General features: G+C 44.7%; 2 protein-coding genes across 3 annotated transcripts in view; one reads left to right on the top strand and one right to left on the bottom strand.

The window, feature by feature from the left end:
- METTL21C (methyltransferase like 21C) overlaps positions 1–7,208 on the top strand; it is an 11,224-nt gene extending 4,016 nt beyond the window's left edge. For both annotated transcript variants that reach the window (XM_027557929.1, XM_027557928.1), the window contains 3 exons: positions 2,453–2,604; positions 4,853–4,970; positions 6,552–7,208. In XM_027557929.1, coding sequence (XP_027413730.1) covers positions 2,453–2,604; positions 4,853–4,970; positions 6,552–6,946 — 665 coding nt within the window. In that variant the 3' untranslated portion in view covers positions 6,947–7,208. The remainder of the gene's footprint in view (positions 1–2,452; positions 2,605–4,852; positions 4,971–6,551) is intronic.
- A 4,386-nt stretch (positions 7,209–11,594) lies between these two features.
- Positions 11,595–70,160, bottom strand: TPP2 (tripeptidyl peptidase 2). Its single transcript, XM_027557927.1, is given in 31 exon segments — positions 11,595–12,534; positions 14,841–14,960; positions 16,688–16,895; positions 20,073–20,203; positions 21,122–21,218; positions 22,298–22,449; positions 27,512–27,550; positions 29,410–29,488; positions 29,745–29,989; positions 31,287–31,424; positions 32,256–32,352; positions 32,927–33,027; positions 33,266–33,382; positions 36,339–36,493; positions 37,204–37,260; positions 37,263–37,309; positions 39,238–39,314; positions 39,601–39,758; positions 40,464–40,632; positions 41,149–41,264; positions 42,945–43,093; positions 43,365–43,464; positions 45,887–46,014; positions 48,554–48,630; positions 49,287–49,441; positions 51,153–51,316; positions 52,010–52,134; positions 55,097–55,201; positions 56,764–56,859; positions 62,515–62,643; positions 69,875–70,160. Coding segments are annotated over 31 exon segments (3,786 nt in total). The 5' UTR covers positions 70,040–70,160; the 3' UTR covers positions 11,595–12,444.
- Between the last annotated feature and the right edge of the window lie 1,929 nt (positions 70,161–72,089).

Raw genomic sequence — 72,089 nt, 5'->3', positions numbered from 1 at the left:
CGCACCTGTGGTAGAAATGCCCATGATACTCAGCAGCTGCGTCTCTTCCCGGGGGACGGCCATTTTGGGAGCATTGTCACCATGGTGATGGCCAAACCCTACAAATCAGTGGTTCCTCATGCTCCCAGCCTGGTTGTTGCATGCTCCTGGGCACCACATGATCTGTTCCTCTGCCTTCTTGCTGCCTCTGAAACCAGAACTCAGAGTCAGCTGCTCAGCCTATGGGAGAAGATGGGTCCTCTTTGCTGTGTGATAAATTTGAGGTTCATGTTGTTAGATGTCAATAGCTTCCCTTATAAGAAGTTGGTGAGAATCATAGGCCCCCTTCTCTCCCCAGGGTCTCTCCAGGGCACATGGCAGGAAAAGATGATGTCTCAGGACTGACTTGGCCACTGTGCCTCAGAAGGTTCTTACAGGCTTCAATGAAGTCTGCGTTTCTTGTCTTTGTGGTCAGGACAGAGAATTCTCCTTCCGGGGCTGGAATAGTCTAGATCAGAACCCACGGCTGAGAGCTACAGGTGTCATTCTGTTAATTCACAAACCGGTCACTTGGCTCACAGAGAAGGCACTGGCACCCCACTCCAGTACTCTTGCCTGGAAAATACCATGGATGGAGGAGCCTGGTAGGCTGCAGTCCCTGGGGTCGCTACACGTCAGACACGACTGAACGACTTCACTTGCACTTTTCACGTTCATGCATTAGAGAAAGAAATGGCAAGCCACTCCAGTGTTCTTGCCTGGAGAATCCCAGGGACGGGGGAGCCTGGTGGGCTGCCGTCTATGGGGTCGCACAGAGTCGGACACAACTGAAGTGACTTAGCAGCGGCAGCAGCACTTGGCTCACACGACAATCAAAGACCATTTGAACACTTTTTTATAAAATGCAACACAAATGAATTTCTGGAAAAACAAGATGAAAAAACGTACAAAGGCATAATACCCAGTACAAGCTTCAGTTTCTCATAATCAGATTCAGTAGGCATGGTCAAGTTTTCGTAAATGTTTGTAAGTGTTTACTCCACATGTCTAGACTCTTCTGACTGTGACCCTCTTACAGGGATTTGCAGAGAAAGCTGCAACAGAGAACTGCTCTAGTGCAGGCGGAATTCAGTGAAATGTGAACTCCGAGGGGTGGACCCCTGATTTGGCTTCTTCAAAGGCCCCCTACCCTTCACCCTGCACTCAGCCTCGTCTTCCTTCCTGAACATTTATTTCTGACTAGAGCCCTACACAAGCTCACTGACAGCTCCCTTCTGCTATTCCATCCCTGGTTACCTCTCCCCAGGCACAGCTCAGGCAACAAAGGCTGGTCTCATGCACCGTCCCCCACCCAAACTCCTCGCTACCCATGCCTCTCCCTGGGGACACCAGCAGTGCCCCCCTCTTCTGTACATGACCCCTCCATGTGATTAGCATCCTCATTCTGACCTTTTCACTCTTTTTTTTTATTAAATGCTGAAACCCTCTGGGAAACCTGTGACTTCTGGGCTTCCATGATATCATCCCTGATCAGGTGCTCGTTTCCTCTCATCTTATATGATATCTGAGCACCGCTCGAGTGGGTCATGAGTGTAAAGGAGTATTTAAAGGAAGAGTAATTTAATAGTCAGGGCTCAAATGACAGCCTCCCCCAGGGCTGTGCAGCTGGCTTGTCTTTGGGTGACCTGTACCTTTTGAGGAGCGGTTGTAGAAGGACTTAAGGAACATGTTCCAGCCACCATGTGGGATGTTACTTCACTTCAAGGCCTAAAAATAGTCCAGTGTGTGCCTGCCCGGGTCCTCCTTATTGCAGACGGCTCAGTCGTGCCATCCTGCCTGGTAGTAGAGCTGCCTCCTCACGCCCAAACCGAGGGAGGGGCGGATCCACACCCATCTCTGTCCGAAATTGAGGGAGGGGCCTGGGGCATCCCAAGGCGTCATGTCATCTGATAAAAATCCCCACCGGACTGTTCTGTCCCAGTCACCCCATGACATTCTGTCTGAGCTAGTTTGTGACCATTGTCACCAATAACATTCTCTGTTTCTAGAAGATGGCTCAATCTTTTCCCATTTGACTAACTGTACCTATAATTAGTATATTTGCAGTGGATCCACAAATCATGGGGGCCTTCCCTTGTGGCTTAGCTGGTAAAGAATCCACCTGCAATGTGGGAGACCTGGGTTTGATCCCTAGGTTGGGAAGATCCCCTGGAGAAGGGAAAGGCTACCCACTCCCATATTCTTGGGCTTCCCTTGTGGCTCAGTTGGTAAAAAATCTTCCGGCAATGCGGGAGACCTGAGTTCGATCCCTGGGTTGGGAAGATCCCCTGGAGAAGGGAAACGCTACCCACTCCAGTATTCTGGCCTGGAGAATTCCATGGACTATATAGTCCATGGGGTCGCAAAGAGTTGGACACGACTGAATGACTTTCACTTTCACAAATCATGAAGCCTGTTATTTTTGGTCCCACAGACTCTAATGAGATAGAAGCATCACTTCGAAGCCTCCAGAAATTTGTTCCTACGAATTACGCCAGCTACACCCAGGAGTACTATCGGTTTGTGGGCAAGAAGATTGTCATTCAGGAATCCATCGAGAGTTACGGAGCGGTGGTGTGGCCGGGGGTGAGGGGGCCATGACGTCGGGGCGTCCGGGTTTCTGGGGATGGGAACAGCACTTTTGTACAACTGTGTTGCCTTGGGCGCCTTGCCAAATGCTTTAACGTTCTGTGCTTCTCAGATGGAGGGTCCCTGGCTGGCCCTGAGGGTGAGGCTGGTGTGCTTAGAAGCTGCAAGAACACAGCATCTCTCCTAGAAACCATTTCTGCCACGCTGTGTTTCTTGAAACACTCTTTTTTAACATTAACATAAACTTGAGCATATTGGGAAGTAGGATGAAAAATTCGTATGAATTGTTAAGAAAGAAAATCAGAAGTCTTTAGGGTTTAGATTTTGCAGTGGGCAAAATCTTTGGGGCCATGTCCAACAACCCTCAGGGGGTCCCCCCGCTTTCACGGTGTGGCTGAAAGTGAACGTTAGTCCCTCAGTCGTGTCTGACTCTTTGTGACCGTGTGGACTGTAGCCCGCCAGGCTCCTCCACCCATGGGACTTCACAGGCAAGAATACTGGAGTGGGTTGCCATTTCCTTCTCCAGGGGATCTTCCCAACCCAGGAATCAAACTGGAGTCTCCTGCATTGCAGGTGGATTCTTTACCGTCTGAGCCACCAGGGAAGCCCCGGGGAGGTGGAGGAGGGTTTGCTAAAAGATGTACCTGCTCCTTCGGGAAGACCCATCCCCGGGTGGCACCCACCGGACCAGCTTCTCACAGGGCACACCTCACAGGAAGGGCACCTAAGCCACCGCTCCAGAAGCCCTCAAGTCACATGTGAGTCTTGGTGGCCCTGGTGACACTCTTCCAAATGGTGAAACCCCCACTCTGCATAACGATCCTTTCTCAAGATCCAAAGGACGCCTCTCTTCAAAACGTCCATTCCCAGCCTGCAAGTTCATGCCATGGGTTGGATGCTGGAGCCACCTCGCACCTGTGCTTCAGTTTCCATCCCCCAACTCCTGGCCGCCCCCTCCAAGCCCCTTGAGAGGAGCTAAGGATGAAATGGACAGACCCACGGCCTTGGGTATGCCACCCGCCCTGGGGCAGGCCACCGTGAGTGCGGCTGGCGTGTCTCACATGATCCTGGCCACCCCCCACCCCTGCCACTCCAGCCTTAGCTACAAATAGAAAGTGAGTCACGACAAGTCCCGAGCATCTGTCAGAAGGCGAGGCCTAAAGGTGTGTGCACACTTGAGCTTTCACACTGGTTCTTCAGCTCAGGACTCACGTTCCCAACCCGGGTCGCGCCCTCACGCTCACTCCCCTAGTCTCTGTGGCCCCCCGGCATCACTAGCTGACCGCCCCCACCCCACACCCCCCCGTTGGCTCACACAAAACACCTCCCACATCCACACACATCGAATTCCCTTTATCTCTTCACAGACAGGAGGCGGGCAGAAGGGAGTGAAGAAACAAGGAAAGGGACCTTTGGTTTTCTGTGTAAAAATGGATCTAAATGTATTCACCTTGGTTCTTTGGGGCGGAGTTGTTTTTGTTTTGACTGTGCAAAGTATGCAATTTCTTTGCTACCACCCAAAGCGTGGTCCATGGGCTGGCTGATTAGAAAGGCAGACTTGTTAAGAGTTGCAGTCCTGAGCCCCATCAGACCTACTGCACGCGGCGGGGCGTCTTTAACCAGGCTCCCCAGTGGTCCGAGTATGCACCAGAGTCTGGGAAGCGCTGTCCTCCCAGAGTGTTTATTAGATGAGCTACTTAAAAGAAAAATGACTGCCCCGCTGTCCAGTGTAGCAGGCAAGGTCCGGGGCGACCCGCTTGCTGATGGGCTCCGGAGGGAGGTGTTGAGAATTTTAGAGCCCAGCGGTCTTCCAGCAGGTTGGGGGCCTGATGCGACTTGCCCAGGGTGAGGGGCTGCTGTCCTGCAGCTCCTCAACTCCTGCTTCTGGAAGAGCTGAGCTGCTCTTCCTCCTGGGGGTTGATCAAGAGTCTTCGGATACAGGCCCTTTAGCAAGTCGGCATCTCGAGTTCCTCTGATGCAAGTTGCTGCTGCTGCTGCTGCTGCTAAGTCGCTTCAGTCATGTCCGACTCTGTGCGACCCCATAGACGGCAGCCCACCAGGCTCCCCCGTCCCTGGTTGCTCCTTTCATATTCCACAGGTCAAAACACTCCGTGGCACGTGTGCTTTGATTCCTGTGGACTCCTCAGTAAGCTGGACTGTGAACATGCCTTCTAGCAGTTCACTGGCGGTGGGAATAGGGGTCTCTGGTTTTCAGTGCCCAGTGACAAGTGTGAATGTTCCCCAGGCCATGGCGTTGTGCCAGTATTTGGAAGAACACACAGAGGAACTCAATCTCCGAGGTGCTAAGATCCTGGAAATCGGGGCTGGACCAGGCCTCGTTTCCATCGTGGCCAGTATTCTAGGTGTGTCTGTGTGTCTATTCTCGACCTTGTTTCAAAAGATGCTTACCAGGACAACAGTAGTAATACATGTTGACTGAATGATGGGCTGTGGTTTAGGTGCTTGGCCGTGATCGCCCTCACTGAGTCCCCGCAAACGTCCAGGCCAGAATGACTCCTGTTATCCCTGAGATAAGATAATGGCATCTTAGAGACACTGGAGAAGGCGATGCCTCTCCACTCCAGTACTTTTGCCTGGAAAACCCCATGGACGGAGGAGCCTGGTAGGCTGCAGTCCATGGGGTCGCACAGAGTTGGACACGACTGAAGCGACTTAGCAGCAGCAGCAGCAGCAGAGACACGAACATCCAACCCAGTGCTTAGCATGTGAGAAAGTTGACATCCTGAAGGGGTGACTCTCGAGTTCCGGTTGTAAACAGCTATGTTATGCTGTGTCCTGCTTTTCATTGCAACTATCATAACTAAGGTTTTAGAAAAAAAAGAAACCAAGTCAGTGAATCCAAGATGAAAACAGATTTACACCCCAAACACCAGCTGTGCGTCCTGGACGCTGCGTAAGAGGTGGCTGTGTCTGGTCTACTTCTGCCTGTGTGATTACACATCTATCAAAATCAGTCTGGAAATACGGCCATCTACTTTGTGAACACTGATCACTTTCTTTAAAATGCCTAAAAATTAATTTAGTACATTTAATAGGGGGGAGAATCATACAAAATAGATCATCCCCTGTGGAAAGCTTTGTGCTGATACCTTCCAGACGAGAAACCCAAAATCTTCAGATAAACACAGTTTTAGAAGGAAAACATCATGCATTATTATAGAAGTGAAAGTGTTAGTCACTCAGTCATGACTCTGCGACCGGGCTCCTTTGTCCAAGGGATTCTCCAGGCAAGAATACTGGACTGGGTAGCTATGCCCTCCTCCAGCGGAATCTTCGCGACCCAGGGATCGAACCCAGGTCTCCTGCATTGCAGGCAAATTCCTTACAGTCTGAGTCACCAGGGAAGCTCCAAACCTTGGTATGTTAATTATTCTGAAATCTCCCCAAACACTGTTTTAGTTTTTTTAAAAGTTTAAAAAACTTTTAATTTTGTTGGAGTATCATTAACAATGTTGTGATACTTTCAGGTATACAGAAAGATGATTCAGTTACATGTATACAGTATCTATCCTGCTTCAGATTCATTTCCCATTTAGATTATTGCATAGTACTGAGCCGAGTTCCCGGTTTCAGCCATGGTTTCAGTTTCTTAAAAGATGGAACCGTTATTCTATCTCAGTGGTTCTCAACCAAAGGCAGAGTCTGACCCCTGAAGGACATTTGGCAATGTCAGGGGACATTTCTGAGCATCCTGCCTGGGGGTTGGGTGGGGAGGTGCTGTGCATCTCGTGGGTGGGGACCAGGGATGCTGCTGAACGTCTTACAGGGCACAGCGCGGGGTCTACCCCACGAGAAAGAATCCAGCCCGGATGTCCACAGGGCCAAGGTGGGAAACCCAGCTCCATTCTCCCCCCGAGAGTATGTGTCCACTGGGCTGCCCCGGTGTTTCCAGGTACTTAAGACAGGCTTTCTCTCTCTCTTAGGGGCTCAGGTCACGGCGACAGATCTGCCTGATGTGCTGGGGAACCTACAATACAATCTCCTAAAGAACACACTCAACTGCACCACGTATCTGCCGGAAGTGAAGGAGCTGGTGTGGGGGGAGGGCCTGGAGCAGAGCTTCCCCAAGTCCACGCTTTACTACGATTACGTGCTGGCCTCCGACGTGGTCTACCACCATTACTTCCTGGACAAGCTGCTCGCCACCATGGTGTACCTCTGTCAGCCAGGGACGGTGCTGCTTTGGGCCAACAAGTTCAGATTCAGCACCGACTACGAATTTTTAGACAAATTCAAGCAAGTTTTTGACACGACGCTCTTGGCTGAATCTCAAGAGTCATCGATCAAACTCTTTAAAGGAATACTAAAATGGGACTGAACGAAACAAAATGCCTTTCAAAACATTAGCGGGTCTGTTGAACAGTGTTAGAAATTTTATAAGACGGCGAAGGTAGTGTGTAGAATCAACGTGTCTACCTAGAATAAACCTGATTGTTACAGCAACTCTCTAAAATAACCTATTTAGGATTACCTGGTTAATCGAAATATACACAGGCACAGCACGAAAACATGAAACTAGCTTTGTTGGCTTCCTAGAGTTCTCAACTAAGTGTTTAATAAATTTTACATGAACACATTAACAAGTGGATGTCCCCTTGTTATTTCTGCTGGAGAGCATGGTCTTAAACTTGTCAATATACTTTTGTCAGCAGACTCTACTTCATACAAATTTTAGCTGTAGCAAAAGGAGAGGGTACAGAGTAATAGAAAAGTTATAGGCTTAACTTACAACTTTGGAAAACTCAGCAGTGGCCACAGAACTGGAAAAGGTGTTTTCATTCCAATCCCAAAGAAAGGCAATGCCAAAGAATGTTCAAACTACTGCACAATTGCACTCATCTCACTTGCTAACAAAGTAATGCTCAAAGTTCTCCAAGCCAGGCTTCAACAGTATGTGAACTTAGAGATGTTCAAGCTGGATTTAGAAAAGGCAGAGGAACCAGAGATCAAATTGCCAACATTCACTGGATCATCGAAAAAGCAAAAGAGTTCCAGAAAAATATCTGCTTCTGTTTTATTAACTACACCAAAGCCTTCGACTGTGTGGATCAAAACAAACTGGAAAATTCTTAAAGGAGATGAGAATACCAGACCACCTTACCTGCCTCTTGAGAAATCTGTATGCAGGTCAAGAAGCAAGAGTTAGAACTGGACGTGGAACAGCGGACTGGTTCCAAACAGAGAAAGGAATACATCAAGGCTGTATATTGTCACCCTGCTTATTTAAGTTATATGCGGAGTATATCATGTGAAATGTCAGGCTGGATGAAGCACAAGCTGGAATCAAGATTGCCGGGAGAAATATCAATAACCTCAGATATGCGGATGATACCACCCTTATATAAGGCAGAAAGCCAAGAGGAACTAAAGAGCCTCTTGATGAAAGTGAAAGAGGAGAGTGAAAAAGTTGGCTTAAAACTGAACATTCAGAAAACTAAGATCATAGCATCCAGTCCCATCATTTCATGGCATAGATGGGGAAACAATGCAAACAGTGACAGACTTTATTTTTTTGGGCTCCAAAATAACTGTAGATGGTGATTGCAGCCATGGAATTAAAAAGATGCTTGCTCCTTTAAAGAAAATCTATGACCAACCTAGACAGCATATTAAAAAGCAGAGACATTACTTTGCTGACAAAGGTCCAAATAGTCAAGGCTATGGTTTTTCCAGTAATCATGTATGGATGTGAGAGATGGAATATAAAGCTGAGTACTGAAGAATCGATGCTTTTGAACTGTGGTGTTGGAGAGTCCCTTGGACTGCAAGATCAAACCAGTCCATCCTAAAGGAGATCAGCCCTGAATATTCATTGGAAGGACTGATGCTGAAGCTGAAACTCTAATACTTTGGTCACCTGATTTGAAGAAGTGACTCATTGGAAAAGACCCTGATGCTGGGAAAGATTGAGGGCAGGAGGAGAAGGGATGGCAGAGGATGAGATGGTTGGATGGCATCACTGACTTGATGGACATGAGTTTGAGTAAGCTCCAGGAGTTGGTGATGGACAGGGGAGCCTGACGTGCTGCAGTCCATGGGGTTGCAAAGAGTCGGACACGACTGAGCGACTGAACTGAAATGACTGATAGGCGTTAACACTGGCTGAAACTGAAAAATACAGAAACAGTGCTGGGACGAGGCCTCGAACTAGTGCTGAGCACAGTGTACCAGCCCCTGGTGCTTCTTTCAGAAAGTTTCACCTGCATCCAGCTCTTTCCACTGTTTTCAATGGTGTGGTGCAGACACTGGCCAGCAGCACCTCAAAGAGGAAAACTGTCTAAGTTTTTAATAGTACTATTTTGCTAGTGTCATCATTTGAATCAACCATCAGCCGCTTTGTAGTATTTCTCTATTGGCTTATTAAGAGATGATATATCCTGTATGCTGTTGGCTTGTAACATAACTCTCACAATGAACCTCTGTTAAGTAAATTATTGGCGAAGACAGTCTCTGAAACAACCAGCAAACAATTTGCTGAAACAATTTATCTCCTCAGGAGATAAGTTATCCTTAACAAAATTTCAGTCATAATCATGGTTATCACTAAAGACTGTTTCTCTGTTTCTAAACTTTACATAGATGAAATCTAACTGTGTATATTCTTTTATGATATGCTTCTCCACTGAATACTGTATTTATGAGACTTATCATGTGTTAACTTGTAAAGCATTTTTTGAGGTTGATGTACATTTTCCAAATTAATTTAGTAATTCCCTTTTTTATTTTTTTTGAAGTAAGTATGTATAAAAAATAAATGTGCACACCATTAGACTACCATTTTGGGAATTCTCTGGTGGTCTGGTGGTTAGAATTCTGCCCTTTCACTGATGAGGGTGTGGATTTGATCCCTGGTAGGGTCTAAGATCTCAATAAGCCATGTGGCATGATAAAAACAAAACAAAAAAATCCCCATTTTCCTGTGATAACCATAATGGAAAAGAGTGTAAAGAAAGAATGTATGTATGTGTATAACTGAACTTAAATAAAAATTTTAAGAAGGTTATCACTTTTCCTCAGGTTTCAATCTCATAGAAATGTAAGTTTTGCGAAGAGTGCCTTCTTCCAGGATGCATTAGGGTCTGGCTGTCAGCATGGAGGCACCGAGTGATCTCAGTAGAGAGGGGCCAACAAGGCAGCTTCGTGTCACTGCCTGTGGATAGAACTGAGGGACTGGTCTTCCTAGGATAAACAGTTCACAGCAGATTCTGCCAGCCTGTGGACCTATCTCTAACTTCCACAGTGAGCTTAAAATTATCTGAGAAAGACTTATATCTCATTGAAAGAAGTATTTGGATACAAAAGTCCTTGGTACAAGACAGCCAGACATGACTCATATTAAAAAGAAAAAAAAATTCATCTGTGTATGAATTTTATGGTGTTATCATAAATACATTCATGCTGTATCACACATTCTATTAAGAAGCACTGTCAATCACCAGCTCTCTCTGCAGACTGGCACCCCACCTGATTGCCTCGCACTACATCAGGACCTTGACGGCACCAGAGGACCAGGCTCCTGTGGGCCTGGCCTGCCATGAGGGCCCGGCGGTTCACTGCACTCGGAACTCCAAGTTTTCTTTAAAGAGCGTATCCAAAACTCTCCACGGGCTTAATTTTTCCTTCCACGTTAAAAAATACAGCAAAAAGACGAAAACCTGAATAATAAAGTGAGAAATCAGGGAACTCTGTAACAATGGTGATTTTACATAAAAAATTATTTGAAGGATTCACTATATCCTGAGACAATTCAGAAGGTAGTAAAATCTTCAAAATCTGTTACTAGAAGTTTCTAATCTTAAAATTACATTAAAATTGGACACTAAAGTCATGTTCTTGAAAAAAAAAAAAAAAGGTGTGATTTCAATGAAATGGTGTCAATGAAAGAGCACCTCTGAAAATTCTCTCCTCCATCAGGTTAAGAGAAAACTGACAAAAATTCTCAGAAGCAACTTTTTTAAAACTCAGTCATTTCCCAGAAAACACCACACGCAAGGCAGTCCTGGACAGGACTCCGCTCTCTCATGGACCAAGAAGCCTTTTCCCGGGGGTGTTTGTTGAGATAATTACAAGCAACTGTATAATTCTGTGGCTGCCTGAGATGACGGACAACTGTTGGGACTAATTCAAAAGCTTAAAGGGAAATGAGATGCTCAGAGGGGCTCTGAAAGCTGTCATATTCCTGGACGTCAGCCACACATGTCGCGGGGCTGAACGCATCCTCACGGAAAACCTGGGCACTTACCCATGGCTGAGCCTGAGGCTCTGTGCGGCAGGAAGTTCTTTCGGAAATGAAAAACTCGTTGTACAACACCTTCTCTAATTAGTAGTCAGCCAGCAGCACGACCTTGGGGAGCCACCCTACCCTCCTGAACGTCTCAACTTTCTGACTGGATTGAAGCTGTGTATGTGGGCGCCCATATGTTTAGGTCAAAGTATGTGTGTGTGAGAGAACACGAATGTGGCTGTTCATGGATGGACTTGAGATGAACAAAGACGGCTCAGAAACTACAAATGTCTGCATGCATATTTGCACTTTTTCATCTGATTTCATCAGATACAGGAGTCAATTACTCAAAAATAGTTATGAATGATTAATAAGACCAGATCTCTGGTAGGCCTTTTACAGTAGTGAATTCTAAGGAAAGAAGATTTAGAAGCCACATACATACATACACACGCATACACATGTATTTGCTATAAGTGAGTAGAGGCCTCTTAATATTGTCTATGTGTGTTTATTTTACAGAAGAAAGATGAAAGAAGGATAGTAGCCAGAAAGATAAGAATAATAAAATTAAACATACACAAGTTAATCACATAAAAGATGCGGAAATATATTCAAATAATTGCAAGCCTATAATAAACAGTATAAATTAGATTACTTCATATTGAATTTTTTATCTGTAGGTTTAATATATTATTTCTGTTCTAACCCCAAATTTTATTCATGAAAAATTAAGACCAACTTTAAGAAGCTTCAATATTCACCTTTATTATTTATAAAAAAAAATTAAGGTATCAGAGTGCATATGGTGTGCTGCGATCTTGGTTTTGCACATTTATTCACGTTGTTTACATTATTTCAACTGTAATAAACAAACCATAGGGTATCTTTACAATACCTGATACAGATTTAAGCTGTCTGGCACTTATACATGTATTTTGGTTCATTCTGATGCTCTGCACGTCAAGAGATACTAAGAATGATTGGCCTGAAAGAACTCCCAGATGAAGAGTGATTGAAGCAGTTATCTGCTCCAGCAATAGCCACGCATTTATTTGTGCCGGTTTTATTTTTTCCCCTTAATTGAATGTAAACGTTTGCCAAAAAAAAGAAAAAAAATCTGGAAATGAAGTTCTGTTACTTTTTAGTCCAATAAATAATTTAGCTACGCTTAATGTAGCTTTTTTAAGGCCTTCATACCATTCAAAAAAATTAAGTCAACCATGTTAAAACCCTGTTCATTTATAAAATAAAAAATAGAATTTTACAGGTTTGCAGTTAAAAGTTACTGTTCAAATCCTCTCATGCATGTAAGAGCTGCAACCCAACTGAAAGTCCTTGGTGCTGGCACCCAGGGCACAGCCCGCTGCCAGCAATGTGAGGCATTAAGAAAACACCATGATGTCAGAGGTCTAGATTTACATGTATTAAGCCACACGCCAGCAAATTCTCTGATAAATACACATCATTTTAATAATCAGTATTTGATAGCGGATGAAAACATGCATTAGACTAAAAATGCCACAGATTTGCTTTTATATCCATTCACTATAAAACCTTCTTTTTTAAAATGTAAAGTCTTGGTTCCTATCTTAGAATACACAATAATCAGGAGGATACATGATGGGGAGCCAGTTTTCAGTAAAAGACGCACAATGGGTCCATCCAAGCAGCTTCATCAGCTGTAATAAAACATGAAAATAATAAAACATACAAAAATACTATTAAAAAATAGATGTTCCAAGCTCAGAATTTAGGGTAAATTCTGTGTTAAATACGTAGCAATAATAAAGAAGTAGCAGGTAGAACTTTCCTTCCATCCAACCCACCATCAACCCACCCACCCACCTTCCTTCCTACTAACCAGTGTTCTTCATGACCAACTAGTCTACCAACTTTCCTACCAACCAACCTGAAAGTGAAAGTTGCTCAGTCATCTCCGACTCTTTGCAACCCCATGGACTATATAGTCCATGGACTTCTCCAGGCCAGAATACTGGAGTGGGCAGCCTTTCCCTTCTCCAGGGGATCTTCCCAACCCAGGGATCGAACCCAGGTCTCTCACATTGCAGGCGGATTCTTTACCATCTGAGCCACTAGGGAAGCCCAAGAATACTGGAGTGGGTAGCCTATCCCTTCTCCAGGGGATCTTCCTGACCCAGGAATAGAACCGGGGTCTCCTGCATTGCAGGTGGATTCTTTACCAACTGAGCTGCCAGGGAAGCCCACCAACCAACCTCCCTGGTGATTATCACCATCCAGGGAGACTTTCCTGCTTCCCTCCCGTCTTCTTCCCCATCAACATGACTTGACCTGCTCCTTTCTTCCTTCCCATCCTAGCTTCCCTGCTCTAGGTGTTAGGAAAAAGCATTCAACAAAGTCACTTCCCACTTGCAAGAAACTTATGTTCTGTTCAGGAAAGTAAAAAGCTATTGAACAGATGAATAAATAAGTAAATAATTAAGAATATATCCGGTATATAGTAAAAATAAAATTTGCTGTTAATGCAGACTGGGAGGGGGTGGGTGTCAGTCACACAGACAGGGGAAGCAGAGGGCGGACGTGAGCGACATGAGAATGAGACGTGAGACATCGGTGAGCTGGGCGGGGGAGAATGGCAGCAGCAGGACCCCCTGGGCCTCACGAGCCACGGGGGATGTGGATAGTACTCTGAATGTGACGGAGCTTCAGCCCGAGGGTATGAAGCTGTCCTTTCCAGCTGCTGTGTGGAGAACAGACAGCCGGTGAGCGGACAGAGACAAGGTGTGTAATGTGCCCTGCTGAGCGAGTCTGGGTAGACGGCTGGCTTCACAAGTACAAGCGCTGGGTTTAGAGAGTCCGTGACAGGACGATACTACTAGCTGGTTCCAGGAAGAGCTCCCTCCACCTCCTCGAAGCTCTGCACACGTGAACTGAGATCTAACAGGGCTTCCCTGGTGGCTCAGAGGTACACAATCCGCCTGCCAACGCGGGAGACGAGGGACGGATTCCCGATCTGGGAGGACCCCACCTGCCTCGCAGCAGCTAAGCTGATGTGCGCCACAACCACCAGGCCTGTGCCCCAGAGCCTGGGAACTGCAACTGCTGAGGCCTGTGCGCCCTGGAGCCCCTGCTCTGCGACAAGAGACGCCACCACGATGAGAAGCCCGCTCAGCGCAACCACAGAGGAGCCCTCAATCACGGCAACTCAACAACAGCCCACACAGCAATGAAGATTCCCAAGGTAATAAAAACATTTTTTGATAAAACAAAAATTTCAAATGTTTTATAATCTGAACTGACTTGGTAAAGATACACAGAAGAGGTCCAAGAGAAAAGGTAAGCTATAGTTTACCAAAAACGGCCACAGGTGAGTTTTTACTGCCACCTGAAATATGAAGACCAGGCCCCTGGCCGCCTTGGCGTGACCAGCTCTCAACTGTCATCTACCTTTTTGGCATAAACTAATCATGTTGGTCCAAAGACAAGATGAGGCTGAAACAATTTCTTCAGAATTCACCAAGTTTCTACACTTGACATTTAACTTGTGCAGAAAGCTCAGGCACAGAACTTGCTTGCATATAAACACATGGTAAAATAAAAAATGGCCTATCCTTTTAAATGACAAAGCAAATCAAACAGACTCTAAAAGCTCAACCATTTTGGCTCTGAGCCAACATGTATTTAAAGAGAATTATTTGTTTCCTTCGTAAAGGAAACCTATCTTCTAACTACACAATATTTGCAACACATTTTGCCTGTGTTGAAAACACTAGAGGCTAAATATAGGTTTTCTAGACAGGAGTGAAAAATGTTAAAAAAAAAAGTAAACAGCTTACTATCTTTCATGCATTTATAGTGTATTTCCCATCACGTTAATTAGACTAATAATTAAAAGTCACGATGAAGCTGGTGTTATCCTGTCACCACGAGGCTTCTGTCTTGCCACTAACGACACTGAAACGACACTCCACATTGCTGATTTAAGTACTGAGTACAAGTCACTTACTTGAATACAGTTTTTCCAGTTTTCTTTTGTTGGTTTTTCTTCTACAAGTTTGGTTGCAAATTTAAGGCCTCTCCCATACATTTTATTCACTAATGCATGTTTGTATGCAAATGTCAAAACCTAGGATATAAAACAAGATACAGCTTATCTACAAAATAGTTTACAATTTAAGCTATTGCTTTAATAATGAAAGAACTGAAGCATTAACAGAAGTGTAATTTTTCAAATGAACATATCACATCAAGCCAATTTTTGAAACTTTTTAAAAGAACAATTGGTGTCTTTAAAAGACCGGAGTATTGCAAAGAACAGATAATTGATTGGGGGAATAAAGCTATTATGATAAATCATTAGCAGTTACTTGTAACCATTTATTTTTTCCTGCCTCAGTAGACCATGTTTTGTCAAGACCCTTCACTATGACCCATCCATCTTGGGTGGCCCTGCATGGCATGGCTGATGGCTTCATTCAATGACACAAGCCCCTTCAGCACAAGGCTGTCATCCATGAAAGGGGTTTATATGCAATAGTCTCTACTTTTAGAATGTGGAGAATGTCCTCAAAGAAAGGAACCCACTCCCATTTATATGTACTCTAGAGTCAAGCAAAGGGTTCAACACCCGTTGCTACAAACACAGTAAACAGATAGGTAATAAAATGCAGAAGCAGCCCTGAATGACAGAAGCACTATGGCAAGAAGAGAATTACTGTAACAATTTTACTGTGACGCTCAAGTGTTTAGCCAGGTTCTTACTCATCTTTTCCCAGCAGCAAGTGCCGTGTCTGGCACACGGCAGACATGTGGTAGCTGCTGCAGTAACAGTGAGTATTGCTGATGCCCATCCGGGCTCTCAACACTCACTCCTGAGAGCCTGCGGGAGCCCACAGCCCACATCAGAAGCCAGCCACCCGCCTTGGCCCGCACGGTCAGCGCTGCAGGGGCAGGCCTGGCTCAAGCTCCAGGCGCTGATTCCATATCTAAATTCTTAACCTCTGGGGCTGACTCCTTCAGTCTCCAGAACGCAACTGAGTTCCTTCTCTAACCACACTTCTGTCCTCAGGAGGAAAACCCTGGTGGACAGGAAGAATTTCCTCCTACTTCCATCCAGAGGTCGTTACTACTAATTACCATAGCTGTTCTTGAAAACAAGCATCTGTCTGCTTAAAACAAACAAACAAAAATCAACAACACACCCAAGAGTCTGTGCTGGGTAAGAAGCATTCCACTGACTTCATTTCCTTTATGTCCAGGAAAAAGACAGGCTGACCGCTCCTGCAGTTACATAATCTCTACCCTAAGAATTATGGCTGAGCGCCAGAAGGGATTTAAAATGCTTCTATAATGAAAATCCAAAAAGCTCATCCAGGTTGCTTTTTCTAAAACTAGGTTTTAAAAACTGGTCAGCTATAAATCGAGGTGGTATCTCCTCAGCAGTTAGAGCCTGGAGGGAAATAACACACACCGGAACTAACCAGAATACCCTCACCTCCAACCCTGACAAGCGAGCATGTGGACAGGTGTGGGAGGCAGAAGACAGCTCCCAGGTGCCTCAGTTTGGGTTCCTACGTAAACAGCGTGACCCGAGCCTCCAGCTCCATATATACTCTCCAACTCTTTCCAAACTAGCGTGGCCACTGGTAACCATGCACACAGACAGAACAACGGTCAAGTGGTTTTCAAAGCCGGGAAGCCAGGGGGACACCTTGCTAGGACCATGGCTTCTTCAGAGCCCAGCTCAGCTTCCATCCATGTACTCTGTCCTCTCTGGTCGGCCTGCTGGGCCCCCAAGAGAGGCCTGGGACACATCCTCAAGAGCTGGGCCCAAACAAAAAGCAGAAAGGGTACCTTATTGTCAAAAAGATCGGTCCATTTAGTCGTCTCCCAGAAGGTCTCCGTCAGAGAGTCCAGGGTGCTCTCTCCTTCCTCCTCTCGCCCCTCTGAGTCGCTCGACACGGCACCATCTTGATCCTGGGCCTGGAGAAGGTGGTCAGCCAGGGCGCAGCCTTTCCGGCAGAGCGCATCTACCAGCGTCGACTTCTGCTTGTCCATGTCACTGCACACCAAGCCCAGAACAGTCCACAGGTCAGTAACACAGCATTAAGAACACAGCCTTATCTGAGATTAAACTCATGCACCTTTCGCCTGAGCTTTACAACACAGCAACATCGTATAGCCCTGGATAGATGTTTGCTGGTGTGACAACATAAGCCATGTATTCACACGCACGGATTACATGAGTGGGGTCGCTGTACTTGGTTGAAGCAGCCATAGGCAACAGAGGGGAGAGTGCTGGGTTCTAAATTCTGTTGGCTACAGAAGTCTTAGAACAGCATCTTCTAAGTGTTTAGGCTTCTCGTAAATATCACTTATTACATATTTCTGTAGTTGTGAACTTCTGTACATGCGCAGAAATGCAACGCTTACTCTGCATGTGCCAGCAAGTGTTCTCAGTATTCTAACGTATTAACTCATCTATACTCAGAATAATTCTGTGAGTAAGCGACCACCAATGGCCCCTCATTTTCCACAGGAGGAAACTGAGGCACAAAGCGATCAGGCCATCTGTTCAAGGCCCCAGCCAGGAAGTGGCAGGGCCAGGACTCAGCTCCGCGGTTGGTCCCGCCACTGCTGCTCCCATTCCCAAGGTCCCCTGCTTTCCAGGCAGGCGTCTCTGTTTTTGGATGTATTCCAAGTGCCCAGAATAATGCCTGGCACGGAACACTCAATAAACCGTTGTTGAAGAATGAAACGCAGTAACTGCCTACACTCTGGGGAACAGCGTGCGCTTCAGAAAGCTTGCTTACTTGAGGCACCCTGTCCAACTCGTGCGCAAACAAGGACTAAAGTGCTCAGATGACGACCAGAAGGCACTCAAACACAGGACGGACAGGCTGTCTAATGATAAGGAGGATTCTGAAGGATGCAGAGTGAAACGTGCCCCATATAAAATCCACAGACTACCAAGTCAACAGTAATCAGTACAATAGACAACTAAAACGAGAAGGGAAAAAACCCCCAAACAACGCAGTAACCTGCTACAACCTAAGCTACCCACCTTGATACATTTGCAATGCAGATGAAATTATGCCGAAAAGATGCCAAAGAGTTTATCAGCAAAGAGTTTCAAAGTTTTAAAAGAGCCCACTCTTACATCTTTTCATGGAGACGTTTCCAGGGACCTGACATGCTTGGTCACTCTGGACTTGAGAACAGAAGGACGGATGGGCTTGGGGCAACTATGCAGCTTTTTATTTAATGGGGTCCCCTCACCCCCAACCTTGTAGATGCTGGGCAGCATCTGGAACGTCTCAGGAGTATTTCACTTGTGCTCACAGTAACTCCAGGAGTCAGGCACAGGCACGGCGCCCACTCTGTGAAGAAGCAGGGCCGTGGAACAAGAAGGGGCAAGCATGGCAGGGTCTGGACATCTGGTCACCCATGGCATCCTGACCGACTGTGCCTGCTGCCCCAAGAAGGGCTGGAGGACGCAGAGGGTGGAGGCCAGGCTGGGGGGAGGCTGTGCTGGACAAGCCGGGCCTGGATTAGGTCACCTGTAAGATGCCCTGCTATTTCCACATTTTCTGATCCAACAGTTCAGATTCCATATATCTGGAATATTCTTTTCCTCCCCTCTTCCGAGAACTGACCTGCTCAGATTAAATACATATCATTCCATGAGGTTTTTCCCTCCTCGAAAAAAAAAAGTCAGCTCTCCTTCCCATAAGCGTTCACAATTTAAAATACTTCTTCTCTCAGTCACATTCTATCTCACCATTTCATCTTCCATATTAGACAGTACATTTTCTAAGAGTAGAGACTGTCTGGTTCTTTCTTTTTTTAACATTCCTCTCAAGGGTGTCCCAAGCAGTGTTTGCTCAATAAACACCTCTGAATCAAATTTAGTTAGGGACTGATAAAGGTGGCAACAGATACATTTGAGGAAGCAACTTCAATCAGACACTTTAGTGGCCAGAGTAAATTGTAGTCTAAATGTAATTAAAACTTAGTATTAGATCACCTAAAAAAAACAGAATTTTTAAGATTACAAAATGGCTGTCTTACAATTGTTGACACAAGTGACTTAAGTGAAAAAGCAGTTTTGCATGGAAATGAGAAATTAATGCTCCTAGGAATCCCTTGTACATAACTGGCAGCTACACTGTCCACTATTATTATTTTTTTAAACACCCAAAACATTTTGTATTGGGATATAAGTCAATTCCACTATAATTAGTAACAAGAACATAGCAATGTTTCAAGAAGGCTCCGTGGAAGGATGCTGACAATGGCCAACCACCTATCTTGCAAACATTTTATTCTGCTTGAAAACTGCTGCTTGTAAGATTCATAAGACCTTTATCAGCAGTATGAATGATGTAATGCCAAGAGCTCCAGCAGTTTACCATCAAGCATTTTGTATTTAAAAAAAAATCCTGACTGCAGCAGGTGGAATCTCGAAAGGAAATGACCGTCCTTTCAGGCAGTCTGCACAGTTTCTGTTTATTAGTTTATAGCAACTCTAAGAGGAGGTGGGACTTTCTACCCTTGTCAGTTAAGGACCCTGGGGTTGGAAACAAACCCAGGCTACAGAGGAAGAAGTGATCCTGGACGATCCATCAGGAGATGAAGGCAGGAGCTCACGACGGGTAGACCGTCACAGCAGCACGTGGAAACACTCTCACATGGAGGGAAACTAATAAACGCACAAATCTGGCTTCACTAGTTTTACATATCACACTAGGGTTTATTACGGCTAAACTATAATCCCCCTTCTCAAGTATTTCTGTCAACCAGTTTCATAAAACTGAGGTTGCTAGATAATAGTTTTAAGCTAATTTTCTTTTCATTTTATTAAGCGTTACAAGCTGAATTTGGAGTATGTCATACTATTATTCGTCAATAAAAGGTTGAAAAATTAGTTTTATAGGCTGCTATGTGCTTCTCCATATGTCCAGTTCACACAAACCCCCAAATGGCTGGACTGTGTGATGACAGTCACTCTAATCTCTCCACCACGACAGCACCTGATGGTGGAGAAAGCCAATGACTTTGCTTTTTCTTAAACGACTAGAGAAAACTACCACCAAATATTTAAGGATGGAGTATCCCCAACCTGATAACTCCCAACGATAAGGATATAAACAAATACCAGAAAAGGAGGATATTTTCAATAACCAAAAAAAGTCACCAAGAAATGAGATGCAAGAAAGAGTATTTACTGGTTAGGTACTTTTTTATAATAGCTGCATCAGGCCTGGGGTCAGTCTTCATCGCAATATAAACTGCTAGGGCTGTTTGATCTATGTGAGAAATTACAGCATTTGCAGCTTCAACAATTTCGTTCAGTCTTTTCATTCGTTCCTGAGGAGGAAAGAGAAGAATAAATAAGAAAAAGGAAGTATCTCTGAGCAGCCAGACTCTGAGGAGTGACAACCGCAGTGGTGCAGGAGCAGGCGGGCTGCAGGCCAGGGCCGGGTGCCACCTCCCGGAGTGACCTTCCTGACCACCAGCACCTCTAGAGAACCTGAGCGCAGACGGGAAAATACCTGCCCCTAAACTCCCAGCCAGCAATGAACAGTAAGACTCAGCCAGAGACCAAGCTCATAGAGACGTAAAGTGTTTTCTCCAAGGCAACCCCTTTCCCGGGTATCTTATCAAGACTTAAGAAATGTGATTGGCTATGTTACCCTGGTTGCACACCACACGCAAACAGGAGTAAGAAAAGCACTAGCTGATGAGTCTCACTTTGAGGACTGCAGTGTGGCGGCCCCAGGAATCTGCTCCCATCGGTACCTTCTGGCTCACGCTCAACCCTTCAGGACTCTGAGCTGATCAGGGCTATAAGCACCGTCTACAGCCACGGCTCCCAGCGGGAGCCGGTCCAGTCAAGACAGCTGGGAGCTAGGACAATCAAACACACAGGAGGATCACTCTGCTTCTGCTGCAGCTGCTCAGGCTTCCAGGAGGCCAGGACCACTGCCTTCTGCTTCCAGCTGTTTTCGGGTCAAGGTGAACAGAGCAATCCTTAGGGTTTCCTATCTCCTCTTTCTCCCATTGACCGAACAAGACCAGCTAAGAATATTCGTTCAACCAAATGATATAGTAATGGCCAAGTCCAGAGCTTTAGGAAAATAGCTCAACAGATCATTCAAGGTGAGGAAACATGTTTTCAGTCACCAGGAAGAGATGATCAGGACTGGATCTTTATTTCAAATGCAAACATTATATAATACTGCAAGCAAAGTAATACACTCATAGTAAAAAATAAGCATGCCCAACCTTTTCAGCATCCAACTGATGAAGTCGTGCAACGTACAAAGGAAGGTAATTAGGGTACGTTTCCTTCAATTCATTATAAATGTCACTAGAATCCAGCCTATGGAAATAAGAAAGAAACAGTCATTATTTAGTTCTTTTAGAAAGAAAAATATCTGTCACTCCTATTTAATACTGTTTTGAAGCTCCAGTCAATATCCTAATGCATCGATCTGAAATATAATTATTGACAAAGATTTACAGGTAGTATAAATCCATGTCTCTAGAAAACCAAAAGAATAAAACTGAAAATTATTTCAATTATGAGTTCAGTAAGATGGCTGGATAAAAATAAGCATCAACAGCTTTCCTACATACCAGCTACAACTCAATTTATTAAAAGGAAGCAGGAAAAATTCAAAAAGAGTTAAGATGAAAAGATCTAGAAAGGTCTAAGATCTACAAAGAAGGAAAATTTACACTTTCTTGAAAAATCTGAAGTCTTGAATGAGTACAGAGACAAATGTTGCATGTTCCCGGCTAGGGAAGCTGAGTAAACTATATTCTTGCTGATTATATGTTGGGAGGAACAGCAGCTGAGGTTGGGGTTTGCCACACTGGGTGTGATGTCACTGCTTCCCAGCGCGGGCAGGGCCTCGGGGTCTCAGCGGTGCCCGGCCGGGCAGACCCTCCGCTTCAAAATCAGGGGCTGAGCAGGAAGGAGTCCCTGCCTCTCAACCAAATTCACCCAGGACTTGGCCTCAGCAACTGCTGTTCCTCCATTGTCTGCGTGTTCCCAGGATCATTTCCAGATGCCTGAAAATGTGGTTTTAAATTTGCTCATAACCAAACTGTAACTGGAAAACCAGGATCCGCCCACCTGCTACGTGTATAAACACAGAGACAGGTAACGACGGGACACTGATGATCTCCGCAGAGCGGGCAAACGGTGACAGGTTTTCTTTGCACCTTCCAATAAAGTTCCCTTCCAAGAGCAAATGAGGATAGGATTAAAATAAAAACTCTCATTACAAAGGGGAATTCAAAAATAAACAGAATTATAGGAAAAATTTAGAAGCACCTGCAATCCTATTCACTGTGGACATTTCTGAATACAGTCTTTGCATATTTACTAAGGGCTGGTGCAGCTGGGAAAAGAGAAGTAAACACTTGGAAGATTCAAAGCCATTTAGAACTTACTTTGTCATCCACTGAATTTTAAGATCTCGTAACGCTTCGGTGAACTCTTCTTTCAGATCTTTCTCTTTTTCCGAGTCTTTTTCCTTGTCCTTGCTGCCGTTCTTAGTCTTTGTTGGAGGAGATATCAGGTAATAATGAACAGGGATTACATCCTGCGGAGAGAGTCTTAAATTAACACGCCTGATTATTTTGCCTACTTAGAAATCTTCACTAGCTGAACAGCACGTTAACACGGGCTGCCCCTGAGCGGTACTACATTGCACTTTGGATTCTAAGGGCCACAATGCATCTCAAGTTCCAATCTGTGATCAAAGTCATTTTCTCCCAAACTTTAGGGAGATGATGCTTCTACTATCTCCTTTAAAACAAAGGAAATAAGGACAAATTTTTCCCCATGTATGTGTATTTGGTATTCTTGGTTTTCTGTGAAAGATTAACTACAAAAAAGTACTGAGCGATCACATTTTATTTCTGAGGAGGGAAATTAATTAGAATTGAAAAAAGGAAAGATCCTCTTTTCTAAGTAAATTTAAAGAGAAATTTCTTTCTTTATTCAACTGAGACCCCAAGACGTGCAAGGTAATTGCTCTAAAACAAAGCAGACAAGGGCCTTCAGCGCTGCGGGAAGACAGCCAACAAATGGGGTAACGGGTGAGTAAATAAACAACTTGGGTAACGACACAGAGTATCAGGAGAACAGACCAGGGTGAGGGCACGGTGTGACAGCTGGGTAAGGGGGGCTGGTGGGGAGCCTGTGTAGACAAAGTTGTTAACAGAGACAGTCTAAGGAGCTGATGTCTGAGCTCATGGAGCCTCAGTGACCTAAATGAGAGAACTGCAATGAACCTAAAGAACCAAAACGAGGCGGGGAAGGAGCACTTGCAGGGACAAGACGAGCAAGGGCAGAAACTTGAGCGGGGGCGGCAAGCGCAGGGCGAGCTGCTGAGACTCGGGCGGTGGCACAGGGAGCCGAGCTGACAGGACACGGTTAGAGAGGACGGGGGTTATTCCGAGCCCAACAGGAGGAGCCGGGCACAAGGCAGTGGCATGATCAAAGATCTGTGCTCTTGGCTGACTAACACTGGATCCTGGATGGATGAACCATTCTGGTTGGCGCTTAAGAACTCTTTAATACGATATTTTGGAGACTGGATGACAGAGGGCAAAAGTGGAGAGAGAGCGGAACAAGTTGGCAAGAAGCCCGGGTTTCCTGACACAGCTTGGAAAGGAAGAATGGCTGAGAGAAGAAATGAACAGACCGGGGATGCCCCGTGAGTGCAGGGCCGATGGTGTCTGCTGGGGTGCTTAAGACGAGGGGCTGGACGAGACCAGCAGGGGTAGAGAGAGGGAAGACAGTGGGCCCTGGTGTGGGCCACAGCGCTCCATCGCGGGGGGACCGTCTGAGGCCACCTGAGAGGTGGCCTCAGACGGGAGAGGGAACTGTCAACCTGGCTGCACAGTGGCCATGGGCACTGACGGGGGAGTGGCTGCAGGGGAGGCGGGCAGGGGGTCGGCAGTGAAGGCCGAGTGAGAGGGAGTCGAGGAGAGAAGGGGAAGTAAACAGGTAGAGATGGTTCTGAGAAGTTCTGCTTTGACGAGAGCCCATGTAACTACCTCGATCTGCATCTATTTCATCAACGTGTACATCTACTCTTGAGAAAAGTTAAAGCGGTGTCTGGGCAATGACAGCCCATGTTATACTTGCTGTTTTTGACCCAATAACTAAGCGGCCCTAATTACATCATTATTAAGACAACTTCTAAAATTCTATCTTCAGGTTTATAGTAAAAGTGGTGCTAAGCTAAAATCTTCTATGTGTTTTCATTAACGGAGCTGCTGCAATTGAAACAAATGGCACTTCTGATGTTTTTAAGGCCCCAATCACGTAATTTCAGGAAAAAACTCTGCACGGGTTGAGCCACAAAACAGTACTGGCTTCATCTTTGCTAAAACAGGCTTCTGAGGTGTGAATGCTACATAAAATACGTCCATTCTGACAGCTTCCACAATTAAACTTTACCTGGGGGTACTGTAACAGGAAGCACGGGAGCCACTGGGTAGCAGTGCTAAGAAAACAACAACTGCTGTTTCAGGAGGACTCACTCCAAGCGCAGAAACCCACGGGCGGGGAGCAATCTAAGAAATCCACTCTTGGCCATTCTGGCGCCATGCAACCTCTGAGGTCAGGGGGCCAGAGCCCGTGGACAAAGGCCTCCAGAGACATGTGAGCCCGGGGAGAGGAGAGGGTCCCTGCCACCACCCTGCTCACCCCTCAAGGTTCACTGTCCTGGGTGGGCGCTGGCCTGCGCTGGAGCCAGGTCAGAAGTGCTGGCACCCTGGAGTCAATGATTCGTCACCAAGTTCTTAAAGGGACAGACACTTTGTGTCATCTGTGTAGCAGAGGCCACACACCTAAAACTTCGAGGGGGAAGTGACTCCAACCTCTGCCCCACTCCCTTGGAGTCACGCTCCTGTGCGGTGCTGGACTTGCCCAGGGGAGGGCACTGGGCAACCAGCACTCCCTCTGACCGAATGTGCGTCCCCCTGGGGACCCCGCCTCCTCGCCTGAGCAGGGAGAGGGACAAACTTCAGGAGGGGAAGCCTCTCTGTTGTGAGGCAATGCCTCCTCTGAGGCCCACAGGTAAGGCATTGGCTAAGATGTTTTAGTAAAGAGAGAAAACAGTTGAATTTAAAATGAACAATCCATTAAACAGAACTGATGATTAACAATGAACTCTAACAAAGATCTATATATAGATAGAGAAAAACCATATATAATAGCAACCATAAACTACACTGAAAATGCAAGAGACGGGGGAAGTTAATGATGAAGGATCTTGATTAGGTAATCAGCATTATATACATTAAATATATAACAAATTAGTAATTATAAATGTTAACACTGTCCCATAACAAAAGTCCAAGACAAGCACTACTTTTTATTATTAAATGTTATGGACATGGCAGTTTTAATCCCCAACCAAAAAAAAGAAGTTATTTTTTATTTATTTTATCATGGTCATCTGTTCTTTTTGTCAAAACATATTTTTACAACTCAACTTCTAAAGGGCTTAGTATAGGGTCAATTTAACAGAAATAATTTTATACCATTAAATCAAAAGAAATCTTGATTATGATTTAAAAAGACAGTCAAAAAAGACTATTCAGAGCAGAAATGCTAGAAGTTTCTCTACAGCAGACAATAGTAAGCCTTTTTTTAAAGAAAAAAAATCACTCCAGCTATTCACAAAGAATTTCAGCAGTGTTTGAATTTATCAACAGTTAGAAAATCACACCTATCTGCCAAATCAGTAACTATTCTTTGGACAATAAAACACACCACCATTTAAATTCTGGTTCAAAACATAATACCTTTATCTCTTAAATTATTTAAAAAATATAAATTCAAAATTTTAATATCTTCACACAAAGTAAAATAGCTATTTTAAAAACTAATATCATATTTGAGTGCTATTTATGATGTTAACTATATTCTTTCACATTACAATGAACTTAAAAATGGGTAGCATACATTTTCAAATCAAAAGTCACTGAGACCCAGAGGACAAATCCACTGAAGATTATGTACAAAAAGTTGGTATTTTGTTCAGGTGATAAATTATATATATATAAAATTTTATAATATATAATTAAAATATAAACTATATGTTTATATAAAATATATAATATGAAATTATAATTTATATAAATTTATATTACATAATTATATATATAATTTTATCATTGTAATGCGATTAGAAAACTATAAAAATGATTATTTTTAAAATAAGAGTGTCCCATGCACTTGCACTGAAGACGTGGGAGAAATGGAGGCGGTGACTCCAACTATCAGCTCTAGAAGCTTCCTAACCACAGGAATAAGGTTTCTATTCATATGATAGTTTCTTATCTCAAGTAATCTAATACTAACAAAATTCACCAAAATTCCCAAAGACCAACCAGACTACACAACAGGAAGAAAACACCCGCTCTGCCTTTGAGACGTGCACCGTCTTTTGAGTAGGCAGAGAATGCCTGCCCTCATTCTCTGAAGTAGTAGCTTTCAGGATTCAGGATGTTTTCAAAATGAATCAAAGATCAGCTACACACAAAATGAAATTACAGTTTTGTGAGCCTGATGAACTGACACTTTGTTTCATTCTGTTTTTGTTTTAACGCTGGTTAAGTTCCACCGGATGAATCGGCACGGCCTTCCAATGGGTCAAGATGCTCAGCTGAGGAATGTGGTCTTCAGAGAAGACAATGTTCCTTTATCCCCCTGTGGTGCATTTTGTTTGAACAGTCTTTACCGTTACATAGTAATACAGAATTTCAGAAGTCATTTTAATAAAGACAATTGATCTTTTATAAAATGGTGATCCCCATTTTCAGATCACTATGAATTTTCTAGATCACTAGAAACAGCATTATCTTTTGTTTCTATCTCAAAGCACTAACTCTCACCCTGCAGTACTTACTGCCTGAGCCATACATCTCTACAACAATGCATGATGTCAGCAGGTCCTCTTCTCTAAAGTAGACTTGAAGAAGAGTTTTTCAAGTTAAATTTCGCTCCAGCAGCCAGTCAGAGACTGTCTTAAAAAGCAGCAGGGGAGCAGGTCAGGTCACTTACTAGTTATGGTCTTAAGGTCTGCTCATGCTCAGTGTAAGTTTTAATTTGGGGCCAACAGTTCTTAACTCCTGTTCCTGCTACACCCGCTGCTCTTTTTGTCTCTGCCTTTCTAGAACTAAGAAGACGCAAGGGCAGGAAATACACTTCACTTTAAATATTTTAATAATATTTTATTAATCAAATCATCCCACTTATGAAATGTCTTTAGACTTTAAAAATAACTTTGTCATATATAGCTAAAAAAAAAAAAACACAACACATTCATCTCTCTATATGATTTTAGAAATTCAAAAGTTCAAGTATTATTCCTTGGTCATACACGTAGAGTACGAAATGAACAGTATTAGAATTTTCTCTATACACAAATAAACCAGGGGTCTTCAAGAAATTTATGGCAGGAAACAACATTTCAGAGAGCAGTATGTCAACATTGATAAGCTAAAAGCATTATACTGCAGAACTCAAAGAAAGGAAACTAAGGGAGAGATTTTTTTAAAAAGATAATAGTGACAGAAAAAGAAGTTTAACTAATATGCAAATAAGGCTTTAAGACATCTTTGTAAAGAACTGACAATCAGTACCTTTTTAAATTTTCCTTGTCGTTTTGCTGCAGACTGCCCCTGGGAGTTAGAAGGACATTCTGTAAGAAAACATGCAAAATCTACACAGGATGGTGACACCACCTCTGCCTAATTCTCGTCCAGCTTCCGTTCTACCTGGATGTGTCTTAGAAGGGTCGGGTCTGTCACCAAAATGGCAGGCTTTTAAAGAAAGCAATCCCGCCACTTGAATTGTGTTTTTGGGGAATAAAAGTGCACTCAAAAATGTTATTCCTAAGGGTCAATGTATTGCAACAATTCGTAAAGCAAAATCCCATCAGTTATCACAACAGTTTTGAAGATGTTAAAAGTTAGCTGACGGTTCAGAGCCGGATTTTCAAGGACATCACAGCAAGCACACACGTCCAGGCGCTAGGACAGCATCATCCAAGGTGACTGGGAGCATCAGCGAGGAGCAACACGGACCACAGTTACCTTCACCACCGCCCAAAGCTTAAGAAACGCAGCCCCAGACTGAGGTCAGATGAAATAAACAATGTGCTGCGAATGACAATTAACTCTATGGCTTTAGGATTCCTCAAGAAAATCTACCCTGTTAAGTAATAACTACAGCCAATCCCGTCTGCTTACAATTTAATTTCACAATGGCCTCTTAAAGAATACAGCCAGGAAGCAGAGCTCTGAGTGGCTAAAAGCGAACTTCCACGATCACAATACTCTTCTGCCTTACTCATTACAGGTAGCGGACACTTCAGAAGAGTTGTCTGGATGAGAAGCCTCGCTGGTGAGGCCCCAGAGCAGAGGCAGCAATGTTTCCCTTACCGGAAAATGAAATCTCCCTAAAAAAGACTACTAGGACTTCTCAAAATCAGTGCATCTATGAATTCCAGAAACTACGGATTCACTGCACATTACACTGAATGTTTATAACTTACACTAAAGTACACATAAGCAAACAGTATGAACTGAAGTAAGACTCAAGGAATGTTAGGGAAAACAACTCCTAAGGACAAAAGTCACAACTGATGACACTTCTCTGTTAGCAAATAAACCATCTTTGGTTCAACAGTGGTTAAAAAATCAATGAGCATACTTGTTAAGATGTTTGAGATCTATTCATTTTGATAACAGCACTCATAAATTCCAGAATTAAGTGGTAGATTTACTTTGTAAGAACTAAAGCTGAAGAGAAATGTAAAATTGTTAAGAACGACAACTTTTATTGGCATGGAGATGAAATGACTTTAGGACAAAAGGAAATATACCCATATAATAAACACTGTTCTCACAATAAATCTGTAATGAAAACAGATGGAAAGCAAAACAGATACCATCAAACCCAACATTTACCTCTAAAATATAACCACCAGATATGTTTTTAACAAGAGGCGCAATTTTGAAACTACAACACCAAAAGAATCATCTTGCAGTTATCTCTATAATTACACAAAATTCCCATAAGAGAAAGGTCTGTGCAAGTGAAAATTACTGCTTATTAGCAACAATTGTTCTGACTGGTTTTTAGAAGTCACCCAAGAAGATCTGATTTTTTCCCTGTATCCACAATACTACATTCTTAAAACTCAATAAATTCTCTAATTTTAAACATCCCATTCACTTAAGACAAGTTTAATCTGGATCTATGTATTTCATGGGAAGTTCAAGTACAGTAACCGTGCAAGACAGGACAGGTTCAAGGCCCAAGAACTTAGACTTGGGAAAAAAGAATACTAAATATATAAAAATACAACCAAACATTAATTAACCTTTACTAATAACTTGGGAAAAAAACTATTAAATTTCATTTTCCAGAGAGATCTTCTCTTTTACTGTAATGTGGAATTAATTTCCATTTTTAAAGAAAAGGAAATTTTAGAACAGGCAATTTCAATTTAAAAAAAAACAAAAAAACTACTTACAGCTTTCTTTCCAAGTTCAGTCTTTGACAACGTTAAGGATCCTGTGAGGTAGCACCCAGGTCCGGCCCCTTTAGGTATTCTAATCAGAAGATTCAAAAGAGGAGAAAAGGAACAAAATAGAGTGTTTCACAAGGGTAATTAGGGGGAAAAACATCACAACAACTGCATCCTGAAATGATTCCCTTAGCTAAGATTTCAAAAGCCAAAGGGAGAAATAACTTATCTCTAAAGGGGCATGACAACGCAGTCTAAGTGTAGCCTCAGGCAATAAACTAGCACTTTAAAGACCACAGAGAATCAGACAGACACTGAAAGCAAGTCATGTTATCACTTACTTGTCATCGGGTAAGGAAGTGACAAAGAACGGCTGGTTGTATTTGGGGGGTAACGTCAAGTTACTTGATTTCTTCTTTCCTAGAAGTGCAAGGCTATGATTCTCATGGATATCTAAGCTCAGGGTATTAGACAACCTATGAGAAACAATGAATGGGAGATCTTTCAGACGTTCCAGATCACTGATTTGCTCGTGACGGATCTGCAGTCGAATTGTGTAATCTCCTTTCTCCAGTTTCAAGGAATACTGCAAAAGAAAAGTATTTGGGAAGAGTGAAGTTGAGCCACATGAACGAAAGCCATCACCTAGGGGACAGACAGTAGACGCCCCCTTACACAGTGCTCAGTGTGCGACGCACAGGGCACATTACGACGCACACATTTACACGGGCACAACATCCCGACTGTGCAGGTGAGCAAGGCTGAGGGCCAGAGTCGTCACGTGACCTGGCCGGGTCACGTGCAGAGTAGAGAATCAGGGAGCTGAAGGCGGCTCTGGCTCTGGAGCCCTGTGCCTCCTACAACAACAGGCTACTCCTACGCTCTCAGCTGACTCCGTCTCCACTCAAAGGCAATGACCTCCCTGTTCATGGGTCTTCATAGGCACGTATAAAACAACACGAGAATGAGCGAAACTGAGGTGCTGTGTAATATCGCAGACAGACACAGACGCTTGTTTCCATACACACGACTGGTAACCTTTGGATTACATCCAACACGCCACCCCGCTTACTGCAGACAGCAGAAACGGGAGCCCGTGGACATGAAGGAATATGAATCTACTCAGCACTGTGCTCCATCCAGTCAAGCTGCTCAAGAGGATGGAACACTGTCCTCTCTGTACCAACAGGTTCTTCTGAGACTAAAGCAACCGCAGGAGCGGCTGCAACAGTAACCCGTCCGCACTCGGGACACGTGCCTGGCCTCGCCGTGATGAGAATGGAAACCATTCCTTAAGTGACTGAAACCCTACAGAGGTTATTTTTACTATTTAGCACTGAATTATTAATGTTACAGGAAATATGTAATTTCTTGGTCATAACATTTCAATCAGGGATAAAATTCTTATAAATGCTAGGATTAAGAGACTGTTTTCCTTCCAAACGACAGTGCCAGGCACAGCGCCTGGCGGACAGTCAGTGATCAGTACTCAGCCCGCCGACAAGGAACACATCCCAGAGTTCTAATAACCTGAGGACAGGTGCTCAGATCCAGTTCAGACCTGGGACCACTTTTCGGTGCTCACGTATCCTGATGGTTTGCTCTCAGCATTCAGATGGCAGTGAGCACAGGGTCGGAAGGAGAATAATGAAAGGCTCTGCCAGCCGGTGTCCGTGAGCGTCCTTCTGGGCCCCTCTTGACCCAAAGCCAGACGGAGCCCAAAGGTGCAGCTGTGCAGCTGCAGCAGACAGAGGAGCTGCCAGCCTCGTGTCAAGCACTGAACACGCATCACAAAGCAGGGACGTCACCAGAGCAAGAATCCGGGCTTCACTGGCTCAGGAAACGGCTTCTGTGAATTCTAAAAATCACTGCCCACTTCCTACCTGATGAGGATACGCGTCGCCGGAGCCCATCTGTCTCTTGTTCTGGTCAAATATGATCCAGAGCTGACTGTCGAATTCCGACTCATACAATAACTCACAGAGCAGCGGGCAGCTGGGGGTCACTTCCCCGCTTTTGGGCTGTAAAAAAAAAAAAAAAAGAATGATTACTTGAAATGGTTTATACGATTTCTAACAGATCTGTAATACTGTTATCGATGAAACTTACATTAAAAGTATTAAACACATTTTATTGAGGTAACCAATCTTAAAAATGCAGAACACTCAGTATTTAGGGACTAAAAAACGTATTTCTCCTTTACAAGGTTTAAAAAACACAAACCTAGGTAACTGCATTCATTTATAAAGCAATATGTATTCTTTAGGACGCTTAATTCATTGGTTTTTAATAAAACAAATATATTTATAAGGTTGAAATTAGACAATCCACCAGTATCAAACCTCTCCCCAGCGGTAGCTCATATTATGCTTCAATAAGAGTTTTACTAAAATCTTACTGATTCTCCATAAACTTCGATCTGACATTTATGCTCATCTCAACTACCTTTACCACCCATTCAACCAAGGAGCCATTCTGACGTCTCACTGTGTCAACACAGAGAGCAAAGAGGCCCAGTTTCCTAATCAGAAGGCAGCTGGCTTCGACAAGACACTGAACCAGAGGACAGGTACCGGAGGACAGATGTCAGTGACGACAACTAAGACTCAAAGGTTAGGTCGCCACGAAGTAAGAAGCTGTGACTTCAGATCTGAATGGTGCTTACATCATTATATATCATAATTTCCCAAAGAATAACTCTAAACTAGCCAGTGTTATTTATTTGATTCTATTTCATATATATGTATGTATACACACACACCCCCATTGAACACACTGTCCTTCCCTTTTTTATGATTTATAAAAACACAGAAATTTGTTGCAAGGGTATACCTGATCACACAAACACTTACTTGATGAAAGTTGTAAGTCAGGATCATCTCATAAAGTTGACGATTATTTGGCAAAACATCTCTCGATCCTAAAGGTTTTGTTTTTGCACTCAGTGGGCTGTAATCAGACAATTGCATAAGAGTCAAAGGTTCATTTCAATGAGAAAAAACTATAAGCAGCGAAAACTATGGCAAATCACAATAACTGATAAATGAGCATTCCTGGACACTATGCTTCCCAGTGTATTTTATAACACTTTAATCATTAACTTACATAATTCTTTATTGACCAAACCACAGAAACACACAAAGTTAAAACTCTGCAGCATTAAAAAGGTAACACCCTTTTCATGATAAAAACATTTTCAACTACCAACTAAGAGTCCTAATGTAATCAGATCCTGGTACTAGCGTGATGATCCTTAATGGGGCTGAAGGACAGGTCTGAACGCAGACAGTCCTGCCCTTGTCACAGGGTGGGTCCTGTCAGGTGCCCCCGAGGGCTCCAGGTGCATGTCACGTAAGGTCTCCCCAGAGACCTGTCCAGTTTTCTAGGCTGGAAAGTCATGCAGTGAATTTTCATCTCCAGCCTTCATGTGACTTAAGGAAAAAAAAGACCCTTTCCAAGGAGCGCAGAGGGCCCTCCCACCCCCTTGAAACCCAACACTGTCGCCCTGAAGCATGTAAGATACCGCAGTGTTTGCACCCAGCTCTTCAGAGTTATGCAGGGAGCCAGGTCTTCATACTTCAAGGAGGACTGCACGTCAAAACGGTTGATTCCTTCTGATGCATGCTATGAAGGATATTTATCAAATTAGTTTCTCCAACTTACTGAAAATGAACTACATTTTAAAATACTTAAACCTCAAATAAATGTGTCAAATACAAAGTTTGTAAGCACCCATTAAAAAAGACTATTGCTATTTCCTGAACATAGGTAATGTCCCCATTAAAATTTAAATCTAACCATCGACATTATTTCACAGTGACATGCATAACTGACCTTGAAAATGATGGAAAGGTGAACTTACAATGTTTAACTGTGGAGCAGTACATACAATCCCATGGAAAGAAACAGTGTAGTCAATGTTGACATCGCTGAGACTTGCCCACCAGCGAGCAATGCAAAACTCGATTGCTTTCCCACCCTACAGAGAAAAATGAAACATACTGTAAATGTGTGAATCACAAAATACAAACAGATTTGCACAGAGAGAAAACTCCAAGAATCTTGTTATTAGCTACGCCTGCTGCTGCTGCTAAGTCGCTTCAGTCATGTCCAACTCTGTGCAACCCCATAGACGGCAGCCCACCAGGCTTCCCGTCCCTGGGATTCTTCAGGCAAGAACACTGGAGTGGGTTGCCATTTCCTTCAGTGAATGAAAGTGAAAAGTGAAAGTGAAGTCACTCAGTCGTGTCCAACTGTAGCGACCCCATGGACTGCAGCCTACCAGGCTCCTCCGTCCATGGGATTTTAGCTACGCCTGGAGTTACCCAAATCAGCTGCAGAGACAGAGCACAGGTATTTAAATACACAGTTATCTACCCATAATCCTAAACTGCTTGTTGTAAGAGATCTGAGACGGTTTCCAAGTACATATAATAAATTAACAGTGAAAACAACCAGAATAAAAACAGGACCAAAGGAAAAATCATTAAGAACGATGGCAAGAGAAGGGGTATGACAGCTGTGTAGGAATTTTCAGTAGTCACAGGTAGTAGTCTTGGGCTCAGAGCTGCCTGGCAACCATGGTCAAATGAAATTATGGTCCCTCCATTCTTTCTTTTTATTAAAAAAATCAGAAACAAAAGCTGTTCCTTGGATACTGAGTTTTCAATTTTCTAGTAATCAGTGTACTCAGTTCAGTCTCTCAGTCATGTCTGACTCTTTGTGACCCCATGGACTGCAGCACACCAGGCTTCCCTGTTTATCACCAACTCCCTGAGCTTGCTCAAACTCAAGTCCATCGAGTCAGTGATGCCATCCAACCATCTCATCCTCTGTTGTCCCCTTCTCCTCCTGCCCTCAATTTTTCCCAGCATCAGGGTCTTTTCCAATGAGTCAGTTCTTCACATCAGGTGGCCAAAGTATTGGAGTTTCAGCTTCAGCATCAGTCCTTTCAATGAATATTCAGGTTGATTTCCTTTAGGACTGACTGGTTGGATCTCCTTGCAGTCCAAGGGACTCTCAAGAGTCTTTTCCAGCACCACAGTTCAAAAGCATCAATTCTTCGGCGCTCAGCTTTCTTTATGGTCCGACTCTCACATCCATACGTGACTGCTGGAAAAACCATAGCTTTGACTAGATGAATCTTTGTTGGCAAAGTTATGTTTCTGCTTTTTAATATGCTGTCTAGGTTGATCAAAGCTTTTCTTCCAAGGAGCAAGCGTCTTTTAATTTCATGGCTGCAGTCATCATCTGCAATGATTCTGGAGCCCAAGAAAATAAAGTCTCACTGTTTCCATTGTTTCCCATTTGCCATGAAGTGACTGGACCAGATGCCATGATCTTAGTTTTCTGAATGTTGAGTTTTAAGCCAACCGTTTCACTCTCCTCTTTCATGTTCATCAAGACACTCTTTAGTTCTGCTTTGCTTTCTGCCATAAGGGTGGTGTCATCTGCATATCTGAGGTTATTGATATTCCTCCCGGCAATCTTGATTCCAGCTTGTGCTTCCTCCAGCCCAGTGTTTCTCATGATGTACTCTGCATATAAGTTAAATAAGCAGGGTGACAATATACAGCCTTGACGTACTCCGTTCCCAATTTGGAACCAGTCTGTTGTTCCACGTCTGGTTCTAACTGTTGCTTCTTGACCTGCATACAGATTTCTCAAGAGGCAGGTAGGGTAGTCTGGTATTCCCATCTCTTGAAGAATTTTCCAGTTTGTTGTGATCCATACAGTCAAAGGCTTTGGTGTAGTCAATAAAGCAGAAATAGATGTTTTTCTGGAACTCTCTTGCTTTTTCCATGATCCAACAGATATTGGCAATTTGATCTCTGGTTTCTCTGCCTTTTCTAAATCCAGTTTGAGCATCTGGAAGTTCGTGGTTCACATACTGTTGAAGCCTGGCTTGGAGAATTTTGAGCATTACTTTGCTAGCAACGTTAGATGAGTGCGATTGTGTGGTAGTTTGAACATTCTTTGCACTAGAAAGTTTAAAGATGAATCATATTACTGAGTTGGTGATGGACAGGCAGGCCTGGCATGCTGCAATTTATGGGGTTGCAAAGAGTCAGACACGACTGTGCGACTAAAGTGAACACATACAAGAACACAAGTGGAAGTTTATCTTCTCATCACTTATCTTCTGAGAAGAGATAAAGATAAGGGATCCAACTCAAAACACTAGGTAGCAAGTTTGAAGAAGGTCACCAGTGTATTCCCCTTCTAGAAGGAAGCCCCCATTTCTCACACTATAGGTTAAGTGTGGAAATCTGCAACACTGAAGTAATTTGTAGGAAGGAGTGGCAGTTTTCACCTATAGAGCAAATTAACCTCATGGATTCTTAACAACAGGGCAGTAATAAAATGACTAAAGTAAATAAAAAAGTCTTAAATATGGAAATAGTCTACCGTACAATGAGAAAACAATCTCAACCAGGGTCCACTTTGTCAAGTGCCAGCATCTAGCATACCAGAACTTTCTTTTGACTAAATTATTTAAGAGTTAGAGAGATTAGTATTTACCTCACTTGGTCTTAAGTGCCTTAGTAAGATGACCTATCTTCTGACATTACTCAGCATTAATAAAACACACAGGCCCAGAGTGCTCTGAATGCAAACTACCAAATCAAATCAAAATACTTAAGTCTTAGGTCACACCAAGGGCTTTCAGGTGGCTCAGTGGTCAAGAATCCTGCTTGTCTGCCAAGGAGGAGACTTGGGTTCAATCCCTGGGTTGGGAAGAGGCCCTGGAGGAGGGTGTGGCAACCCACTCCAGTATTCTTGCCTGGGAAATCCCATTGATATAGGAGCCTGCTGGGCTACAGTCCTTGCAGTCACAAAGAATTGGACACGACTTAGCGACTGAGTAACAACAGCTCACACGAAAGACAAATGGAAAACAGTTTTAGGATTTCAGACTGTTAATTAAAACTTACTAAGACTGGAAAAGCTTCAGTGAGCGTTCCCTTCTCTGGAAGGGAACAAAATTTGTAGAATTCGTGACTTCTGTACGCTCTCTGCTTCACAAGCTGCACTGCGTGGAGGACGAACTTGGCAGACACCTCAGAAGAACAGGAGCACACGGTGACCTCTGAGGCGAGAAGGCAAGAGGCAACACTGTCACTCAGGTTTCAAATGGACAAATTCCGTAAGGCCTACGCCTACATTAGGGGAATCAGCTATCAAGAATAAAACGATACATTCAAGTGAAACCTGCATATTTCCTTAAAAACAATGAATTGACAGAATATTAATTAAGATGAGAGGGTAGGAAAGTTAGCTATGGAAAATAAACAAATCAGGATTTAAGTGAGCAACCGCTATGCTACAAAGAACATGAAACAGAAGCGGTCCATAGATGGACACACAATTATCCTAGCTGGGGTATTTTAAAAATCTCTTCCTCCTCTGTTGCTAAGTTCAGCCTTTTCTCTTACTTTAGCTAAAAGCCAATCAGTCCCTGATAAAGAGGACTTTACTTTTAGAAACCTCTGTTTGTTACCATGCCAAAGTTCCATTAGTTTCCCTCTATTCAACTTCACTGATAAGTTTTCCTAATCTCTCCCCCTTGGTTTATCTGCTCTGGCCTTCAGAATCCACATACAGATGGGGGGGCAGGTGGTGGGAGGGAGTTTCAAGAGGGAGGGGACATGTGTCCTGACTGATTCACGCTGTTGTATGGCAGAAACCAACACAACATTGTAATGCAATTATCCTCCAGTTAAAGAAAAAAGCAAAAAAAAAAGAAAAACAAAAAACAAAAAAAGACAAATGGGCAAGACAGACTTTAATTTTACTTACCAGCCCATGTTGCACCCTCAGGAACTTCAATAAAATGCCTTCGAATCTGACCAGGTTAAAATGTACATCTGTCAAGGCTAGGTCATAATGTGTTGATTCATTTACTCTAAAAATTAATAAAAATTAATGATTAAACATGATACTCTCATTAAAAAGGGCTTCATATTGTAAACCAACTGGCACTCTAGATTTCAACAGCTCCTGAGAAATGAACACAGGAAGTTAAAGGCTGGGAACAAAACGGTATGCACAGTATCATCTCATCTTTGCAACACTTCAGCAGAGAGAACTGGGGGGAGCCCAGTGTAGATGATTTTTCTGCTTTTTACTCGTTTTATAATTTGTCTATAATACACCCAGACACACAGTTCTTTTTTGTTGCTGTTGTTAACGGAATTCTACAACATCCACATAATTTTCCAAAAACCAGAATCTGGACTGTTTTGAGTCTAAAATGCTAAAATCAAAGGCAATGTTTTGTGACTCTGATACTGTCTTATCCTCTGAAACTGCTATTAAATTTAATCCCTTTTGTAGCTTCAAAATGCACCCATGCCAGAAATGACACAGTATGAAGGAAACTACTTTCATAGGATTTTTAAAAAGGATCAGGGAAACCCCAAAGTCAAATGTTTACTTATCCACACTGGAAAGCTAAAGTAGACACTAAGGACTAACTCTACTCAGTGTGACGAACATTTAGTGAGTGCCTACTCCGTCGGGGGCACGGCTACTAGAAGCTACAGGCGCAGCAGTGAATGTTCTGTTTTCCTTTTCCTCGGCCAGTCCTGTGGGACAGAGCGCCCAGCAGAGATGCTGAACGCAGCATGCTCTGGGAGGCGGGGAGTGCTGGTGGAAAAGATGCCAAGTGCTTCATCTGTGCGGAGTGGTCCCAGACAGCTTCCATCAGGAGAAGAGGTCTTGGCCGATTCCTGAATCTTACACGTTACCTCGTCTAGTAAGTTCCTGTCGGACTTGCAGGGAAAACGCGGCTGAGAATTTAGCCGTTCTGCATTTCCTCACCTGTGTCACTAGTTATCTCCGTTTCATTCTATGCCTCATACAGGCTGAGACCTACTGCATGTTAAATATTACTATGCAACTAAGTCAAAAGAAAGTGCTAACTCGCGTTTCCCAGTTTCCAGAACTCCCATCTCGGTCTTCCCCTTCATGTACTGGACCATTTTTTGTGTCTGTTCTGTACAGTGGGCTCCATGTGGGATTACATAAGATGCAGGCCCTGAGTCTTCTGTGGGCTCACAGTCAAATGGGGTCAATTAAAAATGACAGCACACTAGCTCAAGCCTAAACCACGGGTGTGTAAAAGCGAGAAGCAGCAGAAAGGAAGGACTCCCTTCAGCTGGGGATGACCGGGAACCTGCCTGGTCGCTGGGTTAGGAGACAGGGGCCTAACGCAAAGAATCAGCTGTGCAAACAGGCCCGTCCTGGAGACAGCGGAAAGGTCAGCTCTGGTGAGCTCGTGGGAATATACAAAGTGGTGATGGAGCCGCAGGAGACACGGGCTCTGCAGGACCACCGCTGGCCATCTGCAGAGCAGGATCCTCGGGCGAGATGATAAAGGACCTTATACGGAAGCAGTATGATCAGACCTGACCCTTCAGTCTGGGGTGGAAGGCAAGATGGGAAGGGAAGAGCCTGGAAACAGAGGGGACTAGAAATGCGGAAGAACCAGGGGACAATATGATTCCAGAGATGGGGGTAGCGGTGGCAAGGTCGGGGTGGGAGGGGACAAAATCACTGTCAGGACACTGCAGAGGCTTCAGGCCTCCAGCCCGGGCGGTCGGGAGGGCGCCGTCACCCTGGTGGAGGGCAGGCGGCAGACGCCATTAATCCTCCTCCCTGTGAACAGGAGCAGCTGACCGACCACGTGCCATCTTGGATGCTGAGCAAGAGCAGAACTAAAATCCAGTTCCTTGGTTCTGGCCTGCGGATCCTTTACAAGCTCAGCCTGTTTCCATGAACAGCCACCTCACACTTAAACGAACAGCACACTGGTGGTGACTGGGCACTTACTTTGCTGCGATGACCGCGGTGATGGGGACTCTGAACAGAGGACCTGCGTTGGGCGACGCTATGTCATAGCCACATACCTTGAGAAAAGAGTTAAGTGTCAGTATCCACAAACGAAGCTTCTTTAAAAGGAGAGAATGAAAGAAGGTGGACCTACTCACAGAATAAATTAATCTCATATTAAAGGTGAAACGTCCTAAGTAAAAGCATCAATTTTCTGATGTCACAGCACGTATCAATGGCAAGAGGCCTGAACAACTACATGCAGGCCAAGCCTTGACTAACTCAGACTAATGGGTGAACGGTCTGCCACACAAACACTCTGCACAGTGCAAAGAAGGCAGAGCAAAGGCGCGCAGGCCGTACCTCCGTGTAATGCAGTCCTTCCCGTAAGCCCCTGGGGTCCACGCGGATGTTTACGTGTCTGCACTGGTTCATGAGCTCCAAGTGGCTGGGACACTGAACCCACGACGAATTCGAAGTTAAGGCTAAATGAAGCTGGAGGGATATCTTCTCAGAGTTTTCTGGCATTAAAAAAAACAAAAAGTGAAGATTAGCTCTGTTTTCCTCTTCTTCCATTTTAAAACGTTCTCTAGTCTCTCAAGAACATTCAGCAGCAGGAAAGCACCGTTGGCTATAAAATGTAGGAGGCACAGGCTCCCCAAGCACAGCCCACACACACCAGTCACACAGCCTCCCTCACACGTGTTTCAGCACGCTTGGGGTCCATCCACACGCCCACCCAGCACGGCCACAACCTTAACATAAGGTGTTTAGTGCTGTTTTCTCATACTGCGTGCAGTCAACAGAATCTAAGAGACTCCTAATTTACAGGCACGACAGTCTTGTTTACATTCACTGAGCTGGGCTTCTCCCTGGTTGCTTCTGATTTTCCCACTCTGCAACCAAAATCTGGCTCTTACACTCAAGCAGTAAAGGTGGGAAAGAAAAGGCATCTGACGCTTTATGATCCACAATTTAATTAAGAGCTCTAGGTGACTGAAGGTCCATTCTACTATTTTCTTGTAGTCACACTGCTAACTCAACTGCCACTGTATCAGGGTCCCCAGTTGCCATCAGTTTCCCTTTGCTCTGAAATGCACAGTAATATTAACATTGTTCATTCCTATCTCCTCTTTAAAACATCAGCCTAAACAGCACCTCTCTATTACAGTACAATTCAAACCAAAAATGTGAACAGGTGAGCTTACTCTCTGGCTATCACCCACCAGTATTTTCTGGAAATACAGGTTCAATGCCAACGCCATGATCCGAAGGTGCGGCCACCTGAACAGGATCTCGGAGGTAGATGCCACGGTTAGTTCCCACAGTAACAGTGAAACCTAATTTATTAGCGAACGATGTGTTCTGAACGAGGTAGTCATAGGCTTTATCAACCTAATTAAAAGGATACAAACAGTAAGATACACATAGTTGGGTCAAAAAACCCTTCTGTTGCAAATCACCCATTTCATTTCAGTTATAGCAAAGTACAAGCAAGAGTCAGCTTCAACATTCTCCTCTCTGAACTACGTGACAAAGCCCATCAGGAGGACAGTTCTACCTCACTGGACAAAACCCTGGTCCAGCCACGGGACTCACCTTCCACTTCACCCTCTTACTCCCAAGTGATGATGCTAGGAATCCTCCACGTGCCATTATGCCTGGTCAGCTTTTACCTGCTGCCCTCTGCCATCTCTCTATATGTCTTACATCAATTACATTTCTCTATCTTACCACCACAAATTCAACTATAAAGTCTCTTTTCATACCTTCTTCGTTTATGGTTCAGAGAACTACTCTGGCCATATAGTCAACAATTAGAAAAACTCAATCACTATAGTAGGGATATTATCCAATAACAGCTAAAATATTATCCTATTGATCTACAGCCTGCTTCTCACACGACAATACCTGAATAATACCGTGTCCTTGGGCAAATACTTCTATGTTGTCAGCCTTCACTGCAGTGTTTTCAAGAGCTCTTCTGACCGAATGAACTGTGTAGTTAACATCATTAGCTTTCAGACCTAAAATCAAAAGATGAAATCAAGAAACTAGTGTTTATTACAGAAGACAGTTACTGGAAACGCTTCCCCAGCCTCCCCCTGCCCTAGTATGGATAATGTGTACGTTTTCTGCTTTTAATGTTTTTGTGTCTCAACACTCATTTTTTAATCTTTTTTTTTTTACAGTATGACTCATAACACAACGACTTCATTCAATGAAAACTTCCGCATGCCCACTGTGACGCAGCATGAAGGTGGGCTCGGCACAGGGACCAAAAGGCATTCCAATCATGTTTTCCTTAAGACAGTGCTGGTCAATCAGCATGGTCACTGGCAGAAGGTCTCAACCAGGGCACACAGGATGTGCACCAGGGGTACGAAACAAGCCAGCAAGATGCTCAGGCCCCACGCAACCAATCAGCACCTTGGAGACCGGATCCCAGGAGGCTGCTGACAAGCCTCCTGGTCGACAACAGGGACAATGAGGCTGCGGGTGACTGTCTACATGACGCGGAGGCCACCCAGCCGCCCACCTTCTGATGTTGACTGTTTTGAGGTGGAAGCGAGTAAGACAGCACGCCTGTCCTCTCCAGAACTAAACATGCAAATACTCATGAGGAATGTAGAACGTGAACCAAAAAACATGGGAACATGACGGCACTTTAAGAGTCAACCGAAAACGCAAACGATTTTGTCAGGATCTGGAGAGGCGATGCTCCCATCAGAACAGATACTGTGTCGGCTCTCAGGGAATACACGGGCGTTCACAGGGCCAAGACTCGGCGGGAAAGGAATTCCAGGCAGACAGAATAGTGTGCCACAGACAAGAGGCACCAGCGAGCCCGAGATGCTTGGAGAGGCTGCACAGTAGAGCGAGAGTGGAGCCCAGTCAGTGCCGATGGCCCCATCCTCCACGTCAAGCATGCAGCCGCCTGCCCATCAACCTAGAAAGTCCCGCCTCCCCATGGTCCGGTTCACCGGCTCCATGGCAACGCTTCCTACCCTCTACTATGTCATGGAAGCGATTTTTTACTTTGTTCATAGTCTGTTCCTCCTCCAACTTTAATATCAACTCCACACAGGCAGGTCTTTTTGATGTTTTGTTCCCTACTTTAGCCCCAGGCCAAAATAAAGCTTAATAGTCAGTAACAGCCAATAAATATGCTTGCTGAGTGAATGCACATTCAAACCATTAAGATCCCATAAATGATTCTCCACCACTTTACTGTGGGCCAGGTCATTACCAATTCAACCACGTTTTCTTGCCCTGAGAACTTTAGAGAACAAAAATATCTGTCTGCAAGAAGAGAAAGGTACTCAATTACTTTTTATGGCTACAATTTGTCTTTATTTTATGCCATCAAATTTATTTTATGAAACTGTCTAGACACTTCACACCTCCTTAAGCAAGCTTATAAACAAGTAAGCAGTGGATTTTAGAGCTAGGACTGAGGTGAAGCACAGGAAGGACAGAGGATCCTGGCACGCTGCAGTCCATGGGCTCAAAGACAGACACCACAGTGACTGAACAACAGCAAGGCGAAGTATAAAATGATACTTTGAAAATCCATTTCTCCGTGTCACTTCTATCTCATTAAGAGTACTTAAACTGACAGAAACATGTGGAAGAGCCGACGACTCGCAGCTCCAGCAGGAGACTCTGCGGCGGGGTTAGCTGGGCCGCGGGGAGGTGCTCCTCACCTGACAGGACCAGGGCGATGCCCCCGCAGGCGTTGGGAGACGACATGGACGTCCCGTTCATGAGCTGGGTGCCCCGCAGCGTCCAGTTGGGGACGGAGGCGATGGCGCCGCCCGGGGCGCTGACGCTCACTCCGAGGGCCCCGTCAGCGCTGAAGGAGAGCAAGGCAGAGTCTGCTTAGGGAGGTGGGCACTGGGCCAACGGGCAAATGAACTCAGGGCAAAGCCCTGCGCCCCCCCCCAGGCAGTCGGACAGAATGGCTGTGACAATCCCATGTTGGGAAGACCCCTGGAGAAGGGAAGGGCTACCCACGCCAGTGTTCTGGCCTGGAGAATTCCACAGACCGTGCAGTCCATGGGGTCGCAAAGAGGCGGACACGACTGAGCGGCTTTCACTCCACTCCACTTCCACGCGCGACCTACCTGGGGCCTCGAGAAGACCACGTGTACTGATTTGCAGGTAACTTCTCTCTCAGAGAGTACTCGGCAACCATCATATCAGGAGAAACGTAGGCGCCGACACCTGCGGGGGGTGGGGAATGTGGTCATTGACAGAAGGATACAGAACAGGGGTCGCGACTTGAACCCCACTGCTCCCCCAGCCGTGGGATCCCGGCGAAGCCCCTGTTCTCTGGACACCACCGTTCTCTCTCACAAGATGGAAAGGTGAAAAAACTTAACGACCCAGGCAAGGTCACTACATACCAGACACTACACGAGGTGCTGGCTTTTGTATATAAAAATACCTACCAGGACTATTATGTGGACTAAACAGGATAATGTAACTAAAAGTGTGTGTATGCGTTAAAGAGAAAGAGAAATGTGTTTTAAACTGTAAAAATATAACTTCAGAAAAATAAAGGAATTAGTTGATTGATCTTCGTTTTTAAATGGCCATGGTATAGAAAATTCTACCCGTGAAATTGGCAGTAGCCTCCCCTGCAAAGTGGCTGCAGTAACATGCTACAGTCTCCTAGATAAACGTGCAGATGAAACTAGTTAAGACTCTGAAATCACAGAACTCAGAGATCAAAGTCAGGTCCTTCATTCCAGGGATGTGCAAACAGGGCAGAGAGGGGTTAAAAAAATGTACTGAAGATAATGACTGGCAGAGACAAGACTCAGAATCCAAGACTATCAGCTCCTCATTCTCCTTCACAACACACACATCTCCTGGGTAGAAGGCTGGACAGAATGAGTGAATTAAGAGGACTTAGGTCAACAGTGCTGCCACATGAAACTGTAGTCATTTTGTAGAATTTAGGTTAAAGTGTTCTGCCAATGTGGGGATAAGAAAATGACAAAATGCTGAGCGCTGTAGCGGAGCAGTGCATTTTTATCACTAGGTACCTCTCAGGATTATTTTGTTTCATTTTGTGTCCTTAAAAGTATCCAGAGATCTGGAACACACAATGCATGAATCACTGGCAGGCACTGCTGTCTTAACACATGATTTAACAGAATTACTTTATCAAGAGATTTTAGGTTACTGAAAGCAAGCGACACCACGCTTAAAATTTACAAGCCACGAATACAAGCATGTCCCATAAATATAAGATCACTGATATTTTAAAACAAAAATATTTTTAAAAGGACCAGTTTCTACTCTAACCTTTAATGCCCAAATATTGCTGTGTATCTATAAAATCTCTAATACCTATGCAACTATAGTAACTCTATGATACGTACGTATTGTGCAGTTAATGGTGGATACACCAGGAAAACTGCTTGGGACCAGCTTTTATGGTCACATGTTCAGTCACAAACATTAAGTGTTTTGAGCCCACATTTAAAAATAAACCAAAAATCTTCAGGTCTCATTTACTACTTAAGGGATCTCAATTCACCGTTCCTCATTCATGCCTCACATTAAAAAAACCAAGGGGTGGATTTCATGTTTTGTGGGGTTTTGTTTTTTGCACAAGATGGCAGCTACTGTCGTATAATAGAAGCTAATTTTATTATTTTCATATTATGACTGCAAATAATTCGATCTCTTACAACTTTCGTTGACAGGCATTATTGTTTCCTGTTGGATTCCAGTGAAGCAGACAATACCGTATCCGATCCTGAAGACAAAGGGTGGGGAAGGCCACAGGCACACAGTAAATGTGTTTCAACTGCTTTTCTCAGTAAGGAAGCTCCCTTCCTCTACCTCTAGGTCTTCCTGCATGCTCCAAGAGAAACTAAAGGAGGAAACTCTGCTATAAATACACAGCCGGACACTATAAATAAAAAGTGAAGCAAGTGTCTTCATTTATGCTGCTCACTTAGCCTGGAAAGCCCTTCTCCTGCTTCTGTCTACCTACTGAAACCCTTGTTCTCACACTTCTTCCAGAAAGCCTTGCCCAGATCCTCAAATCAGAGGGAACAGCACTTTTGTGATCCCACAGCCTGATCTGGGACTGCAAGGAGATCCAACCAGTACATCCTAAAGGAAATCAACCCTGAATATTCACTGGAAGGACTTATGCTGAAGCTGAAGTGCCAGGACTTTGGCCATCTGATGTGAAGAACTGACTCATTGGAAAAGGCCCTGATGATGGGAAAGACAGAAGGCAGGAGGTAAAGTGGGCGACAGAGGATGAGATGGTTGGATGGCATCACCGACTCAATGAGTTGGAGCAAGCTCTGGGAGACAGTGAAGGACAGGGAAGCCTGGCATGGTGCAGTCCATGGGGTCACAAAGAATTGGACATGACTTAGCAACTAAACAACAACAGGCCTGATCTATACTTCTGCTACCCGTGATCTGTACCTCCACACTTACTCCAGTCTGCTGGAGATGAAATTCTACATCAGTGGGTCCCTACTAGAGTTCACTTTCCTGAGGTCTATTATAGGCTCACAGTGTCCTGTGTGTGGGAGAGATACGATTAACACTGGATGGACTAAATCTTTTTGTCTGCTTGTTTTTAAGTTTATTTCTAACACTACAAACTCACCTATCACACTGGACGTGGTTCCTCCCGGACACCCGACTGTAGACAGGCAGGGGCCGTTATTCCCAGCACTTGAGACATAAATTATATTGTGCTTCCACACAGCTTCATTGATTACTTCACATATTCTCCTGAAAGAGGGAGAGGATTCAGTTGAACACACGAACTGTCCACTTTTCAGGAAATGGATTACTGTAATGTGAAAATATTTTCAAACATGGTTTATATGAAAAAAAAAAAACAACAAAACAAAACATGGGTTGCGAGTAGCAGCAGCAATAGAATGGCGGTCACAGGTCAGGAGGGGTGCTCAGAATCACTCAGGGACATTCTCACACTGCAAGTGCCTTGCTTCTACTCACAAAGTGTTTATAAAACTAAAATACATTCAAACGCGAGGTCAGGTAAATTCCGGCACATGTGCCATTAGCAGAGCGCGACAGAGCCATGCCCAGAGACATACCCCAGTCGGGTTTCAGTGGAGGGAGTTAGGAGGCCCCGTTTTTAGTGGGGAATGTGCTAAAAACAAAACTGTATATATGTGGGGAAAAGAAACTGCCAAGGGGCCAAAGGCAAAGACTGCAGCGTTAGCAGAGACTGGGTCAGGGGCCACAGGGGGTCCACTCCCCCCGACATGAGACTGGGTCAGGGGCCACAGGGGGTCCACTCCCCCCGACATGAGACTGGGTCAGGGGCCACAGGGGGTCCACTCCCCCCGACATGAGACTGGGTCAGGGGCCACAGGGGGTCCACTCCCCCCCGACATGAGACTGGGTCAGGGGCCACAGGGGGTCCACTCCCCCCGACATGAGACTGGGTCAGGGGCCACAGGGGGTCCACTCCCCCCGACATGAGACTGGGTCAGGGGCCACAGGGGGTCCACTCCCCCCCGACATGAAGTATGGAGAACCAACTCCTCACACAGCTGTCACAAGCAGCAAAGGTGAATGGGGAAATAAGGCGCTAGGGAGAGAGATTTAACGTATAAGAGATCTGGTTAGAGCTTAACAGCAAGGAAGAAAAATACACTGGTAGTCATTACAGGAGGTAAAGTTAGACCACAGGGAAAAAAAAAATGAGGTCAATGTAAAAAAGGTTAAGGGCCAGGGATACTCCAAAATCATAAAAGTGAAGGAAAAAGCACATTAGAGTAAGAAGACTGCCGAAGAAGGAAGGTCCCAGGAGAGAAAGATATACACCGCGATAATGCAGATACGGAAGCAGATCCTTCCTTCTCCCTCCTGCGAGGTTACGTTCACAACTGACGCTGACAGCGTGCTCGCTTCCAGGTCTGGAAATGAGCAATTGTCTCACAAGGAACCGTGTACCCGTCAGCTGAGGAAATTATGGGTTTTAAAATTTTTATTTCTTAAATCAACATGTGGTAGAACCGACCTTCTCTTCGGTGCGTAGTTCTGAGACTGCACATATGTACAGACTGTGAGACCCCCACCGTTAAGTACAGGAATGGTTCCAGCGCCGCATTAAGCCATCTCCCGGGGTTATCGGGCCATCTGCAGGTACAGGGCCCCTTCCCAGGTGCTCACGGATCGTTCTGGAGCCCTGTCACTGTTCATGTCACCTAAACACAATCCTGAGACACACAGCCACTGAAATGGCTCTTTGCATCTAGCAAAAGCATTTATGATGCACCCATGAAAACTCAATCACTGACGACAGCCAACTACAGGCTCTAGTTTGGTGACATTTGCGTTTCGGCAGAGCTCTGTCACAGAGCTGCAGAAAATGCACAATGGGTGTATCTGGATGGGGTGGTGGGAGGAAACTCTCCAGATAGGGTCACTGCCAAGTTAGCGCTATGAAGACAGAAAGGCTGAGGCAACATGAGGTCACGCTAAGCCAGAGGCTGGAAGACCCTTACAGCACAGGGAGGGGAGCAGGGCAGGGAGACCCGGCGATGGACAATGGTGAACACACCTGTCTCGGTTTTGCTGGAAAAGCAAAGGCCATGGGAGATGCAGAGGCTTGTTATTAGTTAGTTTTAAAGCTAGTGGATACTTGAGCAGGTCTGTCTAACAGTAAAGAGAGCCAGGAAAGGAGCGAGTCGATGCTGGAAGGCATCTCTGAGGGCGGAGGGGACCAGAGCCACTCTTCATCCCAGGCACACTCCATGAGAGAAGAAGGGACGGCAGCTGGTGGGGTCAGGCGGGCCACAGGAGGGCCCGGAGTCCCCTCTGAGCGCTTTCATCTGCTCTGGGAAAGAAAGCAGCAAGGACGCCAGCTGAGGACTGACGGGGAAGTCGCCGAGAGTCCCCAGGAAAAGGTGTGCAACGGCCGTCCCAGAGGGAAGGGCACGCACTGTGACCAGAGACAGAGCTGACCGCACACCCGAGGCTCACGGCCCCCGAGCATGCCGCCAGGGTGGCCTCTGCAGAGCCGGCAGCTGAGGGGCGCCGTCACCGCAGGGCCCGCGGTGCACACCCGAGGTCCGGCTGCCTGTGGACGGGGGTCCGAGGGGCCGTCGGGTCCACCGGCCAGAAGGGGACACCAGCGTCAAAGACATGACTGTGGACCAAGGGCCTCGGGGCCGCACAGGATCTGCCCAAGTCTGCTCCTCGTCAGTTGTGACGTTCGCTCCAGTTACACAGAAGCGCTCACTGCTCTTACCAGCTACGCCCCCACGGCTGACGAGTGGCAAAGAACACTCACCCGGAATTTGGCCAGTGAGTCGCTTCTCCGTAGCTGTAGTTGACAAGATCACATTTATGATTTATAACCTCTATCATCTATTAAAAAGAGAAACAGTCCAGCTTAGACAGCCATTTATAAAAACAGAAAAGCCAGCAAAAAAAGGCATCCCACAGTTCTGTAACCAATCATATTCCAACTCATACCTAAATTCATAAATTACTGCCAGACATATGGCTGACGAACTTAAAAAAAGGTGTGTGTGTGTTTGGGGGTGGTGTTGATACATGGCACAGGAAGTAGTCAATAAAAAACAAACCAGCATCTGCAGAATTAAGTTGGAGAAATGAGGGAGGTCTCTTTAAAGTCTAAATTCACTCAAGTGAAATAGAATTCATATGTTAAAGTCAAATGAAGAATAAATTCTTACACTGATGGAGCAGGCTGGCTGAGATGTCTTCCTGTCTTTTTTCATGCTTTTAAAAGTATCTCAAAATAGTTTGCTAAGGGATTTACTACAAGTGAGAGGTATAATGTAAACAATGTTTTCATGTTTCCCCAAATCTCTTTAACCCAAATAATTTCTAATAAAAATATTTTTAAATGAGTTAAGCATTTTGGGCTTTTGCAAACAAAGTCCTATACACTGAATACAGTGCCATGTATTTTTGATAAGGCAAGAGCAGCTTGCTAATCCAAGTATCCACGACCGTGAACCATCAGTCCTGGACACCAGCAGCTCAGGAGCACTCACAGCTCTGATGAGGCCTGTGCCTGTCTCCATCGTGCTGAGTCTCGTGTCTCCAATCTTGATGGAAAGAATCTGAGCACCAGGAGCTACGCCATTCCGCTCAGGTTCTTCAGGAAAATGCCCAGCAGCTATACTAGCTACGTGTGTTCCGTGGGCTCCTAGAGGCAAAAAGGGGAGAAAACGAGGAAACACCCTCAGAGGCTAAAAGTTTTAACCACGAGATTCAATCTGCGTAGTAATAATCAGAATAAAAACACGGTTATCTTAACGTGTAAGGGGGTATTGTTTCTTCCGTCTCTTAACAATAATTCACAAAAAGTGACTGTGATTTACATACGCTATTCTGCCATCCTGGATTCTACGCTGTTAAGTCACAAAGGTGAGAAAGTATTCGCACACATGTAACTGACAAAGTGCTTATATCTAGAACATAATCTTTCAAAAAAAAAAAAAAAGAACCCCCCCCCAAAAATGGGTAAAGAGCGTTTGAAAAACATTTCCCAAGAGGATGACCAAATGGCAAATAAACGTATGAAAAGGCGAGTCACCTGGGAGACGCAGAGGAAGGCCACGCAGAGCCACCCCTTTCTGAAGAGCTGAGGCTGAGGGTGGCCGCTGTGGGCGGGGACGTGCACTCTCCGCTGCGGCGGGTGCGACACGCCTCTGCTACTGCCGAGGGGAGCTCGGAGGGTCTTCAATACTGTATGGCCCTACCACACCCCACCAGCTCTCCCAGACATGGGTTCCAATTAAAACAAAAACCAACTTCTACACAGACCTGTACACAGTTGTTCAAACAACCCAAGTGTGTATCAGGAGGTGAATGGATAAATAAACCATGGTGGACACACACGGTGAAACACTGCTCCACAATAAGGAACAAGCCACTTATAATCACAGCACGGATTCAGCCCAACATGCTGCAATGGGCAGGCAAAAACAAACTTCATTTTTTAAATTCCATTTATATAAAATTCTATCAAATGTACAGTAATCAAGGGTGGACAGAAAGCCATTCAGCGGCTACCAGAGGATGTGAGTGGAGACAACTGGATTGTAGGAAGAATAAGCCAGCCTTTGAGGGTGGTGGTGATGGAGATGTTATTTTGGTTGTGGGGATGGTTTCCCGGGTGTGTGCACACATCAGAACTCACCACATTATGAGTGTGTAGTGTGTGCAGTTTCCTGTACCTGAGCTGTGCCTCTATGGGCGGGGGGAGCTGGGTACCCCACTTCACCCTCCTCACTCCCTCCCAGAAGCAAGCACTGCCCTGCAGCTGGTGCACACCGTCTTCACACCTATACTTTTATATTTTTACCAAACACACCCATAAACAATTTTCACACAAATGTTTTTAATATCAATATATTTTTTTCAGTAAAATTTATATATCTGAGATTTATACATATAGTTATATGCAGATGTATTAATTATGATTACTATATAACATATTCCACAGGATGAATAACATAATTTATAAAAAAACACACAAATTTCAAGAAAGTTTATAACTTTTTTGAAATTACACAGAAAGCTGTGTTAAGGATCCTTTTACCTGATCCTTCACACTCATGGGTGAATTTTCAAGAGTTAGTATTTGGAGGTGAAATTATTGTTCATAGAATGAACTATGTTTACATTATTTTTTGTAGCTGGACCATGCTCACACTCCTGGAATGGATCCTACATGGTTTCGGCCTTAAAAAAAAACAATACCTTTCCAGGAAATCAAATCACATCCGTGACTCCAGACCTAGTTCTGTCGTAGGGATCGGTCAATTCTCCTTCGGGCTGTTTTTGGGTAGAGGAATTTATCCTCCCGGTACTTTGCACGTTCATCTCTAGTTAGCAAACCTAAGACAGAATACCTCCACTGGTCACTATGGAGAGCAGGTTCCCGTCGTCGTATATGTTGACAGAGTAGTTCAGCATCTCGGCAGCACCGAAGGAGCCATACTCCTGAGCCTCTTTGTAGTTTCTCAGAACAGTCGATTTACTCAGATCCCCATCTTCACTCGAATCAATGCAGGCTCTGCAAAAGGAGAATTAAGAGCAGGTAATGCAATTTATCTTCTTTTTCTACCTTTCTAAAAATCACACAATACTGTTTCTCGAGGATCTTCTTACCACACTATCTCTGTTTACCAGCACAAATGTGGCAGCTTCCTCTGTCACAGAGGCCTCAGTAAAGACTGGGTAAAGTGATTTAAGCAACCAGCCCTTAAATGAAGTCACGCACAAGGGTCTCTAGGAACCGTCCTTCACAGACCCCCAGGAAGAAAACCACCCACCTGCTTAAGGAATCAGACCAACTTAGCGTCTAGGTCTCTGGTGGTAAATCTTTATGCCATTTTCCTCCTCTGCCCTTAAAACATTTATAGTAGATACTCTTGCCAGACCCTCCTGCACTTACTTTACAAACTGCCCAGCTTCAATCAGGAAGATTTCTATGATCAACCTGCTGTTGTATATTTAATGACTGCTGTCTGGTTAAGGGGGTAAGATTCTCTAAGAGAGGTAAGAGTCAGCTTTCATGCCTAAAATACTAAGAAGTTTAAGAGGCTTTATCCAAAACTACTCAAAAGCCAACCCGGCTCTCAAGGAGCTTTGCTTAGAGATATTAATGTCGTGTAAACCAAATCTCTGGGTAGTTTGAGGGCTTAATGTTCTTCAGAGCAGGCAAGACCATGTTTAAATGAAGATGTATAAAATCCACATGGCTTACCTCCAGGTCTCACCATCAAACCACACCAAGCAGTCGTACACAGGGCCAGGATCACTGTACTTTTTCTCAAAAGAGTTTAGCAATTCCACTTGACTGTGAAGCTCCTCCTTGATTAATTTATTTGCCTAATCAATTAGAACATGTGCTAATGTTAGCATTTTGTGCTCTTGGCAAGTGACAGTAACAGACAACCAAAGACAATGTGACCCAGTAGTAAAGTCATTTTACCCTGGAAAAATGGAAGAAGATTTTCCTTTTATATCTGTACAATTTGAAATTCAATTTAGTGGCAGATATCAATTAAAATATTAAATAAAAAAAATCCTTCCCTCACTATCACAGTCAGCCCCTCACTACAGCTGCTTTGGGGAAGACACGGTGCTACATGGCGGGGACCTCACTTGGCCAAGGGCATTAGTCACATGCCTGCACCTGCATGATTCAGTTCCAAAAGCAACACCAAAACTGCTACACGTCAGTTCATCTACCTTTAGATTTTTGTAGCCAGGAACATTTCCACTTCAAATCTGTTTCTTAAGAACCCAAATAAATAATAGGAATTATGAATAGTCTCGCCTCTGTTGAATTTGCTGAGTTAAATACATACTGTATTTTTGACCAAGTACATATAAACTGCTATTCAACCATTCTGAGCTATAAAAATGGAAAATTTGTATGCTTCAATCTAAGCACTTTTAAAAAAGTACTGTATGAGATGGTCCTACATTCGCCTGACTAGTCCAGGTGAATAAAAACTTAGATTTCACATGTTCCCAAAATCTTAAGTTATGCTTCATTTTTTCCTTATTCAATATATTCAATGTTTACTCCTCCTCAAGGAAAAAGACAATTATATAAACATTTTTGGCATACAAAATAAAATGGCTAATTAAATTCAGATCCCTCTTCTATAGTTAGTGCTCTATATGTAGTACCTGAAATACTACATTTCACGTCTCCAACAGGAGGTTGAAGAACCAAAAGTGATCTAACCAAAAATTATACAGCTGTTAAAAATGAACACAGATAAAGTAAATTAAAGTGTGCGTGTGCAGATCTATATAGGCTGGTGGGCATTGACCCGACCTGCATGTTAATGAAAACTCTTGACAAGTTTTTAAAATATCTGCCTCCTCTGTAAGGTTCTGATTTATTTCCTCTCTAGGACACAAACATGGAATTTTTAAAGCTCCTCATGTGATCCTAGCAGGGAGCCAGGGTTCAGAACCGCCAATACAATCCCATTTCTGATTAAGAAATGCACGCCCTAGAAGGCTAAGTAGACGTTTCCTCCAAAAAGACACACATGTGGCCAACAGGCACAGGAAAAGATGTTCAATGTCACTTATTATTAGAGAAATGCAAATCAAAACTACCATGAAGCCATCACTTCATGTTGGTCAGAATGGCCATCCTCAAAAAGTCTACAAATAATAAATGCTGGAGAGGGTATGGAGAAAGGGAACCCACCTACCACTGTTGGTGGGAAAGGTAAATGGTACAGCCACTACGCTTCAGAAACAGTCTGGGGATTCCTCAGAAAACTAAAAATAGAGTTACCACATGCTCCAGCAATCCCACTCCAGGGCATATACTTGGAAAAGAGAAAAGCTCCAATTCGAAAGATAACATGCACCCCAGTATACACAGCAGCACTGTTTACAACAGCCAAACAGGAAGCAACCTACATGTCCATCGACAGGTGGCTGGATAAACAAAACGTGGCACGTATATAAATACACACACACACAATGGAGGACTGCTCAGCCATAAAAAGAACAAAACAATGTCATCTGCAGCAACACGGATGGATATAATCATACTACATGAACTAAATCAGAAGCAGAAAGACAAATACCATGACATCACTTATATGTGGAATCTAAAAAGGAATGACAGAAATGAACTTCCTGACTGACAGAAAAGACCCACAGACACAAAACACATTATGGTTACCAGGGGGGGAGGGAGGGGAAGGGGTAAGTTAGGAATGTGAGCGAAACAGATACACACTACTACATATTAAATAGATAAACAAAGACCTACTGTATAGCACAGGGAATTATATTCAATATCTTGTAATAATCTATAATGGAAAAGAATCTGAAAAAGAATATATATATATGTATGTATAACTGAATCACTTTGCTGTACACCTAAAACACTGTATATCAACTATACTTTGATTAAAAAATTCATTTAAAAAGTGGCATGCATTAACAGAAAAATTCAGAAGGACGAACATCAAGTTGCTGCTAGCATCCCTGGGTGGTGACCTTCCAGAGACTTTCACCTGCTAACCGTTACATACCTCTGGTGCTCCAGTTTCTGCAATAGCACTTACAGCTTTCATAATAAACTGAGATGCTATTTTCATCTCATAGACTGATTTACAAAACATGCAACACAAGAATGTAGAAGAATGGGAACTCTCGTACACTTCCTATGCAACTGGTACGGTCACTTTATAACCCACCAGAAGACCGGCCCAAGAACTTCCAAAACAGGATTTTTTCACCCTGGCCCACAACTGGAAACAAAGCAAGGATCAATCTGCAGAACGGACACATACATTGTGGTCCAGCCCTCACAGAGTAACGAGAGTGAACTACTCCAACACCCCGCACTGGAGGATCGTACGGAAAACATCGGATGAAAGCGGTGATGCGTAAAAGGACAGACACCGTATGATTCCATTTTACAAAATCCAATACGGGTGAGGTCACTTGACGGTGTCAGCCATCAAGGACAGTGGCTGCTCCCGGGTGAGGCGGCGGTGAGCAGCCAGAGGCACGAGCAGCGCCGGCGTGCTGGCGCTCGGGGTGCTCCCTCTGTGACGGTTCATGACACCACATCTAGGTGTGCGCACTTTTCCGTGCAGGCACTCTATGTTCATTAAAAACTTCTAAACATTCAACCGATATATAAATTGATTTCAGGACAAATGAGGAAAGGAAAATAAGTAAAATTAGACAAGTTAAAACATGGGGGAGAAAACAAACTTGGGGGAAAAGTCTGTGCATTCTCTAAGAACTGTTAATTCTCCAAGAACACGCTAATGTTTAAATAAAAGCGACTAGCACCAACTTGAGAAGGACAGTTGTTGGCAACGTCAAACTCTTCCTGCTTCCGACAGGCCTCCGCGAGGGCTGCTCTGTGGACAGGGTCCCAGATTTTTTCCTTCCGTTCTTTCTGCAAAGACAGAGAAATGGCCTTCCAATGAGGTGGACTAATATGCAGGTAAACTGAGATAGGAACTTAAGAGTTGCTATTAGCTGTGATGCTATACAATGCTCATACAGAGGTTAAAAAAAATCATTTATAATCAAGTTGATAAAGCAATGAACGGATCAGTTATAAAAAGCTTGATTACTTAATTCACCATGCCTAGACTCTAAAAGCCCAAGTTTACCAAGGCACAACCAGATGTTATTTTTATACATCATAGGCCCCCATTTAAATCCTTCTCCAAGAATAGATAATATCATGTCAAGTAACAGCCTGAAATACCATCATCTGAGGAAAAAGAAATGCCTTCAGCCAAGAGCAAGCAGAAGACAGGGTAAGCCCACAGCTACACTCTGGTGGACTTCCTGTCTCCCACCTCCCTGGCCTGTTCTTTTTTCCCACCCTCGTTGACTTGATGGTTCTTTGCTGCTGAAACTGGTCTTCCCGCCATCCCGAGTGTCTTGAACCACAGTGCCTCCCAGTGGAAGTCAGCTAGTTAAAGAAAGCCTCTCCAGTAAAAGAATCAACTCCACTGGACTAAAAAAGGGGATCTGCTTGAACCTAATCCATACCTGAACGTGGCTGATTAAATTTAATGTAATGCATAAAAATACTGTGCATTTCAGCCTGAAATATTAAAACAAAATAGTATCTAATAGAAGTTGAGTTACATGACATTTGTTTTCTGATTTTTTTTTTTTTTTCAGAATGACTGGAATCTGCCAAGTAAATATTTATATGTAAAATACTGAGTAACTTCTTACTGGCTCACTGACCCCTGGAGAAGCAAATCACACCCCTAGACTACATGGCCCATGGGTCTCACCCTGAAGGCCCAACTTGCAAGGATCACATCTTGTTTTACTACTTTAAAATCTTACATAAAATTAAAACTTCACTTCCTTAGTCATACTAACCACATTTCAAGTTCTCAATAGCTATTTGTGGCTCGTGGCTCCTATAATGGATGGATAATGAACATTTCAAACGCTCCCGTAACTACCGAAAGGTCGACTGTGCTGTCATAAAGCAGGCTCCATCTCACTGGTTTTACAATTCTTAGCTCTCCAAAGACAGACTATGTTTCCCGTCCTTCAGCTGCATTAGGTCTGAGTTACTTCCTTCCCTAGTTCTGAATCATCACTAACTGGGATCAAGAAAGCAAGGTAAAGACTAGGAAAATGGGAAAAATTACCAGAGAAATGACAGGAACAGGAATAAATAAGGCAGTCTAGGCTTTAAATTGATTGTCCAATGAAAGCATATCCCTCTTCCCAGAAAAACACAAATACACAAAATGTGAATAAAATTTCAAGGTTTTCAGATTCCCTAAACTTATCCATGTATCTCAGATTAGGAAACACAAATGGGTAACATTTCACCGGATACCATCTTTCTTGAAGCAGATATCATTTGAAAGTCTCCAGATCCCCTTAATAATCATCAGGTTAGTGAGAGCTAAGGAAGTCTCTTTCTTCAGTCTGAATAGAATCTGAAGAAGTCATCGATACTAGATTGTCCGTTACCTGAATTCTTTCCTTGAGAGCCTTTGGATAGAAATCGTAGCCATTTTTTATGCCAATGTGATATCTGCCTGAGGGATTTGTCCAGGTCACAGGAATCTATGGGAAAAAAGAACATTTCTCACTCACTCAATGCTTCCCAATTCCAATGGTACAGTCCTGGGGGAAAATCTGTCCTTGGGGCTCAACTTCGAGCAGGCCGCCTTAGAGCATATCTTTAATACTCTAAGTTGCCATTTAACATATCTCTGGCTCCTTTTGTCTCAACAGTGAGATAGCTTAACTAGAGTACTTTCATTTACACAATGCTTTACAGTTTACGCAGGGCTATCAACATCACATTAAACCGCTAAGACATTCAGTTCCCAAGCGCTCAGGACAGCTCACTCCCCCATCACCCAACTGCCCATCAACCAGGGGAGGGAAGCAACTTACAGAACCTCTCCGCCCTCGGATGTCCCGCTAAGAAAAAGAACTTCACTCTCTTCCAAGATACTATAGGGATGGGCCCAGAGCCTATAAAAAGAGCTCTTTGTGTTCTTAAGAAAAAAGCTCTATAAAATCATGATAATTACATACAACATCTTATAATAGTCTTTCCTGCTCTCTCAAAGTATTTAAAAATAACACTTCAAGCTTTTAATTTACATAAAATACAAAGAGCATGCCCAGTTTACAAATGGAGAAAGCAAACAGGCAAAGAGAAATTAAACTTCTGGCCCAAACAGGAGGGTTGAAAAGAAAGCTGGAATCTAGTTCTATCAAGAGACAAAAACCTGGTGTAAAGGATACAGAATTTAAAGCCAGACAAACCTGGCTACGGCCCAGACTCTGCTCCTCACCAGGCGGGAGCCACGGGCTTCCACTTCCTCATGTGCAAAAGGAAGAAAATCATCTTTACTTCACAAGTCCCATGAATAAGAATTTGTGTGAACATCAACCAACTTTAACTGTCAAATAAGACCATGGGGACCCTTCACATTCTATCATCTCAGGACCCATGATCACTAAAAACAGCTTTTAAAGTGTACAGGTTACGAAGCTGAACTAACGACCACCAGAAGCTGTGGACTGACTCACAGTCCTCACTTGTGCAGGATCTCTACTCGACTCGGATCCTCAAGTCCCTCTTCATCAGACTATTCCCCAGGCAGGAAGCCTGTGGAGGAAATTTTCTCACAACTCAAGAGAGGAAGACAATTGTGCACAGAACTTCCAAGATCTACTGACCTTCAAAAGCCTGCACATACTGTAAAGCAATTATCCTTCAATTTAAAAAAAATTTTTTTAAAAAGTCTGCACATCAGTCATCATTTCTGAACCAACGACATCTAGAGTTTGTGAAATTTTAAATATGCTGGCATACAAATTAGCGCTTTTCATTCAAAACTGACCAGCCTTCTTTAGATAATAGAGATTCTTATTCTCGCAACACCCATGACACACAATAATAACGTGTTGCAACAATAAAAGAGCGAGCAGCCACAAGCCTGTTTAATCACAGGTGTCCCACCACCCAGGTGGCTTTGTTCCCATATGCTACTGACATCTCCTTTGTGCAGAGATTACGAAAAGCTGTGAAATGCCAACGGATTAAATGAAATAACCGATCAAAGTAACTGCAAAATAATCAGGTGTTGAGACAATCACAATTACTTAAACTATGTATGTAATACAATAAAAATAATGAGTAGACATAATTTGTGTTGAAGTAAAGCAAGACTAAATTCTGCAGGGACCACGAACCAGGTATTTCTCAAACTGCTACCACGCATTTTCTTCACAGTACATGTGGACTAGTTAGTTACAAAAATGTAACTACAACAAAAAAATAAGAAAATAAAAATTATGCATAATCACAGTTCTACTAGTTAACCTTCACCATGTTAAAGCTAGCTCTGTTGCTTGTTGTTCAGTTGCTCAGTTGAGTCCTACTCTTTGTGACCCCATCAACTGCAGCACGCCAGGCCTCCCTGTCCATCACCATCTCCTGGTGCTTGCTCAGACTCATGTCCATTGAGTCAGCGATGCCATCCAACCACCTCGTCTTCTGTCATCCCCTTTCCTCCTGCCCTCAATCTTTCCCAGCATCAGGGTCTTTTCAAATGAGTGGGCTCTTCATATTAGGTGGCCAAAGTATTGGAGCTTCAGTTTCAGCATCAATCCTTCCAGTGAATATTCAGGGTTGATTTCCTTTAGGATTGACTGGTTTGATTTCCTTGCAAACCAAGGGACTCTCAAGAATCTTCTCCAACACCACAGTCCAAAAGCATCAGTTCTTCTGTACTCAGCTACCTTTACTCTGAGGCCATCGGAGAATATGTTATTTTACATATTTGAGTATTCCATACAAATGAAGTTATTTTGGGTCTCTCTTAAAAATCAAAGCATTTCATTTATTTTTTACCATGTTAAGCTGCTCTCTTTAAAAGTTTTAATTACATAGTAACTAACAATGTGATAAGAGTGATTCTCAAACAAGAAACAGAATTTCTTTAATTACTAATTACACCTCATTTTACTGACTCTTTTAAAGAAAGGCTGTTTAATGAACTAAAGGTTTTCTCAATGAGACAATTGTCACCGTGAGTTGTTGACATTCCATGCAAGAAAATTATGTTGAGTTTTTTGCCTCAAAATGGTACTTAAGACTTGTCAGCCTCACGGTCGGGGTGGACACAGGGACCCTCTCCCTTCAGCTGTCACTGCACCTAAATTCGATGTGAAGTGTGGCTGAGGCATTCACGGTCTCTGAACTAGCCTAAACTAGGCTAAAAAGTGATGATTTGAAAAATGACTTCAAGTTAAATGAGGCAGAACTTTAAAAGGCACTGTGCTTCCTTCCAAATGCTGCTAAAAGTAGAATAAGGAAAAGGAAAAAACCAAAAATCCTAACGACAAAGAATGGGAAATGAGGCTTTAGAAGCCAAAAGTCACGTTTTGAAGGCTGCAAAGTAAAAGCCGGCACTGAAAATTGGTGGGCAAACCATGGACTTTTAACACATGCGGTGGGACGAGTGGGTGTTCAAATGGAAAAAAAGAATATAGGGACTCCTATTTTAAACAAAGTGTTAAATCAATTCCAGGTGAATTCTAGAACAAACAAGAAAAGAAAAATGATGGATGCCTTTAGAAAATAAAAATGGGAGAATATCCTGATTTCAGGTCAGGAAGGGTTTTTTTCTTTGCTATCAAATACAATTTAAAAAAAATGAAAGCAGGTGATCATATTTACTCAAGACCTTTACAGTTTCTTTTGCTTGTCCTTCATTTCTGCTGCCCCATGTTTTCCTTTGAAAAGTCTTTTTTTTTTTAAACTATTTTTAAAAAGTGTATCTGCTGGCTATAAATACTCTTACTTTTACTTTATCTGGGAATGTCTTTATTTCACCCTCTTCCCCTGAACATATTTTCAGTGCATATAGAATCTGGGATCGACAGATCCTTTCTTTCTGCACTGGAAAAATGTCACGCCACACCCTAGGATTCTGATGAGAAGGCCGAAGTCAATCAATCCTTCCCATCTATATAGTGGGTCACTTTTTCCCGGCTATTTTTGGCAATCTGATTGGATGTTTCCGGGCATGAATCCCTTTCAGTTTATCCTATTTGGGGTTCACTCAGCTTCTGGAATTAGTAGGTTGGTATCTTTGCCAAACTTGGGAGAACCTCTCCCCCAATTTTTTTTTCCCGCAGCACACCCCTTTCCCATCTTTCTTAGGGTCTAATGATGCAAATATCTGACCATTCATTACTGACCCACAAGTTCCTCAAGCTAAGTTCGTTACTTCCCAGTGTTTCTCTTTGTTATTCGGAATGGTTATTTTCTATTGGTTGATTTTAAAGTTCGCTCAGACTCTTCTGTCATCTGCTTTCTGCTACTGCATCCTTCCAGTGATGTTGTCTTAAGATGTTGTCTTAAAAAGTTTCACCTATCATAAAAATATTTCAGTTCTAAAATATCCATCTGAGTGTTTTTTACAGCTTGTACATCTTCTGCCGAGTCTATTAGTTACTGCTGTGTTACGAATTACCACAAATGTTGTGATTTAAAAGAACACACATTTCCTGTCTTACACATTCTGTCAATCAGAAGCTGGTCTGGATCCTCCACTTGGGTTCAACTGAAGTGCTGGCCAGGGCCCTACTCTCATCTGTGGCTGGTCTGGTGGCAGGTTTGGGGGTGTTCGTTTCCCTGTGGTCTGTGAAGTTAAGGGCTGGTACTTCTCACTCATTGTCAGCTGGAGGAAGGATTTCGTAAGACACAAAAAGCCCTAACCAGAAAGGCAAAGGGCTGATTTCCAACTACAAAAGATTTGATGTCCTACGCATGAAGAGACATCGCCTGGAAGGTGAAAACGAGCACAGAGTGGGAAAAGACACTCGAAACATATGTGACCCAAGGACAGGTCACCCCACACACGAGGAAGAAAGTGACGGATGACTCAGGATTCAAAACCACCAGCAAAGGCACGCGGAGGGGCACTTCGCAAAAGAGAAGATCCAGACGCCTAAGTGACACATGAGAAGGGGCTCAATCTTAATAGTCGTCGGAGAAACACAAATTAAAACTACAAAGTGATACAGCTAAATTCTAAGCTATTCGCAAAAATTAAAAAGCCTGAAAACATCAACTGGTAGCAGCGCAGCTACTAAGAGGCCTCCACATTGCTAGTGGAGACGTATTTCAGTACACCCAGCTGGAAAACTGGTGAAGGTGTACCACCCAGGAAAGGTGTCTCTATGACTCAGCAATCCCACTCCCAGGCATGCATCCTAGAGCTCCCTGCGCATGGGTGCGCAGAGTATGTCTGCAAGAACGTTTTCTCAAGAACTGTGACAGTCCCAAAGCGGAAACAACTGTTCCCAGCACAACGGGACACTCCGTGGTACAACCATGTCCCAGAGACAGCAATGAAACCGAACACATCACTGCCCCATGCGAATCAGGGCTCAATCTCATGAATCTCATAAACACCCAGGAACAGAGGACACGAAATGACACGGAAGTGAGGCCATTCATATAAAGCCCACAAACAGGCAAAACTAACAATAGATCCCATGAATCCGCACAGAGGTGGTAAAGCCGTAAAGGAAAGCAAAGAACTGATTTCACAAAAGCCGAAATCCGTTGTGATCTGGAGAACACAGTGAAGTCCTGAGGCAAGGCTCTGCCTTATCTATAGCAGGCAAAGCGGTGTTCACTTAAACTACTCATTCAACTGTGCGTATGTGCCTTGTCACTTTTCTTTTTGCCTGTACAATTAATCATGAAAGGCGTCTTGCTTCTATTCACTTTTTTGCTCTTATCTGTTCCCCTAACTACTACTGGCCGTTAAGTAACCGACCACCAGTTACTCAAGACGGCTTAGCAATAATAGAATCCTTAGAGAATGAGAGGACGAGCATCCTCAAAGCACCTGACCAGCAGCTGATCTTATACTGGCGGAAGAATTAGACATCAACCATCGGCAGTTTATGTGCTATTTGGAAGAAGCAGAATTAGAATATAAGTTATTTAACCAGAGCACAGCTAAGTCAGAGAAACGTGAAGACTTTACTGTGTTGCTTTCCTGACGCACAGAAGCCGTAAACGTTTGAGGCTTGAAAGCATGACGTCTCGGGGTGATCTGTGACACAGCAACAGGTAACCAACATTACCCCACGGAACGTAAGGTAAAAACATAAGATGCCTTGAGGTGACAGCACAAAAAAATAAAGAGAAAAAATCAGTGAAAAGATAAAGGCTCCAACCTTGAGTACCCTTCCTGAAAGACCAACAATTTCACCGTCCTTTGGCTCCACCACCGTGGCCGTGTTCACGTCGCCACTTCCCGTTGTGTCGATGATATCGATGATTTTCGGTTTCCCATCAGTTGTAACCTGAAGATTAAGAGACCATTAAAATATGAATTATGGAATCCAGTTTTTATTCTGAAAGCAATGCCAACCCCCAAATGTGTGTGTGTGTACACGTCCCAATACATAAAATATCCTATAAAACCTGCATTCATTTAAAAAAGGGAACTGAATGGTTTTAAGCCAAAAGCTTGACAAATACTCTCAAGAAAACATAGTCATATATTTAGGTAAATACTTCCTGTGCACTTACCATAGGCCATACTCCACTAGGTGTACAGTACAGAAAATTCTTGACCTCAAAGACTTTGTGTTATATGGACTCAATAAACCAAGAAATATACAACATGTCAGTCGGTAATCACTACAACCAAGAAAATCAAGCAGGGAAAGGAGACAGGTGGTATGGGGCATTCAGAGCTAACGAGGCTGCTCAAGAAAGGTCTCGTTGAGAACGCTAACATTTTTGAAGAGAGATCTGAAGAAGGTGAGTTTGGGGCTGGATGAGTACAAAGCTTGAAGGGAAAAACGCTTACTAACATTTCATTACTGGAGCCCACACTAGCACTCAAACTTCTTAAGTCAGGTTCAGACTCACCACTCACACTTGCCCCCTCCCCAGGCCTTGCCAGCCCAGGAAGCCAACACCCACTCGGGTGCCCAAGCCAGAAACGCAGGAAGGCCTTCTCAGCCTCTCTAGTTTAGTGCCCACAGCCAGCTTCCCGAGGTCCTTCATTCTACCTCTGAAGTGCGGTTCAGACCCACCTTCTCTGGATGATCACACGGGCATCCTGAGCTTCTCCACCACCGTCACCTCCTGCCTTCCGAACGGGATGCCACCCCCGGGAGGCCCTCCAGGATCAACAGGCGCACCCTCCCGACCCAGACCACTTGGCCTGCTTTCCACTTGTCGGCCATGGCCGCCACCTTCCTGCACCAGGGCCTTCTGCTAAGAACTGTCTGTCCCTTCAGTTGTTCACAGGGTCCTGGTCTCGTCTCAGGGACCCCGTTTTCTAGAGAACACTGCCCCTTCACAGAGACCTCCCTGCTGGCCTGGTCTAAGCGCTCGTCACCCTAAACCCAATCATTCCTCTTCACGGTACCGTGGGGCCTTTGCAGAACTCCACTCACTTCGTAATCACGGCTGGGACTCTTCCCCGATTCGCACTAGTGGAAGCGAGGCTGCACCGGGGGGAGGGCCGTGTCTGTCTTATTCCCCAAATTACTCCAAACCCGGCAGCGTCTGTCAGGTACATGAGGCTCCTGGCTTGTTGGACAGCCTGACACTCCTTACTCGGCGTTAAGATGGATTTTCCTCAGCTGCAGGGTGGCCTCCGACTGCTGCAGCCCACGGTAACACTGAACACCCCACTGCCCTTATGGGGGGGACCCTGCTGGGGCTCTTTCTGGGCTAGCTTCGCCAAGGGGATTTGTCACATTCAAGAGACACGTGTTGAGTGAGCAGTGGGAATCAGGTCCGGAGGCCTTAAAAAGATAGAAAACAGAAGACCCCTGCCCTCACAAGAGAAAGAAGAACAGACAGCCAGTGGGAATCTGCTGGATGAGGCAGGGAGCTCGAGGCAGGGAGCTCAAAGCCGGCGCTGTGTGCCCACGAGGGGTAGGAGGTGGGAGGGACGTGCGAGAGGGAGGGGACCCACGTGTGCCCGTGGCTGACTCATGCTCATGCGTGGCAGACACCAACACAACACTGGAAAGCAATTAACCTCCAATTAAAAACAAATTAATTAAAAAAGAGAGAAACAGGAATGTAAAAAAAAAAAATGCCTACAGGGTGCCAAGAGCCCAGTCCGCAGATTCCCCCTGCACCCGAGAATTCACCCTCTTTGAGCTGAGCTGAAGTGCAGGGTCCATTCCTGGAGTCTTTCCCGCCACACCGCCGCCACACACACACCCACCACTGCAGGGTCCTCAGAATCTGCAGTTACGGTGCACCGGAGAGGAGGAGCGGGGAGCTCGCTATACGGAGGAAACACACATGCTTTTTTCTTTACAAGGGAAAATTAGGGGGTGGCTGGTGGATCTCAGATCTCACTTCAATCATCGCCCAACCAGGGGCTGAGAGTTCTGTCGGGGGCTGCAGTGCTGTTATTTTTAGGTGACAAAATTCTTAAACTAGGTGATTATTTCTCGGGGGCTATCTATATTAGGAATAAGTATTCTAATACACTCAGAAGGCTCCAAATCATAATTAAAAGTCACGGCAGAAATCACATCCAACCCCGACAAGATTATGATAAGACTTAAATCAGACAGTGATTTTGAAGGGACTGGCTAAGTATCTTCAAACATGAAATGAAAATATAGGAATGAAGAATCTAACAAGATAAAAACAGAAACCACTAGGAGGAAGTGCAAACTCTCCTATAAACTCTCCTATAAAACTAGCTAGATCATGTGTTAAGACCATACACAAATAATCCATTTTAAAACGTTTTCCAAGTAAGTGTGTGATTTGAAAGCTGCATAATAGCACTAAGAATACAAACCATTTGCCTTCATTTTCTCATTCAAAAAAGCAAACAATATCAGTGCCTTGAGATCAAGAATCGTAAGAGATCGCTAACAAGTCCGACACGGATCCTTCTCATTAGAGACCTCATTCATCAGTGTGAGACCAAAGAAAGAGAGCCTGATGGGATTTCGTGCTTTATTCTGCATCTGCTACTGCGATCAGCTTTACTCAATAGGACCTCTCTCTTATCCATGAAAAATTCTCATATGTACCGTTTTCTATCTGTGTACTTCTCCCTTCATCATTAGGTGAAGGGACCTACTCCACTAGAGAGAAGATGCAAGAGGGAATTTAAGGGTAGGAAGGTTTTAGAAAGGCAAACCGGCTGAGAGTTCTGCAAGGAGCTCGAGGAGGAGGAGAGGAAACTACACTGCTAACCTGAGACCGCTGTCCCTCTACTGTGAGGACTGGATGGTCACGGGGGACTGAAGACACAGCCACTGTGACGAGAGCAAAGGTGATAAGCCCTGGGAATGGAGTGGGAGACTGAGAGATGCTTCCTGGGCGATGCTGACTGAACAGAACAGAACTTGCCCAAAGGCTCTTCCCCAACATCAAGAACCTCAGCTACTTTTTATCTCCAGTGAAACACTTATTGTGGCAAAGTTGGCGAGGGTTTACAGAAGATCAGAATCAGAGTGGGAAGTTCGCCCATTTTTCTGCATAAACTGCAGTAAAGGAGCAAGCGCTCACTTGAAATTTCAGGGACAACGCTGAAAACACTCCTGTGAGCAAAGCATGGTTATGTTGCAAACAAACACTACGAAATGACTCTTGTTCTAAGAACACAGTGATAAAATGAGTAAGACAGGCTTTGCTTTCGGAAAGCTTACAATCCAGCTGGGAAGACAAATGAGACAAGAGAACAGTGACGTAGGACAATGAATAATAAAGATGAAGGACAGTGTCCAGGAAGGCACATAAGAACACACAACCCAGCTCGGAGGAAATCAGGAGAGGCAAACTTAAATCCGGCAGCACTGCTATTAGTAACCAAGCACACATCTGTGATAGTTTCTTCCCTGTGCTCTGTCTTGCTGTTGAGTCGCTAAGTGGTGTCTGATGACCCCATGGTAGCCCGCTGGCTTCTGTCCATGGATTTCTCCAGGCAAGAATATTGAAGTAAGTTGCCATTTCCTCCTCCAGGGGAGGACCCAGGGATCTAACTCGGATCTGCTGCATTGGCAGGTGGATTCTTCACCACTGAGTCACCAGGGAAGCCCCCTCTATTACATTTTAGTGAATACAAAATTAAAAAGACATTTACAGGACTACTTGTAACCTCTGTCCCCAAATTATATTTTTTCCCCCATGAGGAAATTACAGATATTATCACACATATACATTTTTCCCCCCATTCAACACAAGCACATTTCACAGAAAATGAATCTGGATAGGTGCTTTTGAGGAATTTTAACTTAACCAGGAAAAAGGTATGAAAAGCAAGAGACTAAAACGAAATGCTAAGTGCTACAGGAGGATATGAATAAACCGCTATGAGAACAAAGAGAGAAAAGGAACTGTGAGCAGGGACTGGGCCCTATCCCTCTTTGAAGTCCCAGGTCCTGACACAGCGGTTGGCATATACACAAAAATACACAATACGTGCGGTGGGAGATGGCTGAAATAAATCAGTAGATATCCCCAAAGGTAACAGGTGAGGGCCCAGCCAGGGGTTACGGGATTCAATAGGCCTTTACAGGTGCCTGTAGAAGGCCTGCGGGCAGATTAAACCCCACGTGTAGTGGCATGCGCTGGGGAAAGACCTGGAAGATCTGGGAAAGGGGTGGAGTGTTGGTGGTGGAAGCCCAGGATCAGGGACGTGGGACAGAAGTGCTGAGACGCGAACCAAGGTTACGCAAGGAGCCGCAATCAGGTGGCGATGGCCCAGTGCAAAGTTCAGGACTGGGGCTTTTCATGTAAAGACAACTGGGAGGCCCAAATGGGTCACTGTGATATTAAGCAAGGGTGTGATGGCGGGGTTTTTTCTTAGTTTTTAAGGAAGGGTACTCTGGCAATGTGGAGGATGACCAGTGGTGGCCGGGAGGCCCCTGAATTCCAGGTCCTGTCCAAGCTCCGCCGCTCCTCCGTGAACTCTGGTTGGCTCACTGATCAATCTCTGTTAACAGTTACAGTCTGCACGACTCCAGCATCTTTTAATGCAAAACCGTAGATGCCTGAATATCTGCTACAGAAAAGACTTAACCACTTATTTAATTATTACTCCTCTCATCCTGCCACCCTCTGCATTTAACAAGCCTACACGCTGTCACAAAAAAGAACTGAACCCGAGGCTATCTCCAAAGAACGGGACTCTCCACCATATTCCTCAGAGTTCTCCTTGCACCTCCAGTCCTCTGCTCAGACTTCACTGGCTTTTCAAATGTCCAGTTCAAGAGCCTCTTCCTATTTCACTGGCTCCTTCCACTTTATTTCTATCTACCTTCTTACCTTAATGATGCATACACAGATCTACAAAACACATTTGTTACAGGTAAGGAGGGTAAAAAAAAAAAACCTTAAAAATTCACTCATGTTTGCAAGTCACCTTATTGAATTCTTTTTGGATGGCCATGTTTAGGCCAATCTCTCAAAGCTGTTAGAAGGTAAGAGTTAAGTTTTCATTTCCCTTCAAATACACTGTCGTGCAAACATTTATTGTTACATGCACACACCTAAGGGCTCCCCATGTGGTGCTAGTGGTAAAGAACCTGCCTGCCAGAACAGGAGAGGTAAGAGATGAGGGTTCAATCCCTGGGTCAGGAAGATCTCCTGGAGGAGGGCATGGCAACTCACTCCAGTATTCTTGGCTGGAGAATCCCAGGGACGGAGGAGCCTGGCGGGCTATGGTCCATGGGGTCATAAAGAGTTGGACAAAACTGAAGCAACTGAGCACACACACATCGAACGCACATTTATCCCTCAGAGAGCTGGTGATTTAAGATCCAGCATAAACTCCCTCAAGGTTATTTAAGCCTTGCTTAAAAGCATGAGTTTCTTGAAGGCTTTTCTTGAGCTCTTTAAACAGTCACAGGTAACTAATCGTCTCAATTTTCAGAGCAGGGCGGTGGGATGAGAGTCACTGCCTATACTTTATAGAGGGAGGAACGGAATGATGGGATGAGCAGGTCTGGGAGATTCTACAAAAGCGTCTTTTCTCCAGACAGTACTCCTCCAAACTCTTCCGATCCCTTTATTATCCTGACACAAGAGCCAGTGAACCATGTCCTCCAGCCGTTCTCCTCCCACTTATCCCTATAAAAAGGAAACACACACACCACCCCGGAATGGAAACCATTACTACCCGGGAATAAAGTCTCGAGGAGGTGATGGCTGTCACTGCTGTGAGTCTCCTGAGTTATTAACACAACTGGACCACTCCAGCACAGGAGGAAAGGCGTCACCTGCTTCTCTTTTGAGGCTCCAGAGCGGCCCACAGGGCCAGGAGCTTTAAGGGGAGGAAGCAAGATACCCCCCCCCCCCCCCCCCCCCCCCCGGGGGGGATTCTCTACAGAGCCGACCTGTTTCCTCTTTCCCTTGAATTACACCCTAACTTGCCAAATGCTATCTCACTTATAAGAAAACACAATCAAGGATTTGAGAGGGCGGAGGCATGGGTGAGGAAGAGAATCCCTCAACTTCAGGGTTTTAAGACATACAGGTGAAGGGCTGACACAGGGGAAGAGATCAGCAACCAGCTACTTTAGACGTCCCAGAGATGGGACCTTGAGCAACGGTGAGGTTCTGCTGACTACTGGGTTTCCCTGCAAGTCTAAGGCTAAATTTACAAAAGCCAAACTTTGAAAACTTTAATCAGAAGGCTTTCAACGGAGATACGACGTTTTAAAAAAATTACCTTTTTCACAAGGGTACCTTGATTCAGCGATTCCAAAGGTGCCGAAGGCCAAACAAAATCGTCTTTTAAAAAATCACAAAGTACGTGGTCTTACATTTTGAGGTTGAAAAATTTAAAAAAAAAAAAAAAAAAAGCAAGCATAATTGAATGCACCCTGGAAGAGTTCGCAAAAAAAAAAAAAAAAAAAACTCAATCGGCTTCTTCTTTACGTAAAAGCCTAATAAGCCCTGCGTTTCAGCTGACCCTAAACAAGTACACTGCAGAAGAGGGTTTAAAAATAGCACACAGAAAACTACCGGAGGAAACAATTCCGGAAGTTGACTTATCTTCTTGAAACCGGCGGCTTTCGTTGTTTCGAGATTAAAAAAAAAACAACAAACCATTCCACCCCAAATCAAATCACCCGAACGACAGTGAGAAAAAACAGGAGAAAAAAAAAAGCCACTTAAAGTTCTGATTTGCCCCTTCTCTGTAGCCTCCCCACCAGCACCACACCACCCTCCCGAGGATAATAAAATGGTAAATAACGGGCACTGGTCGCTCGGGTCCACGAGGCAGCCGCGGCGGCGGCGGAGGGCGCTGGGCTGGGTAGGAGGGAGCCCGCGGGCCCCGGGGCCTGGCGGCGCCCAGACTGGAAGGGACTTCCCGGGGGTGGGGGGGTCGACGATCGGCGCCCCGTCCGACCGCGCCGGGCCCCTCCGCTTTGTCTGGGCCGGCATCGGGGCCCAGCCCCGGCGCCCCGCGCCTCCCAGCTCAAGATTTCCTCCCGGCACCCGGCTCGCCCTCGGCCGCACAGCAGGGCTCCGAGGCCCGCGTCCCCTCGCCGCCCCCGACCCCTGCGCTGGGGCCCTTGGCGGCAGCCGCACCTGCATGCCCGGGGCCCCGGGGTCGACCCCCGTGTCCAGGACGGCGATGAGCACCCCTCGCCCGTCATACTCCGGGTAGCGGCACAGGAAGGCCGCGGCCCCGGTCTCCTTCTTCGGGAGGAGGCCGTGGAAGGGGAAGGGCTCCTCGGTCGCGGCGGTGGCCATGGACGTAGGCTGCAGGGTGGCGGGGAGGCAAACGGCCGGGCTGCGCGCGGACAAGCGGCGGCGCGAGGACAACCCGGGCGGCCACGGGCCTGGGCTAAGAGGGGAGGTGCGGTCGGGGTGGGCGGGGCCAGCGTCCGGCCAATAGCCGAGCCGCCAGGGAGGGCCGGCCAATCCCGCGCCGCTACGTCAGAGCCGACGGCGCCGCTCTCCGGAAGCCGAGCCCGAGAGGTACCCGGGGCCGCAGAGAAGGGGGCGGAGCCTGAGGCGTGGCCGGAGGGCTTAGGGGGCTGGAGGGCTTAGGGGGCTGGAGCCCCCGGGGGGCCTTAAACCAGAGAGAACTGCAGGGCGGGGATTTTGTTTTTGTTTTTTTTAAGGGGCGGGCCGGCTTCTTAAGCAGAGGGTCCGCGTATCCCCGCCCCACCGCGGGGGACAGAGAAGGAAGTGGGGGCTTGCCCTCTGGAGAAGCGGGAAGCCCCCTTCTGACAGTCGATGGTTTCTGAACGTGCAGGGGTGGATGAATGAAACTGCGGTCAGCTGCGGCGGAACCCTCCGGGTGGACCCCGAGCAAAGGGAGCCCACGCGAGCTCGCTTAAACTCCTTAGGCGTATCGGATATTGGCGAAAAGCCAGGAAACCAATTTTTTGATTTGGGAGAGTGGAAGTGATTTTTCTGGTTGGGAGCTCTTTGATTTAGTGGTATCGGGCTGGTGTTCCCATCTCGAAGGTGTGTCCCTTTGAAGGATGGTGGTGGTGGTGGTGGGCACGGGCCAGGGCTGCAGTCTGCAGTCAACAGGAAGCGGGTTGCTGGCCATTCCATCGGCCTCTGTAGCCAGTAACAAAGTAGCATCGCAAAGGGGCCCCTCCTATCCTCCTGCCTTACCCTGGGCTTCCGGGATTTCTGAAAAACATTTTTTTTTTTCTTTTTTCTGCCCCCCCCCCCCGCCCCCCGCCCCGACTCTCTCTTTAAGTTGGTGTTCCTGGTTGATCCTCAGGGTTCTTCACTCAGCTGAAAGTGAAAGTCACTCAGTCTTATTTACTCTTTGTGAACCATGGACTGGATGTAGCCTGCCAGGCTCCTCTGGGCATGAAATTCTCCAGGCAAGAATATTGGAGTGGGCTGCCATTCCCTTCTCCAGGGGGTATCTTCCCCGACCCAGGCATCGAATCTGGGTCTCCTGCATTGAAGGCAATTTCTTTACCATCTGAGCCACCAGGGAAACCCTGATAGAGCCATAATTGGCAATTTCCAGATAAGGGGGGCTGCTGTCAATTGCTCCATGCTGGCCCAGTGGCCCTTTAATGATTTTTCTGTCTGTATTCATGCCAGGGTAATCTCAGTCTTTGTGAGGATGTGCCAAGGATGGATGTCTTTGGCAATCTGGTCAGCCTTAAGGTCAGCTTCTCAGAACAATTTTAAACTCATAAAATATAATATAGAGAATTACAAAAGAAATTATGTTGGAATAGCTATCAAAATATGAAAACCAACTTTGTTATACAGAAATAGTTTTATACATGTGTGTATGTAGTTATACATATGCTTCTTTGCATAAAAACAGGAGCTAGTGCCAAATCTAATAAGTGCCTGTAATTGCACAATAGTAATGAGCATAAATATTTTGAGACCTGTACTATGACAAGAAGCTGATTTTTTATGGGTGACACAGGAACAAACAGTAATGCTAATACCATTCTGGTTATTACCTACATCTACAATTGAAGGAAATACTTAACTAAAAGGTTAGTGGAAGTTAGGCTGTATTTATCTTTTTCTACTCAAGTTTTTGAACCCCTCAGATTCTATCATGGACTCCAGATTATGAATGCACGGTGTCAAGGGAAATCCCATGTACACCAGTTTGCACTTCACGGGATTGGGGGATTCTCCATGAAGTCTCAGAAATTACCGTAAAGGCTGTGCAGTTCCTTTGAATTGATTACTTGCCCGTTCATTCTACTCCGTAAGTCTTAGAGAAGCACATTCTCTTTAGTGAAGAGGAAACAGGATAGTTAAAAGTTTTCCTTCCTACTCCCAACTGTGTTTATGTTAC

The sequence above is a fragment of the Bos indicus x Bos taurus genome, chromosome 12 (genome assembly GCF_003369695.1).
Source record: "Bos indicus x Bos taurus breed Angus x Brahman F1 hybrid chromosome 12, Bos_hybrid_MaternalHap_v2.0, whole genome shotgun sequence".
Taxonomy (NCBI): domain Eukaryota; kingdom Metazoa; phylum Chordata; class Mammalia; order Artiodactyla; family Bovidae; genus Bos; species Bos indicus x Bos taurus.
This window is presented reverse-complemented; position numbering and strand designations above follow the sequence as displayed.